This window comes from Eretmochelys imbricata, chromosome 2 (genome assembly GCF_965152235.1).
Source record: "Eretmochelys imbricata isolate rEreImb1 chromosome 2, rEreImb1.hap1, whole genome shotgun sequence".
NCBI lineage: Eukaryota > Metazoa > Chordata > Testudines > Cheloniidae > Eretmochelys > Eretmochelys imbricata.
In genome coordinates this window covers 251341654-251413742 of record NC_135573.1, presented here as the reverse complement: position 1 = coordinate 251413742, position 72089 = coordinate 251341654, and the positions used below count along the sequence as shown (strand labels likewise).

Genomic DNA, 72089 nt, shown 5'->3' with positions numbered 1-72089 from the left:
AGGCTGGGGCAGTAGAAGAGGGGAGCCCTGGGCCCTTTAAATAGCCCCTGGAGCCCCAGCTGCTGCTGCTACCCCGGGGAGGGGCACTTACCTTACAGGGTGGGCTGGGGCTGGCTCTGACCCCCTCAACCCTGCCCCTTCCGCCCTAGGTCCTGCCCCTTCCGGAGGCCAGAGCTGGCCCCAGCGTACCGGTAAGTCACTCAACTTACTTTCACCCCTGCTTTAAACATACTTTAAAGTGGTCACTTAAAGTGGGTTGCTGGTTGAAGGTGATTCTTTGACATGGGCCCCAGCTGGAAAGTTCACACCTGCAGGCAGATTCAAACTTGCCCAAAATGTGGGGTTGTTCAGCTCTGGGGTTTTAGTTTGGCCCATTGTAGAGATAAAGATCATTTGCAAAGTTCTGATCTGGTCCACAACCCTAAAGTTCACACTGGTTCAGAGCTGTTAATATAATAGAGTAATAGCATGACCTGAGAAAACAGAATTATGACATGGCACTCTGAAGATGAGCACGAGAGATAGTCTAGTCGCTATATAACTATGATTAGAGTAATAGGAAATCTCTGCATTCCACAGCTTTTTCTTGTCCAGTAAGTCGTCATCCTCTCGTACCCAAAGTTTGGGATTTTGTATTTCTGCAGATAAACCTGTCACAAACCAGGCCAAAGGACTATTTAATGTAGACTAAGTTCATTACTAATTTGTCAGCCTTTATATAGTCCCAGAAAGTCATCAGAAAGCGTGTAGAGGAAGCAAACTGCTCTGTTTCAGTGGCTGCTGCTTTGATTTATGTCCTCCATGTGATGAATGGAAAATTGGCCAAATCAAGACTTCTGTCTACTGCTTCGTACTCCGCAGTGGAGATTTCACTATAGTACGTCACCACACCCAATTAAGTCCCAGACTCTTACCCAATTGCTCAGTCTGAGCAGCAGCATAACTCACTGGGCAGAGCATTACTTAAATCATTTTCTAATTGTTTGTTCAGATTTTTTTTCACTTTAATTATAACTGAACAGCACTGTATTGCAAAAGCAATGACACACTGCACTGCCTGCTCATGTCAAAGGCGTGTTGCTATGCCATTCAGATGTAAGCTCCCGCATGTGTGTTTGCAGACCTTCCTCTCCTCCTTTTGCTCTGAAACATTCATTGTTAAAAAGGTATTGATGGACACTTTTGCTACAATTTTAAATGAAGAAACAGACATGTTATAACTATGAAGACCTTACATGTGCTCTGTAGCCAGAAATGTAAAAAAAGCATGATTACAATTCCTGCTATGATTACTACTCTGTAGATCTAGAATATCAACGAGGTCAATAAATTCCAGTCCCAGCTTCGCAATCAGCTTAGATTATAAACATCAGATCACATCACGTAGTAAATCCTTTTAACATGAATGAAAAAAGTAATTCAAAATTTAACTAATTTTTTGCTGAATGAGTTTATTTTGGAGCATGTACCTCTTCTGGCACAAACCCTACTTTCTGCTTTTCTCAGTGAAATACGTCAATAAAGGACATTTCCTAATAGAAAATTAAACGTTAATGACCTTCCTCAGCAAATTCAACTGTGGACTTTAAACATCTGCTTGGAAACAACAAGTGCAAAATTAACTTTACATCAAGCTGTTAGCCATTTATGAGCTGCTGCCAATCCAAATATGTAATATCCAGGTTGCAGAATTGTTTCTTCCCTAAGCCTCTTCTGCACATCCATTTCAGCTATCAGGAGCTTGCAACGGTCAAAGTTGAAAGACTATCAAGGGCAACCTGAGTGAGCCCCATCCACTTCTTATCAAGGGGCCAGATTGTCCTCTTCTCTCCTGTGTGTGGAAAGAGTTCAGTACTAGCAGACTCAGGTGGGAGAAAAAGGAGAGGGAGGCACTGCCTCTGTAGTGTCATCCATCTGGTCCCCAACGTTGCAGAAGCTCCTCTACTTCAATACCAAAAACTCAGAAAAAACATCACCAGAAGGCCGAACAATAGGCCAAATTTTGCGTGGCTTACTCATATGAGCACTGAAGTCAATGGAAGTATCTGTGTGAGTTAGATAGGCAAGATTTGGCCCAATACACAGACAAAGATAGACTAAGAATAGACAGCAGAGTGGAAAACACAGTAGGTTGGATGAAGAAATAAGTGTAACATATTAGAAAAGTAAATGCTGAGTGCTTTGGATAGAACAGAGAAAAGACATGACTTGGGGAAAGACCTCATCTCATAAGTGATTGACAGAGGATGATGATGACAGTCTTGTCAGTGTTTCTCAAACTGTGGGTTGTAATCCCATTTTAATGGGGTCACCAGGGCTGGCATTAGACTTGCTGGGGTCTGGGGCTGAAGCTAAAGCCTGAGCTCCACCACCCGAGGCCAAATCTGAATCCCAAGGACTTCAGACCTGGGTGGTGAAGCTCAGGTTACAGGCCCCCCTGGGGCTGAAGCCCTTGGGATTCGGATTTGGCCCCAGGGTGGTAGGGCTCAGGCTTTGGCTTGTGCCCACCCACCAGGGGCGGTGAAGCTCGGACAGGCTCAAGCTTTGGTCTCCCTCCTGGGGTTGTATAGTGATTTTTATTGTCAGAAGGGGTTTGCAGTGCAATGAAGTTTGAGAACCCATCTGCTAAATTATTACTAATTATGGTCTGGTTACATATGAGAATCAGGAGGAACACTGCACCAGAGATGGAGCAGCATCAGAATATTAATCTGAATCACAGAGACGAACAAATATTGCTTAATATGTAATGCACTACACAACATGTTCACCTGTGACATACAAATGAAGAGAAAAGGAATACTGGGAAGTACTATTATTGTGTTTGTTTCTAGTAGCACCCACAATATGAGAGGCGCTTTCCAAACAGAAAAGAAGGAACCATCTCTGTTGCAAGCAGCATGCAATATAAAGGCAGACATATATATAGAGTAGATGGACGACATACAGAAAATTAGTAGAGTGATCAAGGTGATGATTTATATCACCGTGGTATGGCCAAGGTATAGGACCAGATTGTGAAGCCCTTGCTCACACCGAATAGTCTCAATAAAGTCAGTGTAGGAATATCACAGTCTTGCTCTATGCTAGCAGTTTTAATATTAGGTATTGATATTATTCCTAATTACTTCTCAAGCTGGTAAATATAACCCGCTGGGTCCTGGAGAAGAAACCTGAGGTGGATCTCAATAAGACAAAGATTTTATTTGTGTCTTCTCAATAAAGAAAATCCATCTTTTATATTAAATGTTCAGGGGAGAGGCATACAGGGGTATTTTTGTGTCATTCTTGTAAAGTACTTCTGAAAGAGCGGAAGTCAGAGTCTCTGAGCAGCTCTGTCTAGAGGGTGGAACACTCCTATGGAACATATTAAATAAGACCAAGAAACAAAAAGTGCTTCATCTGGGGTGGGGAGGAGAACCAAGACATTCTCCTTCATTGTATGGGAGCCTAGATGCCTAACTCCAGTTTTGTGAATCGCAGTGATTTTCTAGGTGCCTAAAGGTTAGTTGTGATGGTGAGCACATAACTTCTTTTGTGCATCCAAGCCTGAGGCTTCAATTCACCAAAATGCAGTCTAGTCCTGAAAACATTTTGGCCCAGGTTAGTGGCTGTCCATCTAAAGGTCCACCCTGTTACTCTGGCAGCTAACCTGGTATGATAAAGTGGGAATGTTCTTAACGTGTTTTCTGAATATTGTGTGTGCCAGTTTTCCCTATGTATTAATCAAGTATCTAGATGGTGGGAGAAGGGTGTGACATGATTGCAGAGATCCCTAGAGGGCAGATGTGACTGCTGACTGGCTGCAGAGAACGGCTGACACACTGTAACCTAGCAATTGATGGCCGGGCACCATCTTCTACATAAATCAGCCAGAGGTGTTGGTGCAGACCAGGTGACCTGCTAGCCCTGGAAAAAGAGAGAGATGTGGGCGTGATGTAGGCCAGACAGCTGGAAGCAAGTCCATCTCCTGGTATGAGACTTGAAGGGAGGAGTCCAAGGCACTAGGCCCTGAATTCATCCCCAAAATGGACTTTACTGAATGTTTCTGATTTCTGTGCTAACAAGACCTGTTCTATGATGTGTTCCTGTTGACTAATAAACCCATCTGTTTTACAACACTGGCTGAGAGTCACTGCTGACTGCGAAAGTGGGGTGCATGGCCCTTTGGGGCGTGTAAATCTTCCCCAGGTGTCCCATCCAGGTGGACTCGCTGTGAGGAGCACACAGGGTAAACAGAGGTGCTGAATGCTCTGACGTCAGACCCAGGAAGTGCCAAAGCTGAGTAGGCTTCTTGCCCTGGGTGAAAGAGTGCCCTGAGGGGAAGCCACGTGGCACCAGAGTTCTGACTGAGCTTCATGCAGAGCGGTTCCAAAGCACTGAGACTGACCCCGTCACAGCTGGTGTTTCAGGAAATTGACTCTACAGCCTGGTAGTTAGAGCACTCACCCAGGACGTGGGAGACTCATGCTTCAACCCCCTGCTCCAGTGACTCTAAATTATTTATCAGGAGAGTGAAGGAGCCCCACATCAGAATATCCCATAGCCCCATGATTAGCACACTCACCTGAGAGGTGGCAGATCCTAGTTCACCTCTATTCTCCCCTCAAGCAGAGACCTCCCCTTGAACTGGGGGGTCTCCCACATCCATGGTGAGTACCCTAACCACTAGGCTAAAAGTTTGAGGGAAGTAGGCCTCCTCCCCTCCGTATTTTAGTGAGCTCACCTGATGGGCCCCGAGATGCTAGGCATGCTCAGAGGGCACCTATCAGTTCGGATCCCGCAAGTGACTTAGACATATGTTTGGCTGCTGATCCCCATTTTGTGATTTGCTCTGCTGCTTAGGTGAGACACAGGCATCTGGTGCCTATGGGGAGGCAGCTGTGCTCACAGAGGCAGAAACATAGGAGCAGAGGGGCCTTTTACTACAAAAACTTAGGAACTGGGTGAATTTAGGTGCCTACTTACTTGGTTCAGAAGCTGTTTTGTGCATCACAGTGATCCTAGAACTGGGTCTTAGGTGCCTGTAAGAGGGGCATAGGCACCAACTCCTTTTGTGCATCCAGGGATTAGTGGTCACTACTATAGATAGGCCTACAGCTTACTCATCATAATAAGCACCATGCTTTGTACCAAGTGTTGGCAGGATCAAGCTCTTATTGCTGTTTTAAAGTACCAGTTTCAAAATATATTTCCAAGTTACATACAGATAAAAGAACAAACAATACAAAGGTCAAGTCTCTCATATATACTATTCTGATTTAAACATGAACTTTGAACATTAATTCCTTGTCAGCTCTTCCAAAAAAAAATATATAAAATCTATAACTGTGGTCCCCAAACATTTTACCTTGCATTCCCCCTGTCCACCTGCCCCCACAACCGTGGCATGGTTGGGAGTGACGCCATGGTCAGGGCTTGGGGGTTGAGACTGGGGTTGGAGTCACAGCTGGGCCAGGAGTCGCAGCTGGGGGCAGGTCTATGGCTGGGAGCGGGGCCAAGGCCAGAAGTGGAGCTGTGGTTGGGGCCCAAGGCTGGGGGTGGGGCTGGAGCCACGGCTAGGAGCGGAGCTGCAGCCAGACTGTGGCCAGGAGTGGAGCTGCAGCCGGGCCAGGAGCTGAGGCCAGGGCTGCGATGGGGGGTGGGACCAGGAGCAGAGCTGCAGCCGGGAGCTGGGGCCAGACTTGCCAGAGCAGATCTGGGGGCAGAGTGGGGCTGGGTGGCGTTCCCTCCCCACCCCGATGGGGGTTTGCCCAGACCCTGTTGCACCCCCGCCCAAAATGCTCCTTTGAGCCCCCCCCCGGGGGAGGCATGCCCCACAGTTTGGGAACCACTGATCTAAAATGTAGATAACAAATCATTTCTTTTTGTTAAGTCATTTTTTATATAGACAGCTTCAGTTTCTTCAATATCACCCTGCACACCAGGTATATGGCTGAAAACACATAAATGCATGTAAAACTGATAAAAGATTATGTATTACTCAAGACCAGGGGTCGGCAACCTTTCAGAAGTGATGTGCCTAGTCTTCATTTATTCACTTTAACTTAAGGTTTTGTGTGTCAGTAATACGTTAATGTTTTTAGAAGGTCTCTTTCTATAAGTCTTTAATATATAACTAAACTATTGTTGTATGTAAAGTAAATAAGGTTTTTAAAATGTTTAAGAAGCTTCATTTAAAAAATTAAATTAAAATGCAGAGCCCCCCGGACCGGTGGCCAGGACCCGGGCACTGTGAGTGCCACTAAAAAATCAGCTCACGTGCCGCCTTCGGCACACGTGCCATAGGTTGCCTACCCCTGCTCAAGATCATGGTTAGGCAGTGGATGTGCTGAGACCACTGCCTATCATGCTGACCCATGTTGTCTCATTTGTTTCCTTGTACTCCTCGGTCAGTCTCCCTGTATCCATCTGTTGTCTCTGGCTTAGACTTAAATTGTAAGATCTTAATTGGGGCAGATCTTATAATTTTTGTTCTGTTTGTACAGCACCTAGCACCAAAGAGCCATGATTAGGTGCTACCACAATACAAATAATTATTAATATCTGGTGCTGCTTCTGGACAGCTCACCTGGTAATGCTAAAGGTTCTCTTATTACTTTAGTTACAGAAAGGAGATATATAGGGGTAGATTCTGTCACCTTTATTCCCACTGAGTAGCACCTCACTCCAGGAATAGTCCCACTGAAACCAATGTGAGTGCAGGGTTTGCAATCTGGCCCATAATGATTAAAAATAAACTTGAATCCAGTAAAAACTCAGTATTTCACATTCCAGCTGTTACTAAACTGGATATGGAGCTGTTTACTTTCATTTTCACAAGTGCTTAGCAAACAGTGCAGAACTGGTTTGATGGAAAACTCAGGGGAGATTAAATCATGTCTAACTTCTTGCTACTCTCTAACAAAAACAAAAACAGTTTAACACTCAAATCTTTGTCACTCCCAACCTGAGTTGGGATTAGGGTTGCCAGTTTTGGCTGGCCATATTCCTGGAGGTTTCATCACATAACATAATCTTTAATTCCTGGAGATGCCAGGACAATCCTGGATGTTTCTCAACCCTACCTGGGTTTGAAAGGACTGAGGGCCAGGCCTTTAAGTGCTTCAACGTGGCGTTCAATTGGACTTTTGCCTAAGTCATGACAGCTTTAAAAGAAGAGAGGCTCAGTATACTATTATCAGTCACTACAACCATTGAGTGCCTGTTATAATATATATTTTATTTATAGAGATATTTGTACAAGATGCTAAATTGCAAACTAACAAAGACATTATAACAAGAGCCAGTTGGTAAGGTTTAAGTGAACTAAAGAAATTGTATTTACTACATTTAAATAGACTACATTATATACTAAAGGAGTACTTGTGGCACCTTAGAGACTAACCAATTTATTCGAGCATGAGCTTTCGTGAGCTACAGCTCACTTCATCCGATGCATACCGTGGAAACTGCAGCAGACTTTATATACACACAGAGAATATGAAACAATACCTCCTCCTACCCCACTGTCCTGCTGGTAATAGCTTATCTAAAGTGATCATCAAGCTGTGCCATTTCCAGCACAAATCCAGGTTTTCTCACCCTCCACCCCCCCACACAAATTCATTCTCCTGCTGGTGATAGCCCATCCAAAGTGACAACTCTCTACACAATGTGCATGATAATCAAGTTGGGCCATTTCCTGCACAAATCCAGGTTCTCTCACCCCCTCACCCCCCTCCCAAAAACCACTCACACAAACTCACTATCCTGCTGGTAATAGCTCATCCAAAGTGACCACTCTCCAAGTTTAAATCCAAGTTAAACCAGAACATCGGGGGGGGGGGGTAGGAAAAAACAAGGGGAAATAGGCTACCTTGCATAATGACTTAGCCACTCCCAGTCTCTATTTAAGCCTAAATTAATAGTATCCAATTTGCAAATGAATTCCAATTCAAATCCTGGGCGCCCCATCATCTCAGGCATTGGCACCCTGACAGCAGGATTGTCTGGCTATGTAGACTCCCTCCTCAGGCCCTACGCTACCAGCACTCCCAGCTACCTTCGAGACACCACTGACTTCCTGAGGAAACTTCAATCCATCGGTGATCTTCCTGATAACACCATCCTGGCCACTATGGATGTAGAAGCCCTCTACACCAACATTCCACACAAAGATGGACTACAAGCCGTCAAGAACACTATCCCCGATAATGTTACGGCTAACCTGGTGGCTGAATTTTGTGACTTTGTCCTTACCGATAACTATTTTACATTTGGGGACAATGTATACCTTCAGATCAGCGGCACTGCTATGGGTACCCGCATGGCCCCACAGTATGCCAACATTTTTATGGCTGATTTAGAACAACGCTTCCTCAGCTCTCGTCCCCTAAAGCCCCTACTCTACTTGCGCTATATTGATGACATCTTCATCATCTGGACCCATGGAAAAGAAGCCCTTGAGGAATTCCACCATGATTTCAACAATTTCCATCCCACCATCAACCTCAGCCTGGTCCAGTCCACACAAGAGATCCACTTCCTGGACACTACAGTGCTCATAAACAATGGTCACATAAACACCACCCTATACCGGAAACCTACTGACCGCTATACTTACCTGCATGCCTCCAGCTTTCACCCTGACCACACCACATGATCCATCGTCTACAGCCAAGCTCTGCGATACAACCGCATTTGCTCCAACCCCTCAGACAGAGACAAACACCTACAAGATCTCTGTCAAGCTTTCTTAAAACTACAATACCCACCTGCGGAAGTAAAGAAACAGATTGATAGAGCCAGAAGAGTTCCCAGAAGTTACCTACTACAGGACAGGCCTAACAAAGAAAATAACAGAACGCCACTAGCCGTCACCTTCAGCCCCCAACTAAAACCCCTCCAACGCATTATTAAGGATCTACAACCTATCCTGAAGGATGACCCAACACTCTCACAAATCTTGGGAGACAGGCCAGTCCTTGCCTACAGACAGCCCCGCAACCTGAAGCAAATACTCACCAACAACCACATACCACACAACAGAACCACTAACCCAGGAACTTATCCTTGCAACAAAGCCCGTTGCCAACTGTGCCCACATATCTATTCAGGGGACACCATCACAGGGCCTAATAACATCAGCCACACTATCAGAGGCTCGTTCACCTGCACATCCACCAATGTGATATATGCCATCATGTGCCAGCAGTGCCCCTCTGCCATTTACATTGGTCAAACTGGACAGTCTCTACGTAAAAGAATAAATGGACACAAATCAGATGTCAAGAATTATAACATTCATAAACCAGTCGGAGAACACTTCAATCTCTCTGGTCACGCAATCACAGACATGAAGGTCGCTATCTTAAAACAAAAAAACTTCAAATCCAGACTCCAGCGAGAAACTGCTGAATTGGAATTCATTTGCAAATTGGATACTATTAATTTAGGCTTAAATAGAGACTGGGAGTGGCTAAGTCATTATGCAAGGTAGCGTATTTCCCCTTGTTTTTTCCTACCCCCCCCCCGCCCAGATGTTCTGGTTTAACTTCGATTTAAACTTGGAGAGTGGTCAGTTTGGATGAGCTATTACCAGCAGGAGAGTGAGTTTGTGTGTGTATGGGGGTGGGGGGGGTGGTGAGAAAACCTGGATTTGTGCTGGAAATGGCCCACCTTGATTATCATGCACATTGTAGGGAGAGTGGTCACTTTGGATGAGCTATTACCAGCAGGATAGTGAGTTTGTGTGTGTGGTTTTTGGGAGGGGGGTGAGGGGGTGAGAGAACCTGTATTTGAGCAGGAAATGGCCCAACTTGATTATCATGCACATTGTGTAGAGAGCTGTCACTTTGGATGGGCTATCACCAGCAGGAGAATGAATTTGTGTGGGGGGGGTGGAGGGTGAGAAAACCTGGATTTGTGCTGGAAATGGCCCAACTTGATGATCACTTTAGATAAGCTATTACCAGCAGGACAGTGGGGTGGGAGGAGGTATTGTTTCATATTCTCTGTGTGTATATAAAGTCTGCTGCAGTTTCCACGGTATGCATCGGATGAAGTGAGCTGTAGCTCACGAAAGCTCATGCTCAAATAAATTGGTTAGTCTCTAAGGTGCCACAAGTACTCCTTTTCTTTTTGCGAATACAGACTAACACGGCTGTTACTCTGAAACCTGTCATTATATACTAGGGGCTTAAAATTTTCAAAGCAGTCCAATGCATTTAGACACATTTATCTTCCATTAATTTTAATGTATGCAGTGTTGCTGTAGCTGTGTTGGTCCCAGAATATTAGAGACACAAGGTGAGTGAGGTAATATCTTTTACTGGACCAACATCTGATGTGAGAGAGTGTTGAAGCTTGTTAGTACCTTGTTTGGTTGATACAACATTTTGGTGACGAGGATGGATCTTCTGCCTCTGAACCCACCTGCACCCTTTCTGCAAAGCCCAGGTGAGCCTCCAATTGCTTCTACTACCTGGATCCATGTGTTTGAGATTTATCTGCTTGCAATCAGTGCTACAGAGATTTCTGAAGAAAGAAAGCGTGCTCTGCTAATCCACTGCCTTGGAGCAGAAGGGCAGCGTATATTTTACACTTTTCCCCTTGCAGATGATAAATATGAGACTGCACTCACTGTATTAAAGAATTTTTTGGTGCCAAAAGCGGATATAGTTGCTAATCGCTACAGATTTTGCCAGCATGAGCAGAAACCAGGGGAAACTATAATGCAGTATATTGCTTCCCTGAGGAGCTTAATTGTAATTTATGACTTTGGGAATATGGCAGATGAGATGATTAGAGACTAGCTCATTGAGAACACCACCATGCTTCATGTAAGGTAACGCTTACTTCTAGAACCACAACTTACAGTAGAAAAAGCAATAACCATTGCTAACCAGATTGAGTCAGCTACAGCTGAATCCAAAATAATAAGCATGGATACAGGAGGCACAGTCCAGGCTGTGACTCCTTTGCAGAAAAGTTCACTACCACTGCAGACACACAATTGCAAGAGGAAAACTAATGAAAATCCACCGAATCAGTAAATTCAAAATACAGTAAAAGCATGTTTTCGCTGTGGATCCCCACGACACCTTGCAAGCTACACAGGATGTCTGGCAAAAGTAGCTCAGTGCAATCATTGCAAAAAGATTGGACATTTTGCTAAAGTATGTTGCAATAGCCAGTTCAATCAATCAACAGGTTCATGCAGTTACAATACCAGATGTTACTGTGCTGAGTGTGGACAAAATCACTACTGCACATATTCCAGAACAGATAAAGTGCACTGCAAATGTTTCCGCCATACCCTCAGGCAAACCAAACTCTATTCAGCTAATGTTGGACACTGGCTCAGCAGTATCTATACTACCTGATTCCATCTATCTGCATTACTTTAAAGATGTGCCTCTTACTGAACCCAAACTTCACTTGGTGTGCTATTTGAAAAACCATATTCCAGTACACGGCTGCCTGCCAGTAATAGTTACTTTTGGTGATTGCTGTGTAACTGCAGAGTTCTACATTGTCCACAAAGGCACTCCTATCCTTGGCAGAGATTTATTGGCTGCTTTAAATCTCAGGGTAGTTAATAGACGAATTGATCTTCCTCAGCAAAGCACTCTTGTGGTACACACACCACAGTTTCAGCTGGGACCAAACAGAAACTCAGCTGTGCTTATGGGTTTCTGCATAAAGTTAAAATGCGGAATAATGTGATGCCTGTAAGAAAGAAATTACGGCGCTTACCATTTTCAGTCAGGGAAGCTGTTTGTTTCAGAGGAACTTAGAAAACTTGCTCAAGAGGACATTATTGAAGAGATCGACTCCTCGGAATGGGTTTCACCTATAGTAGTGACGCAGAAGAAGGGTGGAGGCATTCGCCTTTGTGTGGACTTAAGGGAGCCAAATAAAGCTATTGTGATTGACAGCCATCCTCTTCCTCACCTAGAAGTAGTATTTGCAGAACTCCGTGGAGCAAAGATGTTTTCTACTCTTGATTTGCAGAGTGCATACCACCAGGTTATGTTGCATGAAGACAGCAGAGACCTCACAGCATTTATTACACATGAGGGACTATTCAGTTTTAAACGTGTTCCATACGGTCTTGCATCTGCCCCAAGTGCCTTTCAAAAAATGATGTAATTGATTCTGAAGAATCAACATGGAGTTCAGTGCTATCTGGATGATATTATCGTGTTTGGAAATACTTCTGAGGAGCATGACAATAACCTGCAGTCTGTACTAAACTGCATCAGCAAAGCAGGCCTCAAGCTCAACTGGTCCAAATGCAAATTTAGAAAAACTGAACTCTCTTTTCTGGGGCATACAATTTCACAGGCTGGACTAAAACCTGATCCAGATCATATCCTGGCAATTGCAAATGCTCCTCCTCCAACAGATTTGCAAACCTTACGTTCCTTCTTGGGTCTTACCTCCTCGTATGCAAAATTCATTCCCAATTATGCTTCTGTCATTGAACCATTACGGGAATTACTATGGAGAAGTTCAATCTTAGTGTGGACAACGAATGCACAAGCTAGTTTTGAAACGGTGAAAGACTTGATTGTACATAGTCCAGTACTTGCACTATTTAGTCCTGCAATTGTAACTACTGATGCTTCTGATTATGGACTTGGGGCTGTCCTCACACAACTTCATGAGGACAACACAGAGAGGACTGTTGCATTTGCTTCAAGGACACTAAGTAATGCAGAGAGAAAATATTCTACAGTCAAAAAAGCAGCACTTGCTTGTGTCTGGGCTACTGAAAAATGGAGAACTTACCTGTGGGGCCGCATGTTCAAGTTGCGCACAGACCACAGCCCTTTGACGATGTTGCTCACCACGAAAGGACTGGGAAGAGCAGGATATCGTATTGCTAGATGGCCTGCACGACTACTCTCTTCAATTATGAACTGGAATATAAGCCTGGAAACCAAAATGTGGTCGCTGATTGCCTTTCCCACCTGCCTTTGCCTTCACCAGATGGTCCACCGGAGGATGATGTAGTGGTTGCGCTTATTATAAGCGCTCTTACTGCAGTTACAAGAGAACAATTTCAAGCTGCTTGTTTAGCGTGTCCAATTCAACAAAAACTAGGGGAATTTCTGACAAAGAGATGGCCCAGTCATCCTAAAAACCTTGACCCAGTTTTGCTGCCTTATTTTAGAGTTCAGGATGAACTTTCTTTGTTTGATGGCTGTGTGCTACGAGGTACACACCGGCTCCTTGTGCCAGAAGAATTACAGTCAAAACTCATGCACCTGGCACACGATACTCATCAAGGAATTGTCCGAACCAAACAACTACAGGAACTGGTGGCCAGGGATGGACTCTCAAACTGAAGCACTCATAAAATCCTGTGTCACTTGCCAAATGCATGATAAGACAGCAGTGACATGTACCCCTCCATTACAGCCTGTTCCTCTTCCTGAATCTGCATGGGAAAAAGTGGTGATTGACATTGTAGGACCCTTTGATACTGCTCCAACTGACTGTCGTTATGCCATCACTTTGATAGACTATTTCAGTAAATGGGCTGAGGTAGTGTTTACATCGCAAATCTCTTCTGCTACAATAATTAAGTTCCTCTCTTCAGTTTTTAGCAGGGAAGGTAACCCCAAAGAACTGGTTTCAGATAATGGTAGTCAAATTACTTCCGTGGAGTTTCAAACTTTTCTAGCACAGAGGAACATTTTACACAGAAGGTCATCCCTATATTACCCTCAAGCCAATGGGGAAATTGAACGGTTTAACAGAAGTTTGAAAGAGAGTTTGCAAATGGCTAAACTGGAAGGGCGATTGTGGATAGCCTTCACTACTGATTACTTGCAAGCATACCGGGCTACACGACATGCCACAATGCAAAGATCACCCACAGAGTTACTGCGTGGGAAACAGATGAATACTAAACTGAACATTGCTGGATTGCTAAAGGCACAACGTGATGCCCCAGCAGAGGATGATGTGAGAAAAACAGTTGAACAGAACCAAGCAAAGTCTAAGGCTTTCACAGACAAGCGGCGGGGTGCTTAGGAACCAAACTTTCAGTGTGGTTCCCTCATTAGAATACAAAAACGGGACCATAAATTCACAGCTCCTCTTAAAATCATAGAGAAGAAGTGACCTTACACCTATTGACTTTCTGATGGGTGGGTATGGAATGCTTCTTATCTTGCACCTGCCCATGCACCAAGAGGAGATTATGCCAACACCCAGTCTGCATTGGATGACTTCACCGTAGTACCAACACAACAAGACATTGCACTGGAACCAGGGCTTGAGAGATGGCCTGTCACACCCAGACGACCACCTGTCTGGACTAGAGAATATGTTATGTAGTATCTACAGTGTTTTCAGTGTAATATTTCTGCCAACAGTATAGTGTCTTGTTTCATATTTGTTCCTGTGGTTAGAACAATAATGTTTATTTTAATTGGGAGAGTTTCTTAAGAGAGGAGGGAATGTGGTGTTTAGATGTTGCTTGTAATTATTAGAATTGGGAGCACTGGCTGTTGGGAGTCTGAAAGGACAGGAAACAGGAAGGAGGGGGGAGGAGTTGAGGGGCTGGGAGAAAGCTACAGAGGGTGCAGCAGCAGCTTGGTAAAGAGGTTTCCACTTTGAAAATAAAGTCCTGTTGAAGCTCGTTAGTAGCTTGCCTGGTTGATACAACAGAGAGACAAGCTTTTGAGCTTACACAGACCAGAAGAAGAGCTCTGTGTATGCTCGAAAGCTTGTCTCTCACCAACAGACTTTTGTCCAATAAAAGATTACCTCACCTGGTCTCATTAATTTTAATGGAAGATGTGTCTAAATCCATTAAACTGCTTTGTAAATCTCAACTTGGGTACCTAATGTCAGACACCTACATAAAAGTGGCCTGATTTTAAGAAGTACTGAGCACCAACAGCTTCCATAGAAATCAATGGAAGTTCAGCATCTTTGAAAATTAAGTCACTTAAGTGCTTCTTGACCATAGATTGGCTAATGAAAGCTGCCCACTCATGTTTGAGAATTTTGGGACACAACGTGAAGTATATATTGGACCTGATACCCACTTACACAAAGGCACCATTGCCCCGTTGTGATAACTGGGCCTACAAATGTGCACTAATTGGGAGCTCAACTGTAAAAATATGTGAAAGTTTGTAAGAGGTCACAATAACAAAATGTTGATGGGAAAAGGTATGCAAAGGAGACAGAAAGACTGAATTAGTCTAAAGAAAAAGCCCCACTGATATGACTAAAGGATGGTACCTGGTAAAAAACAGAAGATGTGGAACTGGAAATTAATGAACCAAAACTGGGATGTCAGATATTAGGCCTAGTAGGTCGACAAAATAATGATGGCATAGGCTATACCAACCATTGCTCCCTTTTTGGGTCCTCAAAGACTTCAGGGGAGAGGGTGAGAATAAGGAAGAACAGATGGAGGCTACTGGAGGAAGCATCACCTATCATGGCTGTCAACCACACAGTTTCCTGGGACCCCAGGAATTCTTCTGGCTGATCCTGACCAGATCCGGCCAGAGGGAGGGACCCAGATAACATTGCTAATAACTACCTCTACTAGCTCCAGCTGAATCCCAAACATTCAGCTGGAGCTAGTAGAGGTAGTTATTAGCAATGTTATCTGTTATCTGTTATTAGCAATGTTATCTCAGCTGGAGCTAGTAGAGGTAGTTATTAGCAATGTTATCTAAAATGGGCTCGGACTTTAACAACAACAGCTCCAGCCCTTCTCAAGTAATTTTTCCCCTTCACCAAGAGGACAGTTATTACCATCTAAGAGACTGTCAAACAAGGTGGGCGGGGGGGAGGGTTCCTTCTAAAACTCTCTCCAGCTAGAAAGGGAATAAAGAAGTGTTAAAATGAAAGACTTATTTAACATTTTCCATTTCAAAGGCTTTAACTGCTTTGCCTTCTGTTCTGTATCTTTAATAAACGGTTCAAAGGATTTGTAATGGTGTTTGCCGTCTAAGCAGGCGGAGGTCTCTGTATACCAAACCCAGTTTAAATGTTGGACAGTGACTGGGTTATGGTGACACCTCTGCCCTGTTTATTTGATCTAAATTAATGCTGTACGAGCACTACTCTGACAGTGTACAGGGGCCTTAAAATGGGTGCTGATTTTATTTAAAGCCACGGCCAGGCCCCTTTATGCTGCCTGCCTGGTGGGCAGGGTCCTCACAGTCAATGAGAATCAGGCCCATTATACTGTGCATAAACTAATTTCAGTACTGTAAACATTTGTCCAATTAAATCCGTGTGCAGCTAGCATGTGAGAGTTAAATTGTCCACCCTTGTATGACAAACAAAACAACTGCTCACAATATTCCAGGAAACAGGCTAGTGAAAGAACAAAGACTTGCTCATACAAAAAGTGGCAACTGTCCAACACTAAAGAGCACAAACTGGCATTCAGTACTGTGGGCATGTTTTTATATATAAACAAACAATCAAGGTCAGGGTCTCGTGATCACACCTCTTTGTACTGTTCCAGTAACAAAGGGCCCAGAAACTGGCCAGATCTTCCCAGCTGAGAATTCCCTCAGTGAAGTCAATAGGACCTAAGTGCATACTCAAAGTTATGCATAGACTTAAGTGCTTTGGTGATAAAATCGATCTCTCCCAAGGCATGATACAATGCCACTGTAGTATAAAGCTGTTTGTATTTGTTTCTTGTTGATTAAAACTAGCTCACTGGCTGAGGCCTAATGCTCTATTCTTTGTGGAGGTTATATTACTAAACCTGGAGTATCACTCACTATAAATTGGCTGACATTCTTACTCTATCAAAACAAGGACACCAGAAACTGGTTAAGTCACACCCTATAGATTGCAACAACACCTTCTGTAATATGAGGAACAATCACAACAAGTATCCGTGATGCTAATGCCATCACAAACACCAGTACTTGTGAAGCAACACTTCTGTGAAGCTTCCTGAAAGTACCTAGGGGTCATCAGACACTTTGCTAACCCTGCCCCTAGAGTGAGGAAACCTTGTTTGTACCTATCATGAATCAGCCCTTACTCCACCGGCCACAAGAAACACAAGCAGTCCCCTCTAGTCCTATACAGGCCCTGCTCTCCCTCTGGTTAGCAATTGGCACACTCCAACCCCTAAGCCCTCTGATTGCCTCCCTGGAGCCTCCAACCCCGATCCACTGGACACAGTATTCAGATTCCTAAAGAAGCAGCTTTGCCTCCAATCACTGCTTCGCTTAACACACAGCACTTAGATATGTTTATAGTGAAAACAAGCTCTAATTTAACGAAGAGAAGAGATGCAAATAGCAGCAAGTACAAATACTGGAAACAAGTGGTTACATATAAAATAAAATCATAACACTTATTCTAGACCCTAGACTTATTTAACTAGATACCTTTATATCTTATAAGTTACAGAGCAAAGCTCACTCCCAAGGTCCCCCTAGCATTTTTCAACGAAACCTGGCAGTGATCCTTTTTTCATGAGACAAGATGCCCTGCCAGCTTGTCCCATGGTTAAAGGATAGTGTGTCTCTTTGAAATCCCAAATATATCAAAACAGTCCTTTGATATTTATTCATAAACTAGACATTGTCCTGCTGTGTGTTCCTTCCTGTAGATTTCAGAGTCTTTTGATTCATATTCAGAGTCTTCAGAATTCATAGTCTGATTAGCTGGCAACTCCATATGCAAATAGATTTACATTGTGAGACACACATACACAATGATCAGACACAGAGCAGTGTCTACTACCCACGGCCTGAACGGACCCTGTCTAAGGCATGTCACTTCCTGGTGACCTGTGTTTAACTTTGAGGCTTTAAGAACATCATTTCCAGTATAGATACGTAACTTCAAGAAGATCCACAGACACATTTTGCAATGATTATGACAGCCAGTGGGCTACCGGATCTCAGCAGAGACCTCACATGCCACCCTTTGGTGAACTACTTTGCATATGCTTGACCCAGAGGAACCCTGTAAAACTCTGTGCCACCTTGTGCCCTCTACCAGTTGGCACAAAGGTTCCTGGGTCACAGCTACTAAATCTGACCAACAGTGAAACCCAGACAAGTTTTGGAATTGTAATCTATTTTGTATGGCAATAGGGTGTAGACATACCACTGGTCCTCTGACATCAAGTGCATATTTTCGCACCTTGCATTTTGGTTCTTAATGTAATGCTGTGATGTTGCCACTTTGGCTGCGTATGGATTTTTAACTGTGTGCTGGATAACAGAGCTTCATATGAGCAATATCTTTATAACACTCTTAACGTAAACCTGATTTCTAATACTGTAAGTGAAATCTGCTATCTGTCTCAGATTATTAATGAGGTAAAGCTCATAGTATAGTAATACTAAATTAGGATAAATTGTTTATACAGCTATATAGATTTCCATGGCACTTTAGGTGCCTAGATTTAAGGACCTGTTTCCCCACTACATTACACCAGTTTTAGGACAGAAATTAAGTTACACTGGCCTAAAACTGGTATAAGAGTATACAATCCAGAAACTCAATCCCAATATTTCCAATGAAGTAGGTCTACTCACTGGAGTATGAGCTGCAGGACTGGGCCCTAAGTAACTAACTTCAAGATTATCTGGGTTCAGCCATAGGTACTGGACTAGGGGTGCTCCTGCACCCCCTGACTTGAAGTGGATTCCATTATATACAGGGTTTACAGTTTGGTTCAGTGGCTCTCAGCACCCCCACCGTACACATTGAACCCCTGGGCTCAGCTGCTTCTCAGCTATTGCTTGGGTCAAGAAGTTGTTGGCTTCCCACATGCTGCACCTTTTTTACTTAATGTTTAGCTCAGCATTTGAAAATGTGACTCAGACATTTCTCACCAGAGATGTACAGTGAGTTCTATTTGAAAGAACTGCTTTATTAATTAAAATGGCAAATCTGACTTAAGATGGCTTGTGACTGAAAAGAGACAGTTCTTATGGCACTAGCCATAGCGGAAACCATAACCCACAATTCCATATCACTATATCAGACACTAGTGTCTATGATCTCTCTGCCTGTGGATACTCATTTTCTTTGTGTTGATTTTGCTAACCCTGTATTGAGCTGTATCTGCATGTCAGAAACATTTCCCAGTATGCTGTTGGAAGGCAAGTTGTTCCTCTGTACTGATGTATCGACAGCAATATGAAGGGGAGAAAACAAAGGTTATTCACCTGTAACTGGAGTTCTTTGAGATGAGCTTTGCACATTCACACTCTTGCAGCTTGGACCAGGTGAACCTCCTAGTGGCAACGGCCTCTGGAAACTTTGTGCTTTCTCTCCCTCCCCTCCCCCGGCCCACAACTCCTGAAAAGTCTTGAGGGCAGGACTATACCGGGGGCACTGTGCTCTGGCTGCCTCAGTTCCTTGCAACTGCAGTAGCAGATGGAAATTTTCAACTAAGTTTCCAAAACCAGCAGCATCCGCCAGAAGTAAGCTGGGCAGAACCATCCTACAAGGAATACCCCCGGGATTGAGGGGTCCCCCTGCTGGTGTAGAATTGTTGGAACAGCTCCACAGTATTCTACACTAACTCCCACAGCACAGAGGACATATGGGCATTGGGGTATAGCCAAAGTGTGTGTCACTCTGGCTATTCTTGGCTGCTGTAACAGTAAGGAGTCTCCAATGTTCCAGGTGGTATTATGGGAAGGGACAGGAAAGGGTCAGACCACAGAAGATCTCCATTTCATGATGCCAACTCTCAGCTGACCTATGGTCCCATAGGGACCATAGCCAGCAGTCAAATTCCAGCAGCCCTAGGCTGCTGCCACCTTACATCAGAACAATGGCAATGGCCATTTGGAAAAACAGGGAGCTGTAATTAACTCACCATTACCCGCCTTCCCCACCACAACCCCCTCCTCTCCTATGTTGAGCATATCCTGGCAGAGGAGAGATTCTAGTGCCATAGGTCTCCTAAATGGTAGTGTTACAGAGTTTGGACTTTCAGCAATGTGCAGTAGCATCACACCTAACCCTGGAAGCCAGTATGTGAATTCCAGAGATATATTTAACAAGTTTATCTGATAGGAAGGAGTGGGAGACTTGGCATCAGCAGATGATGTGGCTGACAGCACTGGAATCAGCCATGGGAGAAGTAAACACCTTCAGCACTTAGGAAATACAACTAGTACAAAATGCTCCTCAGCAACACAGGCTATTATGAGCCTGTCACAACTGTTCTCTATGCTGGGTTCCCATAGAATTGAGAATAAAGTTCAAGGCCTCAGTCGTTATCTTCAAAGTTCTCCATGCCCTGGGCCCAGGATACATAAAAGATTGTGGTCAACAATTTTGCTCCTCTGACACAATGGAACTCTCTGTGCAAGAGACAGAACCTTCTCTGGGGGCAGTCAGACTGTGGCATGAACTCCCCCGGGAACTAAGGACCATCACAAAACCCACCACTTCCTGCTCCAAGTGCAAGGTCCATTTCATTGACCTGCTTTCTTTAATATAAATACATAGCAATAGGTTTATTTATTTTTAAGAAAACACTACCAAAACAAGACACTGAATTGCACACACTTGCCCCTCTGGGGAGAGTGTGAGAGAACACACAACACATGGCAGATGTGTAATCATCTTACTTAATGCACTACTAGAAGGCACTCAGATACTATGGTGTGATGGGATATACAAACCCCATCCTGGGCAACAAAGGGTTAAGAAGCTGCTCTAGACTCAGCCAGCCGTGCCATGCCACACCTGCAAGAGATGGACAGGCTGGAGAAGGAATGAAAAAGGAGTAGCCCAGCTCACATGTGGGCAGGCCAGGGAAGAGAAAGGACCTTCACCTGCATGTTCATGAAGAAAGAATGAGGAGAGGCAGGGTCTCTCCCATGCACAACTACCTGAAGGTCCCTCTCTGAGGGAAGTGAGGACCTTCTTTTGATAGACCCTGAGAGGGAGGCAGTTACCCCTCTCACAAACTAACCCAGTTTATTAGGGTTAATTCCCTGTGTTTTGTTTATGGGCCACACCTGAAGGGACTCAGAACTGACTAGGCCAGACAGCCAAGGCAGGAGAGAAGGCGGCTGCTGCCCCGATAAGGAGAGAGCTACCTGGCCATGAAGAGGCACCATACAGTGAGCTGACCCCCTTCGTGCTTTCCAGTGCAGACTGCAAATTGTGGACAATAGAAGGGAGGTAGGAAGTGGCCCAGGGAGGGCAGCCTTAACATGGTCCTCTGTGTCAGACCCTTTTGTTGCCCTCAGAGGGCCCTGAGCCAGAGCCTAGTGTTCCCCCACCAATAACCACACTGTAGGTTGAAACACCTAAGCCCTGATCACAAGGCAATGCTCCCCATAAGCAAAGAGCAACATGGCAATGAGTGTGGTGTAAAAACCTACATAAAATAGAACAGAATAGAAGGACTGTGTGGAAAGAACATGAATTGTCTTGTAAGCCTCGAGGGAAGGAAGTGTGGAGTGTCTAACTGCAGAAATCTTGCTCTGATACCATGAGTAAATGACGGAGGCCCAAGATATAGGATAACTGAAAAAAAATCTTGAACTTACTATTGGTGTGTCGGAATCATCTCTATGTACACACTAGAGAAGGACTTGTATGCTGATGCACAGATTGATCCTTATCAAATTATAAGTAATGGTAGTAATTTGTTTTTCAACCTTTCTCCTTCATGCAACAAGTGTTTCTTTCAAGGAATAACTTGATGGTTTTTCTTCTCTTACTTTAATGCTGTACATCTATCTTTTTTTTACCTGTACATTGAAGTATTACAGACAGTAACAAATCTCCCTTTGGCCTGATTGACTGCCTGTTCAATTACAATGGGATAACCAAGAACTTTTACTTGAAACATGATCTGCTCTTAAAACATGCTGTTCTTTTACATCTAATCTTATATAAAAGAAAGGAGGAGACCACATCCTTTCCTTGAACATTTCAACTTAAGGATTTGGAGACAGCATCAACAAATTTAAATTACCCAAAGGAGAGAACTCCAATTATTTGTCCATTTCATCTAGACAGAGCTGGTCATGACAGTGGGCAACAGTACTCCTTATCACGGACACGGGATTCACCAAAAACTGTCAGCAAATAAGTGTTTTTTCAACAATACAGCACTGTGATGGGGCGCCACTCACCACTGCGGCACCCCCTGCTAGATGTCCCAGGGATCAGCTCTGCTAGCCAGTGTACCCTCTTCTGGCAGCATTTCACCACCATCACTTCTGCTCCAGGGACCCACATCACTCCCAGGACCACAGCATCCTCTTCGTGACACAGCCCTCCAGCTGTGACACACTCTGTGCTCCCCCTTCGAGGGGACAGTATAAAGTCTGCTGTCCAGCCACATTCCCTCAGTGGCTTCTGCAGCCAATTGTCTGGCCACTTCCTCAGTGGCAAGGCAGGGGAGGGGCAGAACCTGTGCCCACCCATTACTCTTAGGGTATGTCTGCACTACGAAATTAGGTTGAATTTATAGAAGTCGTTTTTTTTTAAATTGGTTTTATATATTCGAGTGTGTGTCCCCCCACAGAAAATGCTCTAAGTGCATTAACTCGGCGGAGTGCTTCCACAGTACCGAGGCTAAAGTCGACTTCCGGAGCGTTGCACTGTGGATAGCTATCCCACAGTTCCCGCAGTCTCCGCTGCTCATTGGAATTCTGGGTTGAGATCCCAATGCCTGATGGGGCTAAAACATTGTTGCGGGTGGTTCTGGGTACATATCGTCAGGCCCCCGTTCCCTCCCTCCTTCCGTGAAAGCAAGGGCAGACAATCGTTTTGCGCCTTTTTTCCTGAGTTACCTGTGCAGACGCCATACCACGGCAAGCATGGAGCCCGCTCAGCTCACTGTCACCGTATGTCTCCTGGGTGCTGGCAGACGCAGTACTGCATTGCTACACAGTAGCAGCAACCCATTGCCTTGTGGCAGCAGATGGTGCAATAGGACTGGTAGCCGTCATTGTCATGTCCGAGGTGCTCCTGGTCGCCTGGGCAGACATGGGCGCAGGTACTAAATTTGGAGTGACTTGATCTCTTTAGTCCTGCAGTCAGTCCTATTGAACCATCTTATGGTGAGCAGGCAGGTGATACGGATTGCTAGCAGTCATACTGTACCATCTTCTGCCAGGCAGGCAAGAGATGAGGATGGCTAGCAGTCCTACTGCACCGTCTTCTGCCGAGCAGCCATGAGATGTGGATGGCATGCAGTCCTTCTGCACCGTCTGCTGCTAGCCAAAGATGTAAAAGATATATGGAGTGGATCAAAACAAGAAATATACCAGATTTGTTTTGTACTCATTTGTTCCTCCCCCGTCTAGGAGACTCGTTCCTCTAGGTCACACTGCAGTCACTCACAGAGAAGGTGCAGTGAGGTAAATCTAGCCATGTATCAATCAGAGGCCAGACTAACCTCCTTGTTCCAATAAGAACAATAACTTAGGTGCACCATTTCTTATTGGAACCCTCTGTGAAGTCCTGCCTGAAATACTCCTTGATGTAAAGCCACCCCCTTTGTTGATTTTAGCTCCCTGAAGCCAACCCCGTAAGCCGTGTCATCAGTCGCCCCTCCCTCCGTCAGAGCAACGGCAGACAATCGTTCCGCGCCTTTTTTCTGTGCGGACGCCATACCAAGGCAAGCATGGAGGCCGCTCAGCTCACTTTGGCAATTAGGAGCACATTAAACACCATACGCATTATCCAGCAGTATATGCAGCACCGGAACCTGGCAGAGCGATACCGGGCGAGGAGGCAACGTCAGCGCGGTCACGTGAGTGATCAGGACATAGACACAGATTTCTCTGAAAGCATGGGCCCTGCCAATGCATGCATCATGGTGCTAATGGGGCAGGTGCATGCTGTGGAACGCCGATTCTGGGCTCAGGAAACAAGCACAGACTGGTTGGACCGCATAGTGTTGCAGGTCTGGGACGATTCCCAGTGGCTGCGAAACTTTCGCATGCATAAGTTCACTTTCATGGAACTTTGTGACTTGCTTTCCCCTGCCCTGAAGCGCATGAATACCAAGATGAGAGCAGCCCTCACAGCTGAGAAGCGAGTGGCGATAGCCCTGTGGAAGCTTGCAACACCAGACAGCTACCGGTCACTTGGGAATCAATTTGGAGTGGGCAAATCTACTGTGGGGGCTGCTGTGATGCAAGTAGCCCACACAATCAAAGTTCTGCTGATATCAAGGGTAGTGACCCTGGGAAATGTGCAGGTCATAGTGGACGGCTTTGCTGCAATGGGATTCCCTAACTGTGGTGGGGCCATAGACGGAACCCATATCCCTATCTTGGCACCAGAGCACCAAGCTGGCGAGTACATAAACCGCAAGGGGTACTTTTCAATAGTGCTGCAAGCTCTGGTGGATCACAAGGGATGTTTCACCAACATCAACATGGGATGGCCGGGAAAAGTACATGACGCTCGCATCTTCAGGAACTCTGGTCTGTTGCAAAAGCTGCAGGAAGGGACTTTATTCCCAGACCAGAAAATAACTGTTGGGGATGTTGAAATGCCTATATGTATCCTTGGAGACCCAGCCTACCCCTTAATGCCATGGCTCATGAAGCCGTACACAGGCAGCCTGGACAGTAGTCAGGAGCTGTTCAACTACAGGCTGAGCAAGTGCAGAATGGTGGTAGAATGTGCATTTGGACGTTTAAAGGCGCGCTGGCGCAGTTTACTGACTCGCTTAGACCTCAGCAAAACCAATATTCCCACTGTTACTACTGCTTGCTGTGTGCTCCACAATATCTGTGAGAGTAAGGGGGAGATGGTTATGGCAGGGTGGGAGGTTGAGGCAAATCGCCTGGCCGCTAGTTACATGCGGCCAGACACCAGGGCAGTTAGAAGAGCACAGGAGGGCGCGGTACGCATCAGAGAAGCTTTGAAAACCAGTTTCATGACTGGCCAGGCTAGGGTGTGAAAGTTCTGTTTGTTTCTCCTTGATGAAAGCCCCCACCCCTTGGTTCACTCTACTTCCCTGTAAGCTAACCACCCTCCCCTCCTCCCTTCGATCACCGCTTGCAGACGCAATAAAGTCATTGTTGCTTCACATTCATGCATTCTTTATTCATTCATCACACAAATAGGGGGATGACTACCAAGGTAGCCCAGGAGAGGTGGTGGAGGAGGGAAGGAAAATGCCACACAGCACTTTAAAAGTTTACAACTTTAAAATTTATTGAATGTCAGCCTTCTGTTTTTTGGGCTATCCTCTGTGGTAGAGTGGCTGGTTGGCCGGAGGCCCCCCCACCGTGTTCTTGGGTGTCTGAGTGTGAAGGCTATGGAACTTGGGGGAGGAGGGCGGTTGGTTACATAGGGGCTGTAGTGGCAGTCTGTGCTCCAGCTGCCTTTGCTGCAGCTCAACCATACACTGGAGCGTACTGGTTTGGTCCTCCAGCAGCCTCAGCATTGAATCCTGCCTCCTCTCATCACGCTGCCGCCACATTTGAGCTTCAGCCCTGTCCTCAGCCTGCCACTTACTCTCTTCAGCCCGCCACCTCTCCTCCCGGTCATTTTGTGCTTTCCTGCACTCTGACATTATTTGCCTCCACGCATTCCTCTGTGCTCTGTCAGTGTGGGAGGACAGCATGAGCTCAGAGAGCATTTCATCATGAGTGCGTTTTTTTTTTTTTCTTTCTAATCTTCACTAGCCTCTGGGAAGGAGAAGATCCTGTGATCATTGAAACACATGCAGCTGGTGGAGAAAAAAAAAAAAAGGGACAGCGGTATTTAAAAAGACACATTTTATAAAACAGTGGCTACAGTCTTTCAGGGTAAACCTTGCTGTTAACATTACATACATAGCACATGTGCTTTCGTTACAAGGTCGCATTTTGCCTCCTCCCACTGCATGGCTACCCCCTCAACCCTCCCCGTGGCTAACAGCGGGGAACATTTCTGTTCAGCCATAGGCAAACAGCCCAGCAGGAACGGGCTCCTGAGTGTCCCCTGAAGAAAAGCACCCTATTTCAACCAGCTGACCATGAATGATATCTCACTCTCCTGAGGATAACACAGAGAGATAAAGAACAGATGTTGTTTGAATGCCAGCAAACATACACTGCAATGCTTTGTTGTACAATGATTCCCGAGTACGTGTTACTGGCCTGGAGTGGTAAAGTGTCCTACCATGGAGGACGCAATAAGGCTGCCCTCCCCAGAAACGTTTTGCAAAGGCTTTGGGAGTACATCCAGGAGAGCCGCGTATGCCAGGGCAAAGTAATCCTTTCACGTGCTTGCTTTTAAACCATGTATAGTATTTTAAAAGGTACACTCACCGGAGGTCCCTTCTCCGCCTGCCGGGTCCAGGAGGCAGCCTTGGGTGGGTTCGGGGGGGTACTGGCTCCAGGTCCAGGGTGAGAAACAGTTCCTGGCTGTCAGGAAAACTGGTTTCTCCACTTGCTTACTGTGAGCTATCATCTTCTTCGTCCCCAAAACCTGCTTCCGTGTTGCCCCCATCTCCACTGAAGGAGTCAAACAACACAGCTGGGGTAGTGGTGGCTGAACCCCCTAAAATGGCATGCAGCTCATCATAGAAGCGGCATGTTTGGGGCTCTGACCCGGAGCAGCCGTTCGCCTCTCTGGTAGGCTTGCCTCAGCTCCTTCAGTTTCACGCGGCACTGCTTCGGGTCCCTGTTATGGCCTCTGTCCTTCATGCACTGGGAGGTTTTGGCATTTCAAAAACTGGAACGGAGTTCTGATAGCACGGATTCCTCTCCCCATACAGCGATCAGATCCCGTACTTCCCGTTCAGTCCATGCTGGAGCTCTTGCAATTCTGGGACTCCATCATGGTCACCTCTGCTGATGAGCTCTGTCTGCATGGTCACCTGCAGCTTGCCATGCTGGCCAAATAGGAAATGAGATTCAAAAGTTCGCGGTTCTTTTCCTGTCTACCTGGCCAGTGCATCTGAGTTGAGAGTGCTGTCCAGAGCGGTCACAATGGAGCACTCTGGGATAGCTCCCAGAGGCCGATACCATCGAATTGTGTCCACAGTACCCCAGATTCGACCCAGCAAGGCCGATTTAAGCGCTAATCCACTTGTCAGGGGTGGAGTAAGGAAATCGATTTTAAGAGCCCTTTACGTCAAAATAAAGGGCTTCATCGTGTGGACGGGTGCAGGTTTACATAGACTTAACGCTGCTAAATTCGACCTAAAGTCCTAGTGTAGACCAGGGCAAAGTCCCCAGACTAGGGAGCCTGTAGATAGCAGCCATGTGCTACATCCCCTCCAACCTCTCAGTACCTTTCCCTGGGCCACCTCCCCAGAGCCCCCTGCATCTTCTTTTCCCTGGCCTCAGCCTGCAGATCCCTGCAGCCCACCAGGAACTGCCTTTAGGTCTCTGTCTGCAGCACTGCTCTGTTGGGGTGCTCACTACCATCAGCCTGCAAGGCAGCCAGTCCTCTTCAAGCTCTAGGGAATGACTGAAATCACGCTGCTCTGCAGCCCTTCTTATATGGGCCAGCCCAGTCCTGATTGGCTGCTCCTCGCAGCCCCTCTCTAATTGGCTGCCTCCTGCACAGACTCCCTAGGGCTCTACTAACCCTTTATGGGCCAGTGAGGGGAAGATGCCCCATCACAATCACAACCAGCAAATGGTCATTTTTATCAGGAATTCTGTCAAATTAATGCAGTTTATACAGTGAGAAGTGTTTTGATCACTACATGAATGCTGATTAGCAAAATGGGGACAGCTTTCCTTGTTTGTGTCATGACAGTTGAGCACTGATAGTGATGCAGTATCTGCAGCTGTATGTGGGATGCTGATCAGCTAATTATATGGTAGTCATATGAATTTAACACACTTGAAAACTGGGGCATATGTATAATTGTTCTTTTTATTATGTTCTGTGCAAAACAGAAAAGGAGCTATAGAGTCTCCTGTGACTACACAAAAGAACTTCAATTAACATTTATCATATCCCTGCCATGATATTATTAACTGCTAAAAGAAATGGCTCACAGCCACTAGTGAATCTACGAGATGGTACTGGCAAGTTAGGGTTTTCTGACTACTGTACTCTGGACTCCCCTTCAGCCTTCATCCATTCCTCATTTTCCTCCTTCAGATGATATTAAAAAGAGCACAATACTGAAGTTTTGTTCACTGTATAATATGACACATTTGTTTTAACTTTCAACCATTCTTTCTCTCCACTACCTCTGTCTTTTATCTCAGTACTGTTTGTCATACACAGATTGTGATCTCTTTTGCTCAGAGACTGTCCTTTTTAGATTCTATACATTTTAAATGGCATAGATGGTACTATATAACTGGCCCACCTCCCACTCCGCTTTTGATGCTCTGCCCTGCAGTGGAGCCTGGTCTACTTCCTCATAAGAGCGGGATTTAGAGCAGCCCAAACTGAGCTGCAGGATACTGCATACATGATTGAAAACTGGGGTACTTTGATCTCCAAGCAAGCATAGTCATTTACCACAGAGCTTAACCAAGGAGCCAATGGGGTTAAAGTATGCACAGCTGAACTGAAGGTGGCTAGTACAGCAGAGGACTTAGTCTGGTAAACTGCTACAGCTGTCCAAAAACTTTTGGAATTGCTAGACATACAATGAGACTAAATGCCATGTATGAGACAAAACAACAGGAGAATAAAGTTTACCCACTATTCAGCCCATGCCCATGATTGGGGCATTGCCTGTAAGGATGTGACTACTACTTCTTTATATCTATAGCAGGAAGCCAGGCAGGAATCCTAAGATTGGAGAAAATTCTAGCCAAAAGCTCTACATTGAAGCTGAGAGAGACAGAAGCATTAGGGATAATACTGGTCTTGTTCAGTGCTGGAAGAAATTGACTCTTTCTGTGATTCTTTAACATTGTCACCTGACATGGTGTCAGAGGTTGACTCATTTTGACCCAGCATAAATAAGAGGAAAATGCCAATATTCAGCTCCTCATAAGATTTTCAATTTGATCATCTCCACGGAAGGGACTGAGTAGAATGAGCACGTCACCAGATTCCAAAATGCAACAAAGTTTAATATAGAGAGTATTGATGTACAGGTCAGCTAATTAATTTATGTAACAGGTAGTGATGCTGAGCACTTTTTATTAATCAATTGTGCTTGCTGAGGAATGACATAAAAATAACAGTGACATTAGTCTTAAAAATCTGATAAGCATTTCATTCAAAAAACAAAAAGGTAACAAATGAACATATATGCTTTTACCAAAAAGTGCAGAGGCCTTGCCTTTATAAGGGTCCCATATAAAAATAAAGAGCATTGTGAGGTCATCTAAACTTGGGTTTTAAACAAGGAACTTTCAGAAAAATTATGTTTAAGGCCAGATGCTCAGCTGGTATAAATCTGTGTAGATCCATTTGTTTAAATGAAGCTACATCAATTTAAACCAGCTGAGAATTTGACCCTGAATATCTGAGGTAATTCAGGAATAGGCAGTGCAACTGGCATGGCATTATGAGTAAAAATGCAAGTTATCTAACAAGGAAGTAATGAAAGGATGAAGCAAGAAGTAGCAAAGAGGACATGCCCACAGAGGAAAAAAGAAGCGCAATAAAAATAAAGCTTCTTAACAGAATGAGTTTCTGGGGCATAAACGAGGAGGATACAGTATACATGAAGTCTGCCCAGCTACTGAAAGCATTTGCAGGACATTTACAGGAAAGAAAGAAAGTGGGAAAGGAGTGTGCAGTGGACATGAGCAACACATCTCAAAGAACACCAGTTACGGAAAAAGGTAACTGTCTTTTTTGTAATGCATGCACACAACAAAATCTTATTGCACTCACAGTAACATTCTTACTGTGGTCAAATTTATGATAGGCGGTGGCAGCGGCAGTTGCTCTGGGCAACCCGAATCAGTGCTAGATGTGAAGCATTGCAAGGCTGCAACCACGTGAAGTTAGTCCAATCTTTACTCAAGAAAGGTCACAAAAGCATGCATGTTCTTTTAATGGTGACCTTCAAAAACAATTCAAGTTTTTGAAAAAAAGACTCTTCCGTAGCTGACAACAGTCAGGTTATATGTCAGACGTGTGGAGCACATTTTTCAATTGCTTATGGCAGCTGTAGTGACATTACTCAGCATCTTCAAACAAAAAAAACAAAAGGACACTGAACGAAATACGTGTGCAACTCCAAGTGTTTCAGAATGTTTTGTTAAGCAAAACATAGAAGCTGATGGATACATGCAACTGAGGGACTGTTTGCTTACCATTCTGAGCGCCATGGACACAGCTTCAGATCTAGTGATTGTACCTTGCAATTGATTAAAAAAAAACAAAAAAAACTTTACCAACCCAAGCTTTCATCTATGCACACCAAATCTGAGGCAATAATTTGAATGTATCCTCTCCATTATCAACAGAACTGCAGTGTGATTAAAGAAGTGCTCATTTATCACACTTAGCATGGATGCATCAAACCAAAAGGACCAAAAGCTATTTCCTGTTCTTGTGTGCTATTTTCTTCCAATCAGTGGGGTAAACACAAATTATTGAGTTTTCTTCTCTACCTTACAAAACTTCTACATCAATTGATTGAGAAAAAAATTGAGTGAAAAGCTTGTTGGGCTTTGCGCAGACAATGCCAGTACAAATTTTGGTGGTGCTAAACATGCTGGAAAAAACAACATAGGACGAAAACTGCAAGTCAAATGAGGGAAAGATCCTTGGTATTGGTTGCGGTGCTCACATCATTTGTAACTGTCTGCAAACAGCAGCTCACTGTCTTCCGATTGACTTGGAGTCCTTTGTCGTGAAAGTTTATAAAAATATAAATGACACTGTTCATGTCAAAGAACTGAAAGACTTCTGCTGATTTGTCAATCTCAAGTATTTTAAATTGCTACAGCATAGCAGCACACGATTCCTTTCTCTTGGACCAGCGCTAGACAGAATTTTGTCGATTTTTGATGGGCTCATGGCATATTTTCTCTCTCAGAACAAATGCCCAACACTGTTGAAGAAAGTCTTCAATGGCCCTTGCACAAAACTGTGGCTTGTTTTTGCTAGTAAGCAAACAGCCATCTTTCAGAAGACAGTAGAGGCAAAAGAGAAAAACAACTAATCGGTGACAGAAGTTGCATTGCATATTCATACCCTTCAAGATACTTTAGTGAAGAGGCTCAGAGAAAGATTTGTCATATCACACACAAAAATCCTGTTGCAGTCTTTGGTTGAGGGTGGGGAAATTAAGGAAAAGGAATTTTACAATGCGGTGCAGAAATTTTAGTCAACATCTCTGAAGTACTTGGAGTACTGGAAACCTGCCTTTGAGTGCACAAAAAAGCTTGAGTGTGCCCTGTTGAGAAGCACGCCAGTGTGGGATAATACACAAAGCAGCATTTGCCACTTGCCACACAAAAATTCCCACACTAAGTTCGATTGACGAGAACCATCTTTTTGATGAGTGGGCAAATGTAAAACCAATAACGTCCCGTTATACGTATGACTGGAACACTCAGAAAGCACCCGTTTCTGAAAGGTGGTGGAATGTTTTTCAAGAGATGGACAATAAGGCAGTAGAATACTCCGATCTGGCAAAGGCAGCTGAGTTTGTTTTGTGTTTGCCAGGCACCACAGCCCCTGTTGAACGTTTTAGAGTAACAGCCATGTTAGTCTGTATTCGCAAAAAGAAAAGGAGTACTTGTGGCACCTTAGAGAATAACCGATTTATTTGAGCATAAGCTTTCGTGAGCTACAAATGCTCAGATAAATTGGTTAGTCTCTAAGGTGCCACAAGTACTCCTTTTCTTCCTGTTGAACGTGTCCTTTCAGTAATGGTCAGTGTTTCTACTTTGAAGGCTATTTTGTTTGTGTGAGTGAATTTTGACCTGGACTGTACTGCATTCTATGACAAGCTGCTGAAAGACAAGCAGAACCTTCAAAAAATTGCTTCAAGTGACAAATACAGTCCACAAGAAGTATCACACTGTGGAGGACAGAAAGATGGACAGGGCAGGCATTTCTAAAGAGCAGTAACCACTTACTTGTGAGTATATACTTATAATTTTTTAATTATTAATGTTATAATAAACACAGTATTTCTTTTTAACAGGGGCTCAGTCAATTTGAACATTTGTACTGCACAGTTCTGACCGATTGCCGTTGAACTTGCTTGAATTGGAGTAATTGTACCAGGTGTTCCGTATTCAGCATAGGGAAATAAGGTAACCCTAATTAATATCTGGAATGTTATTGTGTATGGTTAGTGCAGATGTCTCTGTACTCTGAAAAATCGGAGTGAAACTAGATAAGAAAAGGGGAGAAAGGCGTATTAGTTTCCTAGATTTCATAAACTAGTGGAATATACATATAACAAGAATTGGGTTCATACTTTGGAACAGACTGAAATTGCCACAAGCCAGTTCTCCATATTTCATAATGTATGAACATCTCTGATTTTGCTGATTTATCTATTTTCAATAAACTGAGCCAAATTATCTGATGTCTTTTTACACTGACAATCTAAACCAAACCACTAACAAGATATTGCTTTGGTTACCTCCCATTCAATATCACAACCTGCGTCACAAATCATTCAAAGGAAAAATAAGCTAGATTCTACAAAGGAGAGAGTGGAAGTTTCTCTGGATGACATTTTAGTTTATGGAAAGTTAAGAGGAAGAACTTTAGATAGGGTTAAAACAAGTCCTGAAGACTGCTGGCCTAAAAATAAATAGAGAAAAAGACAGGCTAAGACAAACCCACCTACAGTTCTTAGAGCATGATTGATTAAGAGGGGGTGAAGCAGAAAGAGAAAACTGCTTCAAGAATAATAGTGTTTTCATTATCCTGTCTTTCCACGTTGTTATGTAGCCTCATAATTGTAATATTTGAGCATCTTCTCTGAGTTAAAAGTTGGTAATGCTATCACTCATTTGCTTTTCCTTCTCTGCAGGCTTAGAGGTTTTTTTAAATTAATCTTTAAGCTAGCGGGTACTATTATGGAAATGCTTGGCAGAGACAGATTTTGCATTCAGCTCTGAATGTAACAAGGTTAGTGGTCATTCTTATTTCTTCTGACAGGTGAGTTCAATATTAATGATCCAGTTCCTGTGAAAGTTTCCCATTTATTCTGATAAAAATCCTTATTCAGTGCTAGAAGGGACTCTCTTTAGAATTTGTTACCGTTGCTGCATATCACCACTAGCCCCACATTTTGTGGAATCATCCTAATTTTCACCTGGGTGATTCCATGCTACTATTTCAAAAATTATTTGGGCACACTCAGTGTAATTTTCCCACCACGCTGCCACAATCTGTTGTGCTGCCATTTTTGACAACATTGCATTATTCCCTTTTTCCCATTATGATGTACTGCTGTTTTCTACAACACTGTGTTGCAGTGACACTTTCATGATGTTTCAAGAAAGCCCCAAATCAACCAAAACAAAGTAAAATTGTATAATGAAGGTTGAACACACTCTAAATTACATATAACCTGGCCTAGCAATAAACATATCAGGGTGCTTCAGACTGGCTATAAAAGCATTACAAGGAACAGTTCTGCAGCATAAATGCCTACACGGATACAACTCCTCAGAAAAACTACTGCTACAAATAATAATCCAACCCATTATATTATAGGAGGCCCATCTTAACAAATGATTACATTGTTGGGAAAAAACATCAGTAGAAACCCAACATTTACAGTTCTTTAAATAATTCATTGTGTACAGGAAGTTCAGAAATAAAGGCTGCAGAAAAGAACTTGGCCAATTTCCCCACCTAATCAACATATAGAAAGAATCATAAATTCTAGCAAGTCAAGTGTAAAAACATAATTAGGCAGGCCAAAAAAGAATTCAAAGATCAACTAGCAAAAGACACAAAAAAGCTAACAGCAAATTTTTTTAAGCACATCAGATGCAGGAAACTTGCCAAAGTGGGGCCACTGGATGATCAAGGTGCTAACAGAGCACTAAAGGAAGACAGGGATGTTGTGGAGAAGCTAAATGAATTACTTGCATGCACTGCAGAGGATGTGAGGGAGATTCCCACACCTGAGCCATTCTTTTTAGGTGACAAATCTGAGGAACTGACCCAGATTGAGGTGTCAATAGAGGAGGTTTGGAAAAAAATTGATAAACTAAATAATAGTAAGTCATCAGGACCAGATGGTGTTCATCCAAGAGTTCTAAAGGAATTCAAATACAAAATTGAAGAACTACTACTGTGGTATGTAACCTATAGCTTAAATCAGCCTCTGATGACTGGCAGATAGCCAATGTGATGCTGTTGGCTTTTTTTTAAAGGCTCCAAAAGCAATCCTGGCAGCTACAGGCTGGTAAGGCTAACTTCAGTAACAGGCAAATTGGTTTAAACTATAGTGAAGAACAGAATTATCAGTCACATCTATGATCACAATACGCTGGGGAAGAGTCAACATGGCTTTTGTAAAGGGAAATCATGCCCCACCAATCTCTTAGAATTCTTTGAGGGGCTCAACAAACATGGGACAAGGGTGATCCAGTGGATATAGTGTATTCAAACTTTCAGAAAGCCTTTGAAAAGGTCCCTCACTAAAGACTCTTAAGCAAAATAAGCAGTCATGGGATAAGAGGGAAGATCTTCTCCCAGATCAGTAACTGGTTAAAAGACAGGAAACAACCCTTTGGAATAAACTGTCGGTCTTCGCAGTAGACAGAACAGAGAGTAAATAGCTGAGTCCTCCAAGGATCTGTACTGGGAACAGTACTATTCAATATATTGATAAATGATCTGGAGAGGGATACACAGTGAGGTGGCACAGTTTGCAGATGATACTAAACTACTCAAGATAATTAAGTCCCAAGAGTTACAAAGGGATCTCACAAAACTGGGTGACTGGGCAACAAATTGGCAGATTGCATTTATCAACAGTGAATTTCAACTAATACACATTGGAAAACATAATCTTAACAATACACACAAAACGATGGGATCTAAATTAGCTGTTATTCAAGAAAGAGATCTTGGAGTCATTGTGAATAGTTCTCTGAAAACATCTGCTCAATGTGCAGTGGCTAACAGAATGCTAGGAACCATTAGGAAGGGGATAGATAACAAAACAGAAAATATCATGCCACTTGTGGCAAATTGCCGGCACTACTTTGATGGGTCTTGCACTCTCTCTTCTTGGGGAGGGTTCAGGGCACCGTTTCTCACCCCTAAACTAGGTATTAACTGCCCAACGAGTGTCCTAGAGGAGGGGAGTGGAGAGGGAGGGACCCTCCCATAGATTCCCATAATTTTGCCTTCTAGATAGATAGGTTGTAGCCATTCTTTTACATCAGATGAATCTGTATCCAGATAACCCAGATCTGACATCTTAATGTTTTCAGATACAAGCAAATTGCACAGCTCTACATTGAAATTCTGCCATGGAACTGGCCTAGCAGATGTGGATGATCACATTATAGATGTGGCTTTAGCAGCTCAGCATTTGACTGAAATTATCAAAGCTGCCTCGTGAATTTTGACATATATTCCTTAATTTAAAACCCATTTTAATGGAAGATGTCTAAATCCCTTAGACCTTTTTGAAAAGTTCTATGCACTGCACACAGATTTGTCAGTAGAATTTGGGGGATTAGGGTCAAAAAGGGGCAGGAATCACGTATGTGTTTTTCAGTGCTATTGGACTGGACACATCAAGATCCAGATTTCTTCAAAGAAGGGAGAGGAGCGACACTTCCTTATTTTTTAGTTAATCCAGTGTGGAAGCTCAAGGCCAAAAATTGCCAGGCTCAAGCTGGAACCAAGATCCTGCGATGCTCATGCCCTGGGATTTTAAGACCAGAAGAGACCATTGTGAGTATCTATCTACTCTGACCTCCTGCATAACACAGACCATAGCTCCTAGGGGAGTTGGGGCAGATCGGCTGTGCATGGGGGCACAATGCACCATGCCCCCTTGCACAGGCGCATGGAGTTGGGGCAATATCAGAAGCTGCTGGGGGTTGTTCCCTGGTGCGATGGTGGTGCAATCCCGGGCGGGTGGGGGGGGGGTTGTGCCCAAAGGGCAGCAGGACCTGGCAGCCCCCTTGTCCCCTGCTAGGCTCAGCTCACCCTACACTTGACCATCCTGGTTCATTCTGGTCTTTGAGGCCTGCCCCGCCCTGCCCTGCCCCTCCCCGCAGTTGCAACGCGACCTCCTCACCCCACTTGGCCTCAGACAGTTTAAACCGGCTACATTTTCCGTTGGGATTGGACCGGAACGTTCGCTCCGTTCGGAGGGGACCCGTCGCCCCAGCCCTCCCCTGCTCACCACCACCGGCGCACACCAGCCCGCCCTCGCCCTGCCCCGCCCCGCCCAAGCCAGCCCAGCCGCGCGCCCTCACCGCCCGCTCGCGCGCCACCCAGCAGCCCCGACGCTGCGCAGCTGTCAGCCGAAACGGAAGGTGGGTGGTGTGTCCCGCACGTCATATGGGCTGCCTGGCTCCCATTGGCCGCCGAGCCTCACCAGACTGAATGTTGTTCCCGGCGCCGCGCGGAGGCTCCCTCCAGCCACCGTTCCGAGGGGCGGGGGCGGGGGCCGACTCTCCCTCTGCCTCCGGGGTAGGTCGGGAGCGGGTAACGTGACATCGAGGCTCGCGGCTTATAAACCTTTCCCCAGCCCGCTGCGGCGGCTGGCCGGGACGGGACCGTGAGGGAGTCGAGCAGCGCCCCCGCAGGTGGGAGCCCAGCCGCGGCAGGTAGGCGACCCGGCAGCCGCGGTGCGCAGTGCCCCTCCCCCCTAGCACTGGAGCTAGGAAATGGGGGGCTGTCTTGTCCCCCCCGCCCCCAGCGCGGCTCCTTGTCCGATGGAGGAGGGAGGGGCCTGCCGGGGTAGCGCCGGAGCCGCCTAGTGGCGGGCACTGTCCTGCGGCTCTTGCCCTTCGCGGGCACGTGCGGCCCGGGTCCCCTGCAGGGGCTGCGCTGCCTGCGCCTCGGGGGGCTTGGGTCATCCGGCCGCGCCCGCCTGCTTGCGGACCCCGCTCTCCCGGGGATGCCGCCTGGAGGCGGGTCAGCCCTTTCCGGCCTGGGCGCTTGGCCCCTCGCACCCCACTGGGCTGGGGAGGGGCCTGGGGGTAGCTTGTCATCCTGGGGCCCCGAGGGCTGAGAGTCGGGGGCCGGGGTCTACACCAAGCTGCCCCAACGCTGCCTGTTCCCTTGCCCAGCCGGGTGTAGCGCCCTTGACCTTATTGTCTGAGGTGCCCTGAGGGTCTTCCCCCCCCACCCCTGTGTGACATGTGATGGATTCAGCTGCAGAGAAGTGGCTGCACCATCTGGCCTGTTCTTGGCCCTGCCACAATCTTTCTCTGACTTTTGGCAAGTCATTTGACATCAGTGTTTGATTCTCTAGCTGTAAACAGAGTCTGTGGATGTTGGGGATCTAAATTAATTTGAGCTCCTCAAATGGTAGGTGCCATAGACATGCAAAGTATTATTGCGTGTGTGTACATGTGTACACATGCACACAAGTGCAGAGGATTTAGGCTTTGGGGCACTAATAGGCACTCTTCTCTCTGTGTATGTGTGTGTGTGTGTGTTAGGATCCTGATGGTGAAGCCAATGCCCAGATTAGAGAATTGCACCTGGAGTTGTTCCTGCGCTGCTTCGGGAAGGCATAAAAACCAACTGGGGAAAACTGCTGTTGGACTGGCTGCCAAGGTGGGCGAGATGCTGAGCTCCTCGGTCTCAAGCTCTCCACTGACTTTGGTGGGTCATGGAACACGGACCCCGAGCACTTCCAGTCTCAGTAGCAGCAGCACCAACAGCCTGAACTTGAACCAACACCTGGTGCAACGGAGCTTGGTGCTCTTTGCTGTGGGTGCTTTCATGGCACTGGTGTTGAACTTACTGCAGATACAGAGGAATGTGACCCTATTCCCTGAGGAAGTCATTGCCACTATCTTCTCCTCTGCCTGGTGGGTGCCCCCTTGCTGTGGGACAGCTGCAGGTGAGTCCCTATAGGTGGCTTGGTCAGCTGCAATGTGAGAAAGAAGGCACTGGCATGGGGCGGGGGGGGGGGGGGGGTCCTGTGGCCTGCATGTTCTGGGGTTTGGCAGTGGCCACACTTCATTTGTATGTAGTTGGCATGATATTTGGGCTTGGGGGGGAAATAGACTTGGTCCAGCTTTTTCCCACATCCAGGAGAAAACTAATTTCATATCTGGCACAAAGTGCTTCCTGAGCTTAAGCACACTCTTTACAAAGGTGATGTGCTTCTCTTTCAAACCGCCTTGATGTGTATTTGAGATATGAATACTCTGTTCAGCTGGCCAATATTTCAGCAGTGTTCTGGTGGAATTGGATACCTCTCTACACACAGCTCTTTAGGGCTGAGGTGATTTCTGCAGGCTGTGGAGTATAGGGTTTTTCTCCTGGTAGCCTAGAGAAGCTTTCTCCACTTGTTGCAGAGTATTGGGGTATATCCTGGGTGTCCTGTTGTCTGGCAGGACTGTGGACAGTGCTTAGACTTAGTGCAGCAGCAGGCATGGCTCTCATTACTGCTTGCTGTATGATTGGTTCCCCCTGAAACTGGTGAGTCGCAAGGTTCAGTTACTATTGGCTGCCTGAGTGAACATGCCACAGACAGAGAATCGAAAACAAGGAAGTCACATGTCAGTGGGGAATGAGGGAAGCCTTTCTGGCTGCCTTCCCTGTTCTCTGCGTGAAGCAGTGCTACTGCCAGCAGACACAAGTAACCACCAGAAACTGAGTTCTTGCAAGCTACAGCACAATTTGTAACAAAACACACAATGAAAATAAGAGCCATTTTGCTGTTTAATTGGAACAAAAATGGGCTGCTGACTTCAGTATTGGTACTAATAATCTAAGTCCTGCTTATACCGTACGTCTAGTATATACAGATGGCACTGGGGAAAGGATGGGGAGGGAGATGGCAGGTCAAACTAAAAACAAATAAAACCAAGAGATGTTCCCATGACTTTTTTTTTAAAACACAAATAGAAGAAAAATCTTAAACCTTCCCATGTAGCATCTGCAAGCCAAACGTTATAGCATTGTGCTAGTGCATTAAAGTAAGAGTGAAAATCTGTAGCTTGTGGAAGCTGGAAACACTGAAAACACCATAACCTGTGAAAAGGAACTATGCTCTTTAGAATTGTTTTAATAATCCAAGTAAAGCATTATTTGCAACATTGACAAGAAAATTTCTTTCTTAAAAACATACCTTTCAATCAATCTTTAAATCTAATATGAGGATAACAATTATAGCAGATTACATACAACTTTATTTTCCAACTCTGACCAGGTATAATCTCACAATCTTATCATTCTTGTAAGAACCCTCTGAAAATGCAAGGTTTTTTTTTAAACAGAGCATTTGTCTTGGTGAGTAAGTGTATATAGCTGAGTGCATCATCATCACTGATAGACCAGAAGTTTTCTTCAGCAGGACTAGATTGTAAGCTTTCATTTGAGTTTTGTGCTTTCTGATCAGAGGATGCTCTGTACCACCTTAGAGCCCTGGCCTATACCATCCAATGTCCTATCTCCAGCTGTCACCATCCCTGATGCTTCAGAGGAAGGAGATTTAAAACAAACCAACCCCCTCCCTAGAATACATTTGGGGTTGTGGGGTGAGGGGGTGTCACTTCCTGATCTTTGCAGGTGGCAGGCTGGAATGCTGAAGCATGATCTTTAGGAAGAAGATAAGACAAACTAGAAGTGAGCCCCAGTGCTGTTGAGACTTGTTCCCTCCCATCACAAGCAACCTGGTCATACAATTGCACTCATAAATTTGTCCAGCTCTCTTAAAACTAAATAAGTTGTTTGCTCCCACAATTTCCTTGCTTTGAAGGGGAGTAGAAATGGGCCATTCTAATCCAATTAGTATTTGTCACTCTGTCACAGGCTTTCAATCTTGGAATCCTGTGTGGGTGGTTACATTGATCTGTTTGTGGGTGTGCTTTGCATTGGGGCATTTGAGTGGTATAGGTGGCAAATCAACTTTTGAAGAATTGTGGCAGTTGGACCAAGTAATCCATTTTGCGCAGGCTCCCTCATATCACTGACTCGTAACAACAAATTATTGTTTGTAAATTAGGTGTACAATAAGGGTGGCAATTGGTTGTTACTTCTGTCAGTGATCTAGTACTGCTGGATAGATGTAGCTGAAAGGCCCTGCTGTTGCATGGGTGTAATTGTTAAAGTCAAAATGGGTGAGAACTTAAAGTGGATAGTAACAGATTATGAATCCCAGTGATGACCAAACCTGGTGATATTCTAAACACATACATAAAAACCATGCTTGCAGCTGTTTCCATCACTTCACACTGACTCAGACATTTAAGGCTTCAGAGTGACAATCCTGAAATATTTTTTTTTGTAGCTATATGAGGGGAGAGTTCCTCTGCCCATGGTTTAAGTTCAGGCAGGTATTTATGGTCCTGATCCAAAGTCTATTGACTTCAGTGGACTTTGGATCAGCCCCAAATGTAAGATACCTGTAACTCAGTCATGCCTATTCAGTTGTCACTGGAGGGTGTCTTGGCTATACTGGATTCTTGAAAGGAAAGAAATATTCCACTCTTCACTTTAATTTAAATTTTTGGTAATGTCATTCGTTGACTCTGTTATGTAACAGGTATCCAGCCGTATAGATACAAAGTGAGTATGAACCGTTACTCTTGGGAGAAGGAAGTCCCTTGACTCTATGGACTTGTCTTCTCTACTGTGTCAACCTTACTTCTGTGCTGGCTTCAGAGCTGGGCAACCACAGAGCAGCTGTCTGGGTGCCCAGCTCTGAAGGCAGCACAGAAGTAAGGTGGCAATACTGTGACATGCCCCCCTCCTTATAATAGCCTTGTGACTCTATTTTGGGTCAGGCCTCCCAGTTTAAGTGCTGTGTACTTTTACGCTATAGATTTCACAGGGGAGACCAGATTTCACTGTCCATGATGTGTTTTTAACAACCAAGAATTTAGTAGGGCCCTACATATAAAGTGATGAGCCTAACTGCTTAAAAGGCTTTGCCATGCACTTATTTGCTAGACTAATATTGAAATATTGTATAAATTCTATGTACAAGCTGTCTCTATTTCATTTTTTACAGCTGTTGTTGGCCTGCTGTATCCCTGTATTGACAGCCATCTTGGAGAACCACACAAATTCAAGAGAGAATGGGCCAGTGTAATGCGATGTATAGCAGTTTTTGTTGGTATTAACCATGCAAGTGCTGTATCCTTGAACTAGTTTACCTTTTTGCATGTTTATTTAAATGTTGATTATAATGAACCACAGTAGCAAGTTTGTCTTAAGAGTCTTTCTTCCCATTCATGCTTGAGTGACTTACACAGGTAAGACTTAATGCTAATAGGAGAGACATGGTCATAGCTTACACAACAGTTGAAGAATTGATACTTATTACTAAATACGTATTTTTAAAATGGATCATATGCTATTCTCTCAGAATTGTAATTCGAGTTCATGCCAATTGAACTGAGGCAACTGTTAAACTTAAAAATATGACCTTTTTGCTACTAAAATGGTCAATAAAGATGGGTTTCTCACCCATGCAAACAGCAATCTCAGAAGTTACTAGGAGTCACTATCCTGGCTGGATGCTTATTGTACTGAAATTCTTAGAATAGCTACTATTCCTGCAGAAAACTTAAATCCACAGAAAGGCGGGAAAGTCTTGGTTTTATAGGCCAAAACTTTAAAAATTGGGATTCCTTAATCTTTGGGTACTTGGTATGAGCAGCCTTGGCCTGATCTTCATGGTTAAGTGCTCACAACTCCAACTAAAAGTCAATAGGCTCTCTGAAAATGAGCTCCAAGGTCTCTCATTGGGCATCCAGAATTAGTGATCATTCTTAAACTGTCAACTTCCATTTCTTGATGTCTACGTGAGGTATTAAAGTTTTGTCTGAAACCTGTTTCTGTAGCTAAAGTCTTTAAGGAATTGTCCTTAACTTTCTTATCAGAAACTGGATTTTGCAAATAACGTTCAGCTCTCCTTGACTCTAGCAGCATTGTCATTGGGTCTTTGGTGGACATTTGATCGTTCAAGAAGTGGTCTTGGTCTTGGAATTACAATAGCCTTTCTAGCCACTCTAATCACTCAGTTTCTTGTATATAATGGTGTTTATCAGTAAGTATACACATTTAAAACTTGAACTCACCTGACTTCTAGAGAATTCACTTTTTTTGTAAAATATAAAAATTACAGTAACTTCAGATATAAAGCAAAATATTGAACTTTGAAACCTAAAGAATATAAACAAGTGTAATGCACTATTCCTAAAACAGAGGCAGGGCCAACCATATTGGGACATAAGACAGTGGCATTGCAGCATGCTGCCATAGAGGATCAGTCTTGATTGTGAGCTCTTGGAGAAAATGGTACTAAAAATAAGCTGAGTCCTCTCTCCCTCTTCCCCGCCCTCCCCCCACTGACTCTGAAGTGCCATTGACTGGCCCCAGAGGGAGGGGATTGCTAACCTTCTTTGGCTGGAAGCTGGCCTTAACCCAACGTAGGGCTTTTTTTAAGAAAGATGAGGATTATTTCCTCCTGTTACTACTTTTTTTTATGTGGGTGGAGGGGAATTCTTTGCATTACTGTTATGCTTCTGTACAAGACTATGGGACTATTATGCTTCTATGTAATGGAAATGTAATGTCTTTTTTTCTAATTGACTAATTTTTTACTTTAGGTATACATCGCCGGATTTTCTTTACATCCGTTCTTGGCTACCATGTATATTTTTCTCAGGAGGCGTGACTGTAGGAAACATAGGAAGACAACTGGCTATGGTAACTGTTGTATAATTAGTATTTGGGTATTCAAAAGGGAAGCGTCCTTCGTAGATGTTTGTCCATGGAGACTGCCTGTGAGGACATGATTCATGAACTGAGTAGTAAGCCTTATAGAACCTCCTCCCAAGGGCTGAAACTTGAGCATAGAAATCTGGCATGTTGTCACTGGGATGGAATTCTATAGTATTCATTAGGACTAGGCTCTTTCTCCTAATCTGAGTTCTTCCAGTGGCAATTTGAATCATACTGGGTGTCATAGGCCTGACTGGAATCTTAGTATTGTGAAGTGCAGGATCATAGGAGAGATTCTGATGCCCCTCCGCTGACTGTCTTAATACTTAAAGAGACTAGAAGTTGTGGGGAGGATAGAAGGTAGAAAGACACTGGGGAGGGAAACCTGCTTTTTTTTAAAAAAAAAAGAAAAGAAAATTCAGTTTTTCATAAGTGTTGCCCTATATAGCTTTATCTTCATCCTACTATGAAAATACATGGTGTCTTTCTCCTCACAAACATGTAGTTCAGGGCCTACTCCTGCATAACTGTAATTTCACACATGAGGTGATTGTACATGCTGGATAATAGCCTCATATACTTAGTTCTTAAATAGATCTAGTAGAAACTTGCTTTCTTTACAGCACTATTTAACATTTAAGACATTTTGTCTTGCCTATGGCTTGCACATCAGCTTAAAACCTGCTTGTCAAATGTGTTCTGACATTGATAGATAGTCCTAATTAATACTGCGTTGATTTGGCTTCTGTCTCCTTAGCCATAATTCTCTGATCCTGGAAAGCCTCCTCCACTTGACTCTCTCTGCTACCCTGCAATGCTGATGTGATTGAGGTGTATAACCTCTCCCAAAAGAAGAGCACAGGGGCTTTCAAGTACATGAAATGTCAGGCTCAATGTTCAAGATTTTAGTAAAGGAGTAGGGGAAGCTGTTGAATGGCATGTGTGTAACACAACAGGCCTCTTATCTCATCCCTTCTACCCTAGCTCTCCAAGTCAGTGTTGGAAAACTATTGTCCTGTTGGTGTGAATGGGGTCATAGTTCAACATACCTTGTAGTATGCTTTGCTACTGAGGTGCTGAACTTGGCCGACCCCATCAATGCCTTTGGGACAGTAGTTTTCAACACTGGTTTGCAGAAAAGCCAGGTTAGGGAGATTGTTTGACCCCTTCTCTCCAATGTCAAACATCAATTTCTTTAGTGTACAAAGGGCCATAGGGTCTGTTACTGAACTAATGAGGGAGTCTTGCAGTAAAGAGAGGAAAAAGAAAGCACAGTGGAGGTCACTTCCCTTTAGAATTTTGGGGCAAATTTTGAGGCTACTCATTTGACACCTGGTCCTGAGTCCCATGGCTATGTTCATGCTCTCAAACTTTTCAGTCAGTATCAAAGTTTGCATGAATTTACTTTTTAATGTGCAAGACCATTAATGCAACTTTCAAAACCTGTAACAATGTAATCTGTCTCTGCATATATTTTTAGTTAGGGTAAGATGATGCTGAACACAACTCAGATGGATAAGAAGAAATGAGAGTTTCTAAAGGGGTGAATGTGATATTGGTTCTCTAGTGATAAATCAAAAGCCTAAACAGAAAGATCTGTCAACTCTCTCACTGCTTTAAGTGCAAAATGGATCTTTATTATGGAAGTACCAGTTGCAACTCTTTAAAGGCTATACAGATATTGATGTGTTTATTTCATGCTGCATTGTGCAACATCTTTATTCAACAGCTGTGATAAAGGAAGTTAGTTGCCTTTGTTCAGATCTGGGGCGGGGGCAGATCAAACTGCAGATATGTTTAGGAGAATCTCCCTTCACACTGGTAATACTACTTAATTGGCAATGCCGACTCATTACAGAATCAGGGAGGTTGTCAGGAAGAATTCCAAAATTAAAGTTCTAGAAAGAAAGGACAAAACTTGACAGATGTGTTGGTGAGGAGTTACTGTAACAAATGCTATCTGTCATTACCAGAGCTGGTAATTTTCCACTGGAATGACTCTGGAAAACAGTTTGTTTTTGCAAAATGGAAACTTTCTGCATGAAAACTTCAATTTTTCCCAAAAATTCTCTTTTCCATGGAGGAAAAACTAAAATGACAGCTGTCCACCTAGGAAATATTTGTCAATTTCACTCCCTTCCTGCAGGGAGAAATCGTTCAATTTCACTAGCCTTCTAGGCAGGCAGGCTGCCAGCAAGCTGAAAACTCCATTGTAGTTTTCCTAAAGCAGAATTTTTCTGGAAATTCCTTCCTTTGAAAATATTGCATTTTTTTACTCATGGGAAGAGATTTCCATTTCCAGCCAGCTCTTTTTACAATTTTGAGTAATCCATTATCACTAAAAGTTGTTATAAGAAAATGCAAGAGGATAAACTGAAAATGGAATCATGTAACCTGTTCCACTAGATCTTCTCTGATGCTTTTTGGATGATATCAATCTTCTGCTGATCCTGTGTGGCTCACTGGACACTTAACATCCTTGTAGTAAACAAGAATAGGAGATGGTACAATATTGTAGTTTAAACTAAAGCTGAACAAAGTGGTATTACTTTGTAACAGTGTTCTCTAGTCTATATCCAGGCAGTGAGCCAGTTAAAAGGTCTTGAAATCCTACAAATACTTGTGGTAGATGCTTTTTGGCACTGCTTAAAACAAAAAGATGTACGCTTAGTTCTTTCAGTGGAAGAAAAGTTGCTTTGTTTGCAATCTCTCAACTCTTGTGGTCTGAAGAAATAGAATGACCTTCATAAATGTGGTTTTGGATAGAAGCTGCAGTTTGACCTGCTGAGGAGGTGTACAACCCATGTGACTATCTACTGCGACACACATTGACACTATAAGGCCTCTTCTCCACTAACCAGATTGCTGTACTGCATGCAAATAGCTTAAATATCTTATGTAAAAGCTTGCTCTTATTTTGAAATAATTGGACTAGGCACAAGTATAAGGGAGTTTAAAAATCTTTCTGGACCAAAGGAAAATTGAAAATGAAGGCTTGAGTCTCTGCTGCATCGCACCTTTGTCTAGTCACTTATAAGGGGGTGTGTGTGTGTGAGAAATTCTACCAAATCAGAAAGGTAGCATTTTTATACCCCCTTGTCTAGTTGTTTATATGCAAGCAAAGGTACATGGTAATGATGGAGAATCAAGCCCAAGGCATGTAAGCCTTCACTGGTCTAGAGGTCAGAACTGTACCTTTCTACACTTCCTGATTACTCTAACTTGTAGAAGAGTGTCTTCCCTTCCCTCCCCTCTACTGTATGTTTTGTCAGGTGAAGGCTATACACTGTGAGGTAGCTCCAGCTTTCCGATTACTGGACTCCAGAAGATTTAATAAGTATTTTGAACATGTGTAGTGTTATAATTAAATGTGGTGACAACCTGGTACTAGGTGAAGCACCTTAGCCTGAGGCTACAACCACCCCTGATTTCTCTTAACTAGGCAATAATATGGTTTCCAAAGAGAAGCTGCCACCAGCCCTGCCATGTCTGGAGCTAGTTGCCTAACCAAAGTTGGAGGGTAAAGGCTCTATTTTTATATTGCTACCATGTTCAGACAGCAAAGGAACTAAGAGAAATAAAAATGCACCCTATATGTATTGTATTTGCTTGGTACCTCTGGAGTGTCTAGATAAAGTTTTAAAAAAAAAAAAAAAAAAATCTAGGATGTTACACAACAAAAAATGGTATGTCTTAATCCTAATCTACAGCATCTGTGATTTTTAACCTACCACTGATGACTGGTGTGAACTCCAGGCCCTACCGCAGTCCATGATAAGTTTCCCTGTCTGGTTCATCCTCTCTCTGTTATGAAAAATAAACATTACTGTAGAACTGTTCTTGGTGAATTATTCACTTTTAAAATAAATCTGTGTGAATAGGTACCTGTCACAGTCTAAGACAGTTTGTGACCATGTAGAGCCCACACAAGTCCCCTTCCTGGGATTTGGTTGTACTGGCACAAATTAACACTAAGATCAAAGTTCATCTTAAACCTCTTCTCTGCCTTGGCTGCTCCTAAGGTTCTGCCTGCTGGACTTCTAACTTCACACCCTAGTTTAACTCTAGAGATCCATCAGAGTCAGAAGAACTCCAGCATGCTTACTGCCCACTAACAATGTATATGGTTTCAGTCAAACATAGATTGTTTCTCACTAAGCCCTTTTAAAGTGTAATAACCTACTGCAGAACACGTCATCCTATATATCCATGACTTGACTGCTGTGGCTTTTTGCACTAAAGGTTGACTATGTTGTATAATGAACATATCCTAGAGTGTTGTTTCTATTGTGAAACTTCACATTCTTTCTGTAATTAAGTGGACTCCTCCCTTTTGCTGAAACTATTTCCTTTGAAAGTCCCATGTTGGACATGGCATGCAAATCTGGCTGCTTTTGTTCAGCACACAAGCTGTGGCTCTATTCTGTGATTACCTTGCAACAGTAACATGACCACATGACTGAAGTTTCATAATATAGTTCACTCTTAATAGGGCTTTCAGCCATAGACACCTGGCCCTGTTTGCTTATTGGGGGGAAAAAATGGTACTTTTGCCCTCTATTTTGAGCACTCGTGGTTATGAATCAGCCACTTTTCACTTAACAGTAGTTGTTAAACCCCTAAAATAGTGTAAGCCCTCGTTATGCCTGTGAACTCCTACCTGAGTCTTACCTTGAGAAGCATTTGTACTGAGCTGTTACCAGCCTTACAGGGAACCTACCATTGCATCTTAATGTGGCAGGTAGCTGGGCAGTGCTAGAGTCTAGCCTGTGGAATCCATTCCACTTGACATCCCTCACTTAAAACAAACAACATTCTAGAACAAATTCATCCCTGGCATGAGCAAGTGCAATGGGAATTTTGCCTGCTTTAGTCAGGGCTGAATTTGGACCCTTTCCCCCAAAAATGTGGGTTCATGCACATAGCTAGGCTGTTAAAACATGTTCATTAGTCATCCTCTGTCCACCTCTACTCACTTATTGAATTTATTCTTGCTGTATCTTGTCACTAACCAAGGTTGTGAGTTCTCCTAGGGTAGGGATTGTATCTTTATTTGTACAGCACCTAGCACAGTGGGGATCTTATCCCCCAACAGGAGTTTCTCAGTGCTAGTGTAACTTTGTATAGGAGACCTTCTTATACTTCCCCATAAAAATAACTTTGTAGGGCCCTTGTCTCACTTGTTGCAGGAAATTGGAAGGTGTGTAAAATAGGGAACTGCATGACGAGGGTGTACTCCCGGTTAAGATTGCTGAATGTCACCCTAGGGAATTGGATTCTATTTCAGCATCTGCCACAGAGTTTGTAACACTAAACAAGTCTTCTAAACATACTTCTCATAGGTAGCTACCAAACACTAAACAAACTTCTCATAGGTAGCTACACTCTTTTTTTTTCTGGGTGCCCAGTTTAAGACACTTCGGGCCTGTCTTGCAGAAGTGCTGAGTGCTCACAACTACAATTCAAAACAACGAGAGCTGTGTTTTGAACATGTCAGGTGTTATAAAATGCTAAATACTCTGGGAAATTGTCATGTTGGACACTTAAATTAGTTGACATTTTTGTCAATTTAATCCTTAATCTGTGTGCCTCAGTTTCCCATCTATAAACTGGGGGTACCACCCGCTCACCTCATGGGGGTGTTGTAAAGATAAATTTATTAATGTTTGTGGTGCACTCAGATGAACACTAAAAAAAGAGCCTGTGAGGAAATGAAGAATTCTGAATTCCTTAAAGGACTTGGATCATGTGCAATAATTAGGGCCTGGGGTCACACATTGAGTGATGAAAATAAAAAGAAATATTGAATCACTACCTGCTAAGTGAGCGCTATCTGTCTTGTGCACTGAATGAAGCAGATTCTGATTGGGGGGGGGGGAATGTAATCATGTAAAGACTATTATAATGAATACACACAAGGGGAACCTTAAGTTTGGCACTTCCTAATTTGAGTGCTTTATTTTGCAATATTAACATTAATAGTTTTTTGTGCTTAATTTTAGGATGTGCTGTACAGCACTTGTGACTATTATAGTTTAAATCAGTAGTGCTTTGAGATCACTCTTAGTTTCTGCTAATAGAAGCCCCTTAAAGTACTCTAACTGAAGCATAATCCTTTTACTCTTGATACTGTTAATATATACATTTAATTTGGCCCTAAAAAGGAAAACTTACTAGGTTATAAACAATTGCAAACCCAACCTTGGTTCCTTTCACAGGGGTATGTCCATTTTCAACACTGACATTCTATGTGCATCTTGATCTCTCTATTTCAGACTGCCTAGGTTTTAATCTTCCTGGATTACTGTCTGGGAATACTTTGCATTCTGTGAGAACAATGACCTCGAGGACTCTTACTAAAATAGCAGGGGACCACACTAATAATCCTTTGGTCATATCTTCTGGAGATTTGTGGCACAAGCTCTGTTCCTTGCAGTTCCAGAACTCCCATGGACTGCATTGTTCTGGGTGAGCAGGCCATACAACAGTAGGGCCATGTAGTGTATGGAATCAATATGCAGTTTAACTCCATCAGCAGCTAGTCAGTTTTAGACATGAATCCCCAAGCTAATCCTTTGAAGACAAACCAGTTATGAAGTGCAAGCTATGTCAAAACATCCAAGGATTTCTCCATCTTTGTACAAAGACTTGCCCTGAAAACTACATTGTTTCCTAGTACAAATATTCCCCTAGAAAGCTTGGTCATGTACAATTGTTTCATAACCCATTTCAATATAGTTAACGTTTGGACGCTACCCCAGAGCATAGATTCTAAGGATAAACTTCTCAGAGTATGTTAAATAATGTTTCCCTGCTATTGTGAGATTTACTGCAAGATACTACCTAAATATGCCATTAGTTGTATTCTTCCTTGACACAAAGTTATGTTTCAAGCCAAAGTTGGAAAACAGTAAGCAGACTTAAAGAAAAAATTGGGGAAGAGTCTACAACAATGGGAGAGAGTGTCAGAACACTACAGTGTTAAAACAGAAATCAGTAAATAAGATTTGACAATGAGCAATTGACACAGACAGTTATTGTCAGAATAATGAGATTCATAAAAATGAACTCAACTGGGAGCTAAAGCAGATTTGGTGCATTCTATTAGTCTTTAATAGCAAGTCAGTTCTACCCAATTCATTATATGGATAGTTCTGTTGTCACTACTTCTGTAGATTGGAATATGTGGCCTCAATTCCGGAAAACACTATTGAAGTCGGTGGGATTTAAGTGCAGATACATGCTTAAAGTTAAAGCAAAAGGGTTTTCCTGAATTAAAGATGGATGTACTTCTCCCAAATTGGGGTCTGTATAACTAGCTATAATGCTGTATTAAAACTGATGAGAGTTCATTAAGATGGACTATTCTCTGGTCAAAGTTCTGAAGTATTAACAATCTATTCTTAACAATTGTTTTGGGGGAGCGTACTCTAAATGCTACTTATTAAACCTCATTTTTGTAAGCATTAATATATAGCGCTTATAGTTTAGGTCTAATGAAACTTGCTGTACAACGGGAAAATATCCTTCCCATTTTCAGATGGGAGAAATTAAGACAGAGGTGAAGTGCCTTGTCCAAGGTCACACAGCACATCAGTAGCAGAGCTCAGATTAGAACCCAAGTTTTCTAACTCCCAGGCCAGTGACAAATATAAAGGTCCAAATTTGTTCAAGTTATTTCAATAATTTCTAAAAATACTGGAAACCTTTAGTACAGTAATGTGTACCTCCCTAGATAATGTAAGTCACACAACAATAGAATGCAGTATTGTTTACTGTATTAATCACGTTTTTCTTTTTTTTTTAACCACAGGGTATTCCTGAGAAACCACACACTGATTAGATCCTTGGAGCAAAAGACATGGTGCCAGTATGAAAACAAAATTAAGAAGATGTGTTCTTGTTTTTGACTGAGGATTATTTTTTCTAAATCTATATGGGCTCACTGCACAAATGACTTGTGAAAAATATTAATCCATTTTGGAATAGCCAACTGAAATTAACTGCTTATCTTGAAATCTTACCTTGATTTACTGCATAAGCATTTGTGCCTGGCTGTTCTCTCGAAGAATTTAACATCAAGTTACATACAGCAGTTCTAGCTAGGTGGCAGTTTTCCAATTACTAGATTCCAGTTTCAGTTATTGAAGCAGCTGCTATATTTCAAAGCCTTGAAACTAAAATTTAATTATAAGCTCTTGTATCAGTGCCCAAAGGAAGTAGATTGATGGTGCTTAAAAAAGGTGAAGTATGGTTTAATAGGAATAGTATTTATCCAAATCTTTTTTTAAAAAGGGTTGTTTAAAAATAAGCGATCTAAATTAAATTAAAAGCATTAGTGCAATGCTTTGAGTTGTATGAAGGAATCATGCCCTTACTTGTAATGCTGCATTGCATTTTTGAAGTAACTTAGTATAGAATCTATAAATCATTTCAGAACAATAGGTGAATTAGACAATCTTGTTTAACGCAAACTGCATGAAACAGCTAAAAGCCCCAATTCTGACAGTTTCATTATAGTTCATCTGTCTGTTTAATACTTCTGTCTGTATCTTGGCCAAAATCTGGCCCCAATTCAATAAGGTACTTGAAGTGTGTGAGTGTGCTTGCTTAAAGGTGGGTATATACCTTAGTATTTTAGTAAATCTGGGCCTCAGATACGCTGAGCACTTGCAGTCCCACTGCTACTAGTGGGAATTGCAGGTGCTCAGAATTTGACCCCTATCTTCCACTAAAGGTAATGAAAATACTTGTATTTATTTCCTGGGGAGTGGAATTGGGCCCTGTAAAGAGCAGATTATGAGCCTAATCTTGCTTCCACTTTAGTCAGTAAGAGTTTTGACTGAATTCAATGGAATCAGGCGCTGACCAGGATTGTCACTTACTATTTAATAAATGAAGCAGTTATTAGGTTACTTCTCTGTTCAGTTTTTGGAGAGATCACCACTTTATTTTTTCACAACCCTATAAAACTTGCAATCTGTGATTGCCTTGTAAAAAAAATAGTGCTTATGTCACTACATTGAACATTTGGTGTTTCTAAATATTTAGTTCTAGTGAGCACAATGTATACATTTAATAGCTTAGACCACAGTAGACTTAAATAGCAAGTATTAGGTCTTAAAATGAAAGTGCAATGTACAGTAAAATCTGAGCCTTGTATTCTCTTCAATATTCATTGTTTCTTATGATATATTAAAGAGAAGGGTTCTGACTTCATTTCAATGCTGCATGGAGGAAAAATTCAGCAATAATTTAACTGGCAAAGTTAGCTTATTGTTGTCCCTTCATTGAACCCAAACTTTTAGAAATACTCCAGTTTTGTGGTTATGATATGCTTGTATACTTTTATGAATTTGCCTTTTGTATTAAGCAAGTTTTGTTCATTTCCAATCTTCTGTATCTTCAGATCTAGCCTGTGACATCTGTTTAGAGGCTTAGCCGTCAGCAAAAGGAACATTGAGACTAAATAACAGTGTTTGTAATTTTATTTCCTTTTTGAGGGAAATATTAACACTTTGGTGCAGACTTGAAAATCCTGAATTTGAAGGGAAGGGAGTAAACAAAAGTAAAATTGCCTTCAGCTTGAAGATTAGCACAAAGACTATCTTAAACTGAGCCCAATTCTGATCTTGCTTTAGTGTAAATCAGTAACTCCATTTGCTTCAATGGAATATCACTGGTATAAGGGCCTTTTACTGCAAACATTTATGATAGGAATAACTATAGATAGTCAAATTAAGCTCAGTAGGACTACTGAGAAAGTTATGTGCATAAGTGCTTGCAAGATCAAGGCAGCAAGGCCTGAGATCAGGATTGAGCTAATTCATTCAATAAAATGGCTGACTGTGCTATTTGGAGAAACCCGTTAAGTTGGAATAACTGTTGTTACCAATGTCAATGCCTAAATAATCAGATGTGATTAAAGGGCACAATGAGCTGTAAATATATTTGATCAAGACAGCAGTAAGTATTTAAGGTATTTTAAAAGACCAACTAAATCTGTATGTGTTAGAAATAATGCAGCCAAAAATGTAAGTCAAAAGTTCAGTTTTGCCAATACTTCTAAGTATATTAACCAAAGTGATCAGTTGTGGGAGAGAAATTTGCACTATTCAGGATTTGAACACTTAAAATCTCATTCTTACTGATAAGTTTTCAGCAGTGTGTTTTGTTTTACCTTTTTATTATTAAAGGTTTAAGACCAAGTGACTTATTTTTTGTGGATTTTCTTTAAGAAAAATTTGTTGAATGAGTCCAAATGTGATAGCCATTCAGTCATTCATTCTGATTGGCAGAAAGTACTACATCTAACAGACGTCCTTTTAAAACTCAAATTAAGTGAAATTTTGAGGCAGCTGTCTTTTAAAAATAAAACAAACCATGGTTTACAACTCATTGTGATTGAAGATGGTAAGAATTTTTGGGGGGATAGGGGGACAGAAACCCTTTCCTGTCTTACACAATTCAGTACATCTTTTAATTCTTCTTGGCAGACCAGCATATGTTGCTGGTGTGTGATTTGAATACCAGTGAGAGAATAAATCAATGTGAGGATGGTGCGCCTCATTTCCTTCCAAGATGCTCTAATTCTTCAGCTAAAATCTTCAGACTTTCTGGGGAAAAAACAAGTGTACAATTTAAATTTTCCTTCCCAGTACAATGGTAGGGGAGCTACTTCATTACCGTGCAATAAGGAGTGCTCTCAAATTTGCCATATAATGGAATCTCTTGTGAAGGTCTGTGCCATATTTGACATACATCAAGGGCAAATTAACTAGTTTACAGTTAACTCAGCTGTATTTTTGAGATAACTGCATCATTTGCCTACTCAATAGGTGCTCCATCGCAGCTGAGCAGTGGACCCAATTCTGAGGGAGGCACATTTTCTCATGGGAGACCTGAAGTAATAAGAAACTCATAGTCCATGGTTGATTACATTTATAATGATTAAGAACAATATTCCCTGAAAAGGCTATGGGTACTACTAACCACAGTAGACCTTCACCGGAATCATTTCCTGGAGTACACAGACCTTTAAATCAATGACTCTTCTAACAAAAAGCTTGACAAATAGCTCATGATACCAGGTTTTTTTTAACTTAAATGTTGCCATAAACATGCTGAACTTGCATTTTGACAACCGTGCCTTGCATTTCATCAGGGATGCCTAGGCTGATCTGACACAGCATGGTTATATACCACATCTAATCTCAAATTATTGTTTAGGTCCAAAACAATGGTCTCTGTTTTTGTACACTGCCTGGTACATTGGGGTCCAGGTCTCAGACAGGCATCCGCCATGCTACTACAATACAAATAAAGCCAGCTCAAAGAACAGTTCAACTATAAAAAGATATAGCTGTTTGGAAAAAGTCTCGTTAAAATGCTCAAATTAGATTATTATAACCTAGAGCCTGATAATTTTCCCCATAATCTGTGGGCTAAGCAGATACTCTGGGTATAAAATCTCTAGGAAATTATATGGAAACAAGCCTTTGCTGCCTTCTGAATGGGGACTGGGCTAGGAGTAATGCACATGGTTCCTACTGCCAGCACTGAGGAGCTCAGGGTGGAAAAATGAGACTTTTAGGGTATGTTACTGTTTGTGGGGTAGCGATAAATGAAGTAGGCTTGAGCCTAACACCATTCTATGCAATAATATGACAATATAAAAGAATTATACCTTTAAAAATCTTACAAACATAGCTGAGACAGATATTGCAACTGCATACAGTATTCCTGGGGGAACATACTATATTAAGTTTATGTATCACTGTGGGCCAGGGACTGTGTGTATAACTGTTGACCTCCATGGGGGAGGGTTATCACAGTTCCTCAAGGAACTAAAACAGCAGGGGATGATTAAAGTGAATCACTTAGGTTTTAAACACCTGGACAGAGGTACCCCCGCCCCCAGAGACCCTTGCTTATACTGGTTCAAACTGGATTTTCCAGAGACTTACAGATTAAAGGACTTTTGGCATAAAAAGGTTGCAGTTAGACTTACTCAAGGCCACCTTTCTGATTCAGAAAGCAGGACTTTCTGCTGAAGCGGGGCCCCAGCCCTTGTGGAAGGGGTGGAAAGCCTTTGGCCTGTTTGGGCCCCATAAGGCTAATGGGTGACTCCGGGCATATTTTGTGTGTTTGCGTCTATCGTTTTCTCTGCATTGCTTTGAATTTAAGAATAAATGTGTTTGCTTAGAAAGAGCTGTGGTAACTTGTAAGTGCTGGTTTCAGAGTAGCAGCCATGTTAGTCTGTATTCGCAAAAAGAAAAGGAGGACTTGTGGCACCTTAGAGACTAATAAATTTATTTGAGCATGAGCTTTCGTGAGCTACAGCTCACTTCATCGGATGCACACATCGGATGAAGGGAGCTGTAGCTCACAAAAGCTTATGCTCAAATAAATTTGTTAGTCTCTAAGGTGCCACAAGTCCTCCTTTTCTTTTTGTAAGTGCTGGCTATACACTGTTCACAAAGAGAAGGCGAAGTGCAGGCACTGGTCTTTAGGCAGACTAGCTTGTTGAGGATATTGCAGTGGAAGGCAGGGAGTTGGGCCACTTTAAAACCCAGGTCAGAAGATAATAGGACAAAGGTCCCTGCCCTGAGACAGGTGATACCTGGAGACCTAATGGGGCACTCCTGGAGTGAACCACAGAAGGTGAGGATGCAGGTGCAATTACCCTTAAATTGTGACAGCTGCATCACAAATAAGTTCCTTTATTTCAGACACCTTTAACCCCAATTCCCCCGAGTCCAGCTCCCTGACAAATTCAATTGGCCTAACTATGTTTCTACATTACCCAGCTCACAGGCTTCAGTTTCTTTCCAAGCCTTCCTAAGTTGAAAGCCACCTCCACACCACAACATGGGCGAGAAGTTGATACTGCTCCTGAATTCTCAAACGGGAAGCACAGATGATAATAGGAGGGCTTTGTTACTCAATCCTCCCTAGGGTCAGCAATATCCCTTATATAGAAGAGCTCTGCAATAATTTTTAAAGGGGATCAGACGGTGCTGCTTATAGTTACACTGTAGTGTGATCTCCATATCCAGACTTGCATGTTATTTGCCTCCCTTCTCCCTCACATATCTAAGTAATGTGTGGGAAGGTCATACAGCCTGCAAGCTCTCTCTCCTGGGGTTTTCTGACAAGGAACGGAAAAGGTTGGGGTCAGTTTTTGTCTTAAAGAACTAGTGCAAATTAATCCACAATACAATGTATGGTGTTAGACAGGGAAGTGTGTATAAAACTTTAATGGAAAAGTTCAATCTTAATGAGAAGTGGAATGACTCATCCTATGAATGAGTCAGCAGGAACTATCCACTGACTATGCTACATAGTCTTTGGTTATAACCCTGGGAATCTGAAGGTGTTAAATTAGCCACAGGTGGCTTCTTTACCATTCCCTGAATGCATTAAGAACATACTGAGATGAATAATGAAATTGAAATCCTCAGTTGTGCCTCACTGCATATGAAAATATTAACCCAGCAGCTCATGAAAATGAGGCTTACTACTATATATTATACTACTTGAACAAAAAGAGAGTGTAACACCCTCTTGGATGACAAAGATAATTAAGGGCACCGCCTGCAAATGCTTCTGAGAGAAATGCTTACTACCACAGGTAGTCTCCACTGAAGTCAGTAGGACATTGGGGCTGTTCTCAGTAGGTGAGTATTACAGAATAAAGCTCTAGACACCGGAAATGTGTTTGATATTGACAGAGAATAAGAGATGTAAGTTTTTGCATAACAATAGTCTTCACTCCCACTGCCTTTGAATACCTCTGCAGTTAGGTAAGATAAGTAGTAAGATAAGATCTTAGTTACACACATAAAAATGTGTGTGCCAAATAAAACACACAGTTAGATTGTAAGCTCCTTGGGACAAGGACTATGTTCTTGCTATGCGTTTGTGTAGCACCTCACATAATGGGGTGCTGATCCATGAATGGGGCCTTTGGACACCACCACAATACAAATATTAATAATAGTAATTAAAGTTCCTTTATTTTCCCTGATTAATATAGAAAAGGTGTACTAACAAATCTTGTTCCTCAATTCCTCTCATATGTTACCTCCACGCAAAATTTCATGAAAACCGGACCTAATTTCCATATGTTTGGGTTTAATTTTGAAAAGAAGGAAGAAAAATAATTTTCTTATATTTTTACCCATCCTTCTTTGTAAATAGGGTATCTGTGAGCAGGCTAGATGGATAGATATTATAATGATGCTGTGTCGGAGTGTGTGTAAAGACGGAGAGAATAAAAAAAAAAAAAGGAGTACTTGTGGCACCTTAGAGACTAACCAATTTATTTGAGCATAAGCTTTCGTGAGCTACAGCTCACTTCATCGGCTGCATACTGTGGAAAATACAGAAGATGTTCTTATACATACAAACCATGAAAAAATGGGTGTTTACCACTACAAAAGGTTTTCTCTCCCCCCACCCCACTCTCCTGCTGGTAATAGCTTATCTAAAGTGATCACTCTCCTTACAATGACAGGTTTCAGAGTAACAGCCGTGTTAGTCTGTATTCGCAAAAAGAAAAGGAGTACTTGTGGCACCTTAGAGACTAACCAATTTATTTGAGCATGAGCTTTCGTGAGCTACAGCTCACTTCATCGGATGAGCTGTAGCTCACGAAAGCTTATGCTCAAATAAACTGGTTAGTCTCTAAGGTGCCACAAGTCGTCCTCTTCTCCTTACAATGTGTATGATAATCAAGGTGGGCCATTTCCAGCACAAATCCAGGGTTTAACAAGAACGTCTGAGGAAGGGAGGGTAGGGGAAATAGGTTACCTTGCATAATGACTTAGCCACTCCCAGTCTCTATTCAAGCCTAAGTTAATTGTATCCAATTTGCAAATGAATTCCGATTCAACAGTCTCTCGCTGGAGTCTGGATTTGAAGTTTTTCTGTTGTAATATCGCAAGAGAATAAAGTTTTAGTGCTTGTAGCTCTACCAGGACACATGCTGGTTTTCTGGCTGGCAGGAAGTTTGGCCTGTTAAGGAGATACAGCTGTTAATCAGAAAAACTCAGGACTTAAGTATTTCAGTAGCTGTCTCTCTTTGAACTCCCTACCCCTCCCAAGACTCTCCTACCTTCTTATCTTTGACGGCTGCATTTGTGTTGCAGGTGAGTTGGGGGGGGGATGTGGTTTACAGACATTCTTTCTCCCCCTGCCACCCTTCCTCATGTCTTTGTGATGCCCCATCTTCCCACCCTCACTCTTCAGTCTTCAGTGGATTGCTTGGTGCATTGTCATGTAGTATTTGGTTTGAATGATTCAAATGTCACCTTTTACCCATCCTTAATAAACGGTAATTTTGTACCTTGGTACATAAAGCAACCCTGGCTAACCTATATTTATACTGGGATCCAAAAGAGATACAAATAGGATTCTGTATGCAAGAAGGGTAGCACACTGCAAATGAGTTCCTTCCTACCCCATCTACACTATAAACAAAGGGTGCCAGAGTAGCAGCCGTGTTAGTCTGTATTCGCAAAAAGAAAAGGAGTACTTGTGGCACCTTAGAGACTAAACAATTTATTGGAGCATAAGCTTTCATGAGCTACAGCTCACTTCATCGGATGCATTCAGTGGAAAATAATACAGGAGGTAGCAGGAAGGAGTCCCAAAAATACTACCCCCCTCCCCCAGCAGGCTCCCTCCTGGGCAGAGGTGTTACCTCCCCGTCCCCCTCCTGGCTCAGGTTACAGGCTCTCAGGTCTCCCATTGAAACTCCCCTGCCACATTCCCAGGTCAACACCCCCCCTCCCTGCTGCGTCACACTGTATTTTCCACTGAATGCATCCGATGAAGTGAGCTGTAGCTCACGAAAGCTTATGCTCAAATAAATTTGTAAGTCTTTAAGGTGCCACAGGTACTCCTTTTCTTTTTACGATAAACAAAGTCATTGTAAGTACATCCTGTGTTGTTGTCATTGTAGGAGAGCTTGATAGATCTGCTGTTCTGAGGCCTGGTCTACACTGCCGGGGGCGGGGGTGAGGTGGGGTGTGTGATCGATCTAAGTTATGCAACTTCAGTTACATGAATAACGTACTTAGATCTACTCACCATGGTGTCCTCACTGCGGCAAGTCGACTGCTGCCGCTCCCTCGTCGACTCTGCCTGCGCCTCTCGCGGTGGTGGAGTACAGGAGTTGACAGGAGAGTGCTCGGGGGTCGATTTATCACATCTAGACTAGATGTGATAAACCAACCCCCGCTGGATTGATCGCTGCCCGCCGATCTGGTGGGTAGTATAGACATATCCTGAGACACAGATCCAGATCCTCAAAGGTATTTAGGAACCTAATTCCCATTAATTTAAATACCTTTGAGGCTGTAGGTCATAGTTCATATTTAGCCAAGATGTCTCAAAGCAGCTTCCAACCACACAATGGAAAACCCTAGTCACTTCATTGCTTGAAGTTACTGGATCTGATCTGGTAAACTCTTACTCATTCCCAGAGTCCCACTGAGTTTAATGGGACTAGTGGGCCGAGCAAAGGCTTGCAGGTCTTGATCAACTTTTTAACTTCTAGGGACATGTTAGCACGTGTTACCTCTGAAGGACTAAGGTCCCCAAGGACAATCTGAAAGAGGCCACCCTAGACAATAGTATCCAAAATGTCACATAGGTCAAAGTTCATATCATTTTTTTCCTTGGGTTTAGCCTTTGTCTGACTATTAGGTTACCTCTGACTAACCATCACCCACTCTCCTAACCACTGTCAAGGTTACCCAGCTAGTTATAGCTAACCCAATCTGCCCTCCATCCACACTGCATGTTCCACAAAGACAGATTTAAGCAACAGGCTGAATAATCAGATGATGCTGAGGCAGCTAAATGTACCTATGGACCTGCCATTTCAATCCATATGCCTCCAGACACTCCTTCCATTGCAGAGGGGAAGGTAACAGAAAGACCTTATTTCCAGGACTTCCTGTGGGTGGGGAAAGAACCAGCCTTGCTTCTCCTGCCTTCTTGGTCCATGTGGCTCTAGCCTCTCTCAACTATGGCAACTAGGGTGGGAAAGGTGAGGGAAGATGGAAGTCTCCTATCTAGGGCTCCATATGGGTGGTGGCAGGATGCGGGAGTCAAGCCTCCACATCTACCAAACCACTAAGTGGCATGTATATTTTTACATACTAGCTAAATTGTGTATTTTGCTTTCACCACCACCTGACTCAGCTACAGTTGGTGTCTATCTTTACACTCTGGCTCCCATGACAGCGAGTCTATTAACAACAGTGAGTAGTTGTGTCTTGCTTTTGAAAAGCAAGAACTCAGTGGCCACAATTTCATGCTCCCCCGTGGCCACTGGAAGCCACCTCTTGGAGCAGAGAGGGCCTGCAAAGCTTGCAGATCTCCCATCGGGAGATAGCCCTGGCAAAATAGTACCTCTCTCGCGCTCTGCTTCAGCAACAAAAGGTAGAGAATCTGTCGTTTGGGAATTTACAATTATTTCCTGTGTGTCTCACCACAAGCAGAGCTTGATATGACCCCAGGGAAGCACTTTGAACTCTGCAGTCCTAGTGATCATTATTTCTTTGTTTCATAAATCTTCATGGGACAGTATGGGCTCCCTCTGCTGGCTAATACAGCCTCTGAACGTTCAGGAGAAAACAAAATCTGAAGATCGCAAGTGAGCAAGTTTTGTGCTAAAAAATGTAGGGCTAATTCTCCACTGTGGGATCCAGTTTTACACTGACGTAACTCCATTGGAGTCAGCGTAGTGACACTAATCTGATGCAAATGCATTAATGGGGAATCAGCCCCAGTAAATTCAAATCTTGCTGGGCTTCATGTTTCTATTAAAAATGCATTGGTATTTTTTTATGAATAGACAAAAGCATTCTGTTTCTATCGACCCAAACAGACACGTAAGTACTTCAGAGGAGAAGAGCCAGAATTAAAAGGGGCTCTTATAATAACATGATAGCTAAGCATTGGGCTAGTTGGCTAAGTTCGATGTGATAGTGAGGGACTAACTCACTTGCTCGTTCACAGCGTTATGTTTATGTATACTGGAAGATGTATCAGCCTTGACTGCATCTAGCTAAACTGAGGTTAGTTTTTTAAGATTAACCCTTTCCTGATTGGTGTGTCTATGTGATTATTATACATTACACATGCACACCCTCTGAAAAATCAGGCTGCCTAAAAGGCATCTTAGGATAGGCACTGAAAGTGATATTGGAAAATATCGGCTCTGTGGGCTAGACCAACAAAGGGGACTTAGGCTCAGCTTTGCCATGCTTAGCAAATAGGTGCCTTGCTGCCTAATGGAATCCACAGCTCTGAGCTAGGTACCCAGACTCACTGGGAATCCCCAGGCTCCTACACATACACTGCATAAGGAGAATTGCGCACCTAAAAGGGGCTTCACAAAAGCCAGAATGTTGAGCAAGCAGCTGCCTAAACTAACCAATAGGAATTTCCCAGGAGATGATGTGGCCTAAGCCCCACTCCTCAAAAGGGGTTAGGCCCCTAAACCTGGACTGGAGAAACATGCCTATCTCCACCTGGGGTTCACAGCTCTGCACCCTCTTCTGGAGGGAGGCACCAAAGCCAGGTCATCCCTTTCTCACAAAAAAATGAAGAGGAGATATTACTGTCCCCTTAACCCAATAGTCACAGCACTCACCTGGGCCTGTAGGAGACCCAGGTTCAAATCTCCATTATGCCTGTTGTGAAGCAGGGACTTGAAGGCGGGGCTGCCCCTGCCAGCTGAGTACCCCAACCACTTGGTGATGTGGGGGGGGGGGGCGGAGGGGATTCTTTCAATCTCTCCTGTTGAAGTTGTTCTATTTTTCTGTAAAATACTTAAATATCCATTGGCGCAGGGACTGGAACCAAGGTTTCCCATATCCCATGGGAGTGCTCTAATCACTGGGCTATTGAGGTGCGGGGCAGGGGCAGGGGAGACGCCGCCGCCTTCTACAGCTGCTTGTGGCCTGATCAGCTGGGCTACCTCCAAACACGGGACGGTGCCCCACAGGCAGGAGACTGCTTAGTTTGAGGATCCCGCCAGAGCTTAGGTGTGAGTTTGGCACCGAGCTGCTTGGCAGAGCTGGAACTTTAGGCAGCTGTGTGTATGCCTGCCCACAAAAACGTCGGCGGGCTAGAGAATCTAGGCACCTAAAGCGTTGGGCAAGGACTTGGAGGATCTAAATTTCAGACTAAGGCTATGTCTACACTAGAGAGTTTAGAGTGGTACAGCTGTAAGATCTCTTGCGTAGCTGTTCTGTGCCGACAGGAGAGAGCTCTCCCACTGACATAGCACTGTGCACCTGAGCACTTATGCTGGCATAATTTATGTTGCCCGGGGGGGTGTTTTTTTTTCACACCCCTGAGTGACATACATTTTCCTGACATAAATGGCACTGTAAACATGGCCTTTAGCACCTAATGTGGCATTTAGGTGCCTAAACTAAACCTCTTTGTGGATCTAACCCTATATGTCATCAGACCTTTATAACACGATCCACAGAGCGGCACATACAACAGATTAACTACAGAAGGAGTGCTCATTTGTCTAGTCAGCTGGAACACATGGCTGGCACCACACAGCTGTTGAGACCTTCTGTGGCTGAAGCATATAGCTTCACTATTTGTGCCACTCAACAGTGTTTCTGAAAAGTTTAGGTTCTTCTGCAGTATTGCTTTAGGAAATGGACAGTAGTGATTTCATCTAGTCTGAACATCTGAAGAGACACTGATCCCTCACGTCGGCATTGCAGGAGAAAATCTATTGGGGAAAAATTCTCCTCCCACATGGTATATTTCTGGGGTTCTAATAGCTGATTTCTTCCCCATTGAGGATTAGAGAGGTATAATATAGGTGCATTCAAGTCCACAGCAGCAGGGATGCTCTTCAGTGCTGCCAGAGATGTGGTGGCCCGAGCCTAGAGGCACTGGACCCTCCTGTTCAGTATAAAGCTAGAGTGGATGGGTGAGTGCCAGTGGGCCACAAAACTTGTGAGGGATGCAGCAGGCTGTATGTGCTACACCTCCGCATAGGCTACAGCAGTAGCTGCAGCCTGGCTGTGCAGGTGAAGATTCTGCCCTTCCCCACACACCGCACATATTTCCCGTGGGCAAAGACTTTTTACTCATGCTTTGCTTGAAGGATCAAGATTTGGACCTCAGAATATTTGCACAAAATCCTGGATTTTCCCGCCAGGGTTAGGAGTTCCTCTGCCTCCCTCCACACTACATATGCCTCACTTGAAAGTTACATTCTTCAGCCAGCATTAGTCAACATTAGTCAGTGTAAGGATGTGGGCCAGATACTTTAGTCCTGCAAAGATAGGGGCATAGCCTGCATCATCTTCAGAGGTCCTGAAAGTTTTGTCATTGAGTTCAGTAGGATGAAGATCAGACCCCTAGTGTGTAGTACTAGACCACTAGTACCCAAGGACACAGCTGTGTCTAAGTATTATGGAGGAATTAAGGTGAGAGAGTGTCAGTTGTTAGTCTGCTGTTGCACTTTTTTCCTGTTCAATCACAAGTAGTTTGTGGGCCTAGCTCATCCCTGTGGGAAAACATCTAATGTACAGACTGCAAACTCCTTGAAGTTCCCCTCGCCGAGTTGCTACTGAATCATTCTGTCCTTCTAACCAAACCTGTCTTTCTGTTGTCAGGTGTGACCATGCCTCAGTTTCCTTTGCAGAGCTTGTCTTGATTTCCTCCCTCCCCCCCCACTTACACTAGGCAAATTCTGGGTGGTTTTTGGTGGGGGTTTTTCTGGCGGGTTTTTTTCTGGCCAAACCATAAAGTTCTCCCCATCCACAGCAACAAAGAGAGTTCAAAACAGAACAGCCCTTTGCCCTTCTTGGGCTCATTACACCTTCAGCCACCCCCAGCTTGACAATCTTTTACCCCACTGACACACAACTAAGCTCCCAACACCATCCCTAGATTAAACAGTCACTTAGTCCTCCCACGGCTACACAGTTCCTTCCATGGCTCTCCCCAGGCCACAGCTTCAACTCTCCTTTGATGCAGGAGGGTGCAGGTGGAGTTCCTCCAATTCTCACTGGAACTCTCTGTTGGGGAAGCACAGGTGTGTACACCAAGATTCAAGCTCACACCATTGCTATGTTGCTTCAGGCCTTTTCCTTGATGTGCTTTATCCCCCCCTGGAGTTCCTTGCTCTTCTCCAGCCTGGCTCTAGGCCTCCTCCCAGCCTCTTTCTCACAGCTCCTCCTAGGCTCTTATCCCAGTAATCGTGGGAGAGTACTACACTCCCAACCCACCCTCGTCTCTCCCAAATGAAGCCAAGAAGAAATGAGGACGTTATTAGGAAAATTAGATATTAGGAAAAAGCTTTCCAACTCTAAGGCTACTTAAGCACTGAACCAGGTTACCTACAGAGATTGTGGAATTCCTGTCACTGGAGGTTTTTAAGAACAAGTGAGACAAACACCTGTTAGCGATGGTCCCGATTTACTCAGTCCTGCCTCAGCATAGAGGACTGGATTAGAGGACCTCTCAAGGTCCCTTCCAGCCCTACATTTCTATGCTTCCAAGACCTTTCATTATATTCAATTATTTAAGATCTGACCTTAATGATAAGTTCCTGGACTTCCTCACATCAGTCTCTCTCCCCCGACTACGTTCCCCAAAATGCCCTCGTTAAGGACTGCACATAGACCAGGACTGTGCCTGGCCTATAGGCGCTTGTAGAAAAGTGGACTCCCAGCTGGCACACCTCCTTGTGGCTTGGTGTGGCATAGCAGGGTCTCCTCCTCTAGCATCAACAGCCTCTCTGGTCATGCAGGGATCTGCCTCTTCTCATGACAGCCCTCTGGCCAGGTCACTTTTAGTCTCACTTCTGAGTCGTACAAAGAGTCCAATAAACTAAACTCAAATAAACATCACTCTTCACCCCTACCCAGCTTGCTCCACCACAGCCTTTTCACAGGGCTCTGCAGGGGTCTCCTCCTCCCCCACCCCCACACCTTGCACAGAGCAACACCTCCCAGGGCTTTCTCCCTAGAGGCCAACTCCAAACTCAGTAGTCCTCCCCCTTGTGTCAGGGTGTTTCTGCACCACCTTTTCCAGCAGACTTTTAGGGGACCCCAGGCCCTCCTTCTCCTCTGGTTTCTAGCCCATGGACCCAAGGGCAAGCAGCAAAGATCTGCTCCCTCAGACTCATCACAGCCTCCTTGGACTTCTTCCTACATTGGCCTTCCTTCTGGCCCTTTCCCATAGCTCCTCCCTGGGCTCATGGTCCATCAGCCTCTCTCTAGACCTTTCCTTCACACTCTAACAACCAGTGAGGGACTGCAGAGTTCTTCCCTTCACTCGCTGCCCCCTCCCTTTCATCTGGGCTTCTTCCCATTATGCTCACTCCAAACTGGGCTACATCTCCAGCTGGGCCTGGCCCACCTTACAGGTGTGGTCAGGTGCATTGATAGCCCTGTCTCCAGTTAACTCTTTCATTACCTGTGTTAGGTACAAACCCCATCACAGCTCCCTTAAGGGACCAGTGTTCACTCTGTTACAATTCCCCTATGGGACAGTCAGGGAAATCTGGCTGTAGAATTTGCCACTGAATCCACCCCTTGCTTCAGAACTGCATTCAGGAAGTTGAGCTTTCATTAAATAAACAAACAACCCAAATCTTTCTAGCCCTTATGGCTGTGAAGAACAGCTTTAAAAGGTCAGCTAAGTGTAACTAACACCGTGCTGTCCTTGAGAGACTGAAGGCAACCTGAAACTATAGTTCTAGGGGGGAGTGACGTTTGCTGCTCATCTCAGTAAACTGTTAACTCTGAAACCTACAGATGATTATTTAATTATCAACGTTGTTAACTATTTCATTTCTGCTCACTTTAGTAGAAACACTCAGCTAATGTGTTTATCCAATAATCCCAAATAGCCTCTGATGCCATCCCAGGTCCCCAAAGCCCCACCTCCTCTATCCAGCTGCCAAAACCTCCAGCTTCCTCCCTGATAACTTCTATAATGTAGCTGTCAACACGACATCTAAAGCACATCAGACACTGAAAATGTGGAGCTAAGGCTGACTTCAGCATCAAAATTGGTAACAGAAGGGCCGCTTTACCAATTGTCTTATTCATTTTTACATTTAATTCACTAAAACCCTCCTTCCTAAAATATGAATAAAACTGCCACAGAATGTCCCCTCTACCTCACCAGAGTGCTGAAGAATTCCGGAAACTTGCTACTGGGCTGAGGTACAATTTACCAGGTAATACACCAGGCCTTGGCTATACTATGGTTGCAGAATTCTAGAAGCAACTGGGTCACTTTGCAGCACAATGTATGTTTAGTATTCTTCTAGGTGGGGGACCAGACCCCTGGGTGGATGCTTAAGAAGAGGTGTGCCAGGCTACTTCAGAGAGCAGCTGCAGGCAAAGTGGAAAGTAGCTCAATAGAATTACTCTGGATTGATACCAGTGTAACTGAGAGCAGACCGGTTTCAGAGTAGCAGTCGTGTTAGTCTGTATCTGCAAAAAGAAAAGGAGGACTTGTGGCACCTTAGAGACTAACACATTTATAAATGTGTTTGTTTGTGTTAGTCTCTAAGGTGCCACAAGTCCTCCTTTTCTTTTTGAGAGCAGACCATCATCCTATAAATACACATAACTTTAAGCATGATTAGGAGGGTGGGGGAAAGACTAAAAATATTGCTGGAAAAAAACTGCTGGAAACTGTTATGGAATCCTCTCTTGTGCATAGACTGTAGCTAGTAAATCAATTTGCATGCTTACATTTTCGTGACTATGAATTTTTCTAAAATAGTTTTTAGTCCATGAGGCGTTTATGTTTTTCCTATAAGCAACCAGGGTCACCTTCTCTTTTGAGTGGACACTTGTCTCTTTCCAGATGCCTAACCTAGTGGAACATAGAGCAGGATTTTGAGCAGTATCCATCCCACACTTTGTTCTGTCCTGGTAAGCCAATATCTTAGAGCAATAGTTGTTAGAGCTCTGCTGAAAACACTTTCCTAAAATGTAAACAGTACTTGATTTTGTAGTTCACTAATCTGGCAACGTCTGGGAAACCCAATTCTGAGGTGTCATGCAGAGCAGAATTTGACTTGATATACAAAAGAGGAAATTAACACAAATATATACTCTGCTGTATTACCTAGCAATAAACATACAGAACAAAGACCAAACCTTTCAAAAGTGTCTTGTGCAACAGGAAATCTTGTCTGGGCTAGCAATGTGACACATTCCCATGCAGCACTCTACGACATGGAGATTATTTTCAGATTTATTTTTTTAATTCTCTAGAGAGAGCTAACAGGCTGAGTAGCAATTGCTTCCCTGGAGTACTCAGATATGCCACCTAGAAAGGCCTCAATCCAGCAAAGCACTTTAGCATGTGTGTAATGTTAAACAAGTTGGTGGCCCCACTGAAGTCAGTAACAAAGTCAGTGCGACTGCTCGCACGCTAAACATTACGCACCTGCTTAAGATGTTAAGCTTTACAGGCAGAGAAGAGTAGTGGTAACAGACTAGGGCCAGGATTACACTACAAACACCAGAGCTAGGTCAGTCAGGAGTGCGACAAAACCACACACCCCTGGTGACAGAGCTACGCCAGCTAAACCCCCAGTTTAGATCCAGCTATGCAGACAGAAGAGAGCTTCTGTCATTTGGGGAGGTGGTATTACTAATGTTTGCAGAACTCCTCTTTCTATTGGCATATGCTGCATCTGCATGAGGGGGTTCTGCCAGTATAGTTGTAGCAGTGTAGCTGTATCAGCCAAGCCTGTGTAGTGCAGACAAGGCCTAACAGAGGCCGAGAGTACTAGCAGCAGAGGTTCAGATCCTGATGACCTGACTCAGTTGTATTCTGTCAAAACTCCCTTGGGCCAAATCCTACACTCCCTACTTCAAGCTTACTCAGGGAGAACTCACGCTGATGGGCTATGTAAAGACTGAGTAAGGACTTCAGGATTTGGACCAAGCAGTAGCAAACAGCAAAGGCTACAACTACAGTGAGTAGTAGTAGAAGATAATCATGTCTAGTAGCAGGGTCAGATCCTGAAATCTTTACATAGGGCAAAATCCTAAAGTCTCCTCTCAGTCTTTATTCATGTCTTACTCAGGGCTTTTCTACACAACGTGGCAAGCCAGGATGTGAATTTTCAGCACACTAGTCCACTGTGTGGTCCCTTCTAAAAAGTTCCATAGTACACTTGGGCATACTCCTGTTTTAAACTGGAATGTGTCAAAGGGCACTACAGAACTTAGGCTCAAATAAATTTGTTAGTCTCTAAGGTGCCACAAGTCCTCCTTTTCTTTTTACAGAACTTTCAGTGCATGTCACAGCCCACGCAGCCAGACAGTGCATGGCAGGGCAGCGCGCTGTCGATTCACATCCTGGCTTGCTGCACACTGAGTTGCTGTGTAGAATGCTGAAGAAGTCAAACAAGTGAGGATAAACTCTGTATTCCTGAACGATACATTTTGTGCTGCCAACTGCACAGTCAAAATAAATTGTTACATTTCTCAGAGCACAGCGGCAATCTCCTGAACACAACACCTACCTTATAATTCCTGCAAGAAGGGTTGAAGGCATTTGTTCCACAGATAAACAAGGTATCATCATTTCGTTTCAGGAGGACTTTAATAAAATTATGACACTCATCCAGAAGAAAAATAATAAAATGTATTTTACCCAATATATTACAAATGTTTGGCTTTATTCTTGTGCCATGATCTTTCATTGTCAGCGTTAAAATGAAGCTGGCTAGTAGCCACTGTGACATTCTGGGCTTTAGTTTCACAATTTTTTAACTGACAGTGAACAACACAATGAATTTTCATTCTATTTGTTTCAACACAGTTGCTAGGAACTGAGGACATTTTATTTACATTACAGTTCAGACTTCATTATTGTTTGTTTGAATTTTGTTGCTTTAATCAAAACTGAGGACCTTTCCGATATATTGCTGTAAGACAACAGTGACACTAATTAATTCAGTGCAGTGCACTAAAGTAAAACTGATGAAAATCAGGTTCAGAAACTCTGGGCCTGATTGTGAGCTGACTAATGTTAGTCAGTGTTTGCACTAGTGTAAAATTAGGGTGAGATCAGGATCAGTTCTTCTGCATCTACAAACACACACTTTGTATTATGGCTTTTTATGAGCTCTTCAGTAAACTCCCAATGGAGAATGGACAACAGTGTTTAGCGATAGCAGTCAGCATTAAGCAATGTCAGTACACCTAGCACTGTGTCCATAATTCCCACTGCTTCTAAGTATTTCATGATGTTACTGCAGCTGATGTCGTAATGTTTCATCACATTAAAAGCAAACTATTTTTGCAAATTAAAGACTTCAGTAAGTTGATGGAAAAAGCAATTACTAGCAAAGAAGTGAATGGCATGATCCATTCCACATCACAGAGAGCAGTCTGAGATAATAGTTAAGAAACTAAACTAAAGTGGCAGCTGCAGGAGAAATGAAAAAAAAAAAAAAAAAGTGACTTGCTCAAGGTGACACTGCAGACCAGTGGTGAAGTTCAGTATACGGGCCAGGAGCCTTGAGTCCCAGCCCAATGCCCCATCCACTGGACGTTATGACTTCTCAGTATATTTGTAGTCTGGAAGGTATATGTCCCTTCTCATTTTAAATATTTACTTTTTATTAATGTTAAAAAAAGAAGAGAGCTCCAGATTTGAAGAACACCACAAATAATGGCAGAAGATCCAGCAATATTAAAGCCAATGTCTGGAAGTCACCAAAATACCTGCATTGTTAGAACTCAAAGTCTGAATCTGGGATTTGCATACAAGAGGTCATTCAATATTATTGTGTTAGTGCAGCCTAGGGCAAGACGTTGGGAAATATTTTTTAGGAAAAGGATGAATGCATCTTTCCTGTTCGATCTGCAGGACTTAGGGAAGTAACAGCTTGATTTGGCTCACCTCTGTTTTGGTACATTCCAGCTACAGAATTGAAGGCAGGCCCAAATGAGCCATATGGTGACCTGGTTGAAGAATCAGGGTTTCCCATTAATTTAAAGACCTTTTTACATGTTATTAAAATCCTAGAAGATAAGGGAGAGATGGATAAAAAATTAAGGTAAGAAGCTTTGCCTTAGAGGCACAGGTAAAAACTGTAACAGATGCTACACCCTATGCTTGAGCTAATTATTAAATGAGTCACCCTGGTAATAGAAGCCTTAATAAAGGCAAGCACAGAATTAACATCTGGAAAATAATATGAGAGGAAAGAATTTTCATATTTTGGGACTCCATACTGAGTGGGAACTACTTGGGGAAATTGCTTTAATTGCTTGTCTGAGAGAATGAAGAGTGAATCTATTCCCAGGCTGGAAACAGCTAAGTGATTTTGTATTCCTCCCCGCTTTGCTCTCCCACCGCCATGACTTTTACACTTAGGATCCGATCCTGCCAAGACTGACATACATACTTGACTGTACGCACGTGAGTAATCAATTCCACTGAAGTCAATGGGGTTGCTGACTGTGCATATGGCTAAACACCTGAGTTGTTCTTTGCAGGATCAGGACTTTAATAAGCTATGATGGATAAATTGGTCGAAGAAGAGAGACAGTAGCTGAGTATGTTCTGAACGGACTCTCAGAATTCTTTACCATTTGACTTGTGTATTGGTGCTGATGGCTGCAAATATATTATGTTGCCTAATATACTGGCTCTCTATATAATGTAAGTGGTGTGCATTCTCTCTGGCCTCATCCCTGATCTTCCTACTCCTCACAGCCCATCCAGTCTCCGCTCTGTCCATGGCCACTGGCCAGCATGGAGAGGTCTCTACTGGGTTGGAGGAGAGGTGATGGAGAATAGTGCTGAGTTCCCCATTCACACAGAAAGGGGTAATCCAGGTACAGAGAACTCCTACACACACACATCAATCTGGCCCTAGGGAAAGTAGGATGAGATTGGGGCGGGGGCAAGAGTGCGGGGGAGGAATATCAGAGGTCTATTGGACTGTTTCATCACTTAAACATTTTACACTATGCTAGACAGAGCACGTAAGAACATTGCAGGGGCAGTCCTTCATTGGCCTTTTCCATCCTGATCCCTATGATGTCATGACTTAGCATGTATGGGTGGGTCTTTAAAACATGCTCTATTATATTTTGATACTATATTAAAATGACGTTAGTTCTTCCATTTGTGATCTCTTTTGGTGAAGCTGTTGACAACCCTTTAATCCCACCCATCATCCTCTCCTCTTTCCATTATTTTGTCCTCTTTCCACGATTTGGGGTAGAGAAAGGCTGATCCAGGTGGCAGGAGCTGCACAGGGGAAGGTACCTGCACCAAGGGCACTTGCAAGTTGCGAAGGGGAAGAGAGGTAAATTGCAGCAAGTCCATGGAGAGCTTTTAAAACAAAGGCAGATGAAATGGCCCGGCAGTGAGGCTGGAGTCATGTGGGTGTTGTGTAGCCCAGTGGTTCTCAACCAGGAGTCCAGGGCCCTTGGAGGGTGGGGGGGCCCACGAGCAGGTTTCAGGGGTCTGCCAAGCAGGCCAGTGTTGGACTTGCTGGGGCCCAGGGCAGAAAGCCGAAGCCCCACCACCTGGGGCTGAAGTCCAGAGGCCCTGAGCCCCACCACTGGAGACTGAAGCTGGGGCCCCTGCTTGCTCCCCCGTAACACTAGCCCTGGCTTTTATATGCAGAAAACCAGTTGTTGGGGCACCGGCAGGCCATGGAGTTTTTTTGCACATTGGAGGGGCCTCAGGAAGAAAAAGGGTGAGAACCCGGGTGTAACCTGTGAGTGCACATGCACCCACGGGTCCGTATCGTTTGGGGGGAGGGATAGCTCAGTGGTTTGAGCATTGGCCTGCTAAACCCAGGGTTGTGAGTTCAATCCTTGAGGGGGCCATTTAGGGATCTGGGGCAACTATGGGGGATAGGTCCTGCTTTGAGCAGGGGGTTGGACTAGATGACCTCTTGAGGTCCCTTCCAACCCTGGTATTCTATGATCATCACCATGAACATGTCCTCATTACATTTTAAAAACACCTTGGCATTGTCATTACAATGGCTCCTGGAGGAGCTTTAGAATTGAATTCGAGGCTGTCTCGTCCCCATTCCAGGCGCTCACAAGAGAACCACTCCGCTTCCCTTCACAGTCCTCGGTGATGCCCCAACGGCGGGGCCCACCCACTCATTCAATGAGCATGGCCCTCTGGGAGCTGGATCAGTGCAGACGTGCGGCCACCTCCGAGCCTAATTACCAAGGGGAGGGATTTGGTACTGTCCAGAGTGGGCTGCTTAAAGGAATTGCCTGGTGAGAAATAATTCTTCGACGTGCAAATATCGAGGTAATGCAGCGAGAGCGACAAGC

At 43.6% G+C, this 72089-nt stretch overlaps 1 protein-coding gene across 3 annotated transcripts; it reads left to right on the top strand.

Annotated features, from left to right (window-relative positions):
- The first annotated feature begins 36435 nt into the window (after positions 1-36435).
- On the top strand, positions 36436-53133 carry INSIG1 (insulin induced gene 1). 3 transcript variants are annotated; one of them, XM_077808382.1, is made up of 6 exons: positions 36436-36629; positions 37491-37897; positions 41018-41142; positions 41892-42058; positions 42621-42720; positions 50549-53133. In XM_077808382.1, the coding sequence occupies exons 2-6, from the start codon at positions 37498-37500 to the stop codon at positions 50576-50578; spliced, it is 822 nt and encodes a 273-aa protein (XP_077664508.1). In that variant the 5' UTR covers positions 36436-36629; positions 37491-37497; the 3' UTR covers positions 50579-53133. The 3 variants fall into 3 exon arrangements, with proteins under 3 accessions (XP_077664508.1, XP_077664506.1, XP_077664507.1); XM_077808380.1 differs by having other exon boundaries at positions 36437-36650; XM_077808381.1 differs by lacking the exon at positions 36436-36629 and adding an exon at positions 36850-37356.
- The last annotated feature ends 18956 nt before the right edge of the window (positions 53134-72089 follow it).

Excerpts from the sequence above, each read along its gene's own strand:
- INSIG1 (XM_077808382.1), top strand. The coding sequence starts at position 37,498 with ATGGTGAAGCCAATGCCCAGATTAGAGAATTGCACCTGGAGTTGTTCC. Across the intron at positions 41,143-41,891 it reads GTATTAACCATGCAAGTGCT|AAACTGGATTTTGCAAATAA; the intron begins GTATCCTTGAAC and ends CTTTCTTATCAG. Across the intron at positions 42,721-50,548 it reads TAGGAAGACAACTGGCTATG|GGTATTCCTGAGAAACCACA; the intron begins GTAACTGTTGTA and ends TTTTAACCACAG.